The following is a 61,979-nucleotide window of genomic DNA, read 5'->3' on the forward strand; positions in this document are numbered from 1 at the left end:
TCTATTCACTAAAATGAAAGTTGACAAAGAGAATTTCTTTCAAAACACCTCAGGGGAGGAAGGTCTGAAGTTTGGCATATGTTTCTGGGGAGGGCTGGCAGGTGGTGTCACAGGTCCCTAAGGCCATCCCAGAGTGTCTCCAGGGGGTCCCATGGGGCCCAGCATAAATCAGTCTTAGGACTGTGGTCCTTACAGAGATGGGAGTGCAGGCTGGCTCTTGGAGGGAAGCAGGCAGAATCCCCGGGAGTTCTTTTTGGTAAACAACACACGACACCCCCAACTCCCACAACAGCAATTTGCAACATGTGTGCAAAATTCTTCCAACCAAACTCATTGATGACCCCTGCCCACGATACTCACTGGTGGCTGTCATAGCACCTCCTGACTTGCATATGCCTGATCCCAGACTAACAGAAGGAAAATGGTGTTCAGTATAAACTCGTACTTCACAGAGAGTGTAGCCACATGAGGTCAGGCTCACCAGTCAGCAGTGGTGCCTCTCTGGAGGAAATCTGCATCCACTAATGCCATTCTAGGACCAGCACTCAGGATAGCACCCCAGGCCTGTGGTGTACAGCTTTTTCATGCAGCCATTTGGCCTGTCACTTTGCTCTTCTCTCTGTCTTAGATTCAGGAGGATATTCTCAGCTGAATTATATTACAGGGATAAGTGAACAAAAAGAGCAGCCAGGCAAATGTGTGTGGTGTGTGTGTGTGTGTGTGTGTGTGGTGTGTAACACAATCCCAACACCAAAACTCCCACTGTACTTATTGACTAGGTCTGTGTTGTGGCTATGAGACATCGATAATGTCAAGACATTTAATTTTTTAATAACTTATTTTATGTGCATTGGTGTGTTGCTTGCATGTATGTCTGTGTGAGGGTGTCAGATCTTGGAGTTACAGACAGTTGTAAGTTGCCATGTGGGTGCCTGGAATTGAACCCTGGTCCTCTAGAAGAACAGTCAATGCTCTTAACCGCTGAGCCATCTCTCCAGCCCCAACAAGACATATAAAATATTGTTTATTTAGCTTAAAATTTCACTTTCAAAATTGTCTTCCCTCTGTGTGCGTCATCATTACAATAGGGATTAGTTACATAGGTACCAGAATACATTTTGAAACTAAATAAATAGATGTTTTAGGGATGTGTAAAGAAACACTGCACAAAGACTTCCATTCTCAAATACAGAATATATTCATTCTCAAACACCAGTATCAGCCTAATAGCAAAGTCACACAAAGGCTTGGCAAAAAAAAAAAAAAAAGACAGTGGACTGGTACCTCTCATGAACACAGAGGGGAAAGCTAACAGATCACTGGCAAGCAAAACCCAGAAATGCAGAGAAATAATTACATACTGTGTACAAGTAGGCCTTGTCGAGCAGTGTGGGATTAGCTTAGTCTATGAATTTAAGCAACATGTTATACTGTAATAATGCAATAATGGGAAAATCAAATGATGACTTCTGTAGACAACAAAACATTCTTCCACAATAAAAATATTATCGAATAACTAGGAAAAAAATGTTCTTAGGACAATAAAGGACATGTATCACAAAACCCCCATAACTAACATCATACGGGATGGTGATATGAAGTAATGCTGCCCCTTTATGCAGTACTGTGCTGGGGTGCCAGCCAGAGAAGTTAGGCATGAAAAAAGAATAAAGGTATTCAGATTAAAAGAGAAAACAGAGCTAGAGAGATGGCTCAGTGGCAAAGAGCATCTCTGCTCTTGCACAGGAAAGGGGTCAGTTCCCAGCGCTCACGTGGTGACTCACACCCGTCTAACTCCAGGTACAGGGATCTGCTTGCTGCCTCCAAGGGCTCTGGCCACACATATGGTGCACATATATACAGTGAGAAAAATACTCATATATAACATAAAACAAGTAAATCTCTCAAAGTCAAAGTAAAAAATAGGAGAAAGCAGCACATTATTTTTATGGTCTATGTGTATAGAAAATTCTAAGAAACTCATTAAAAATTATTAGGATGCACAAATGAGTTCTGTAACTTTCAAGGATATAATATCAACTTTTTGTAAAAAAAATAATATATTTTCACATACTAATAAGGAACAATTGGAAAATTAAATTTAAAAAATGAGTTGGTTCACAAATTGAATGGAAGACTAGATAGAATATTTGGAAATAAAATTAAGTAACAGTCTGACAATTGTATAATTAGTAGCAAAAACATTTTTAAAAAATTCAATGAAATGAAAATGTACTCTATGCACATAGATCAGAAGACTGAATGTTGTTAAGCTAGCATTACTTCCCAAATGACAGACAGGTCGGTTATTATACAAAATTCCAGAAAACAGAAATTGACAATTTGATTATAAAAATCACATGGCAATGCAAGGGACCGTTAATAGCTGGATACTCTTGGGTAAATAAAAACAAACAAACAAAAAACACGTTGGAGGGATCACAATAATTTGCTCAAAAATTTATTACAAAACACTGTAATATTGTTAAAATAGTAGAAATACCTAGTAATGAGATATGATTGACAGACAAGAAATAAACTGTGGTTTAGTTTACTGATTTTTGACAAGGGCACCTCGACAACACCATTGGGAGAAAACAGCCTTTTTAACAAATTGTTCTGGGTACACTGAACATATAGTACCCCAATATTAAATTTAAACTTAAGTTTAAATTCTCTTCTTACACACAGTAACTGACTTAGCCTGGGTATAGTGGTTTGTTCCTTTAATAACACCAAGGAGGCAAAGGCAGGCAGATCTCTGTGAGTTTGAGGCCAGCTTAGTCTATAAAGCGAGTGCCAGGCCAGCTCTGGCTGTACGCTGGGTGTGTGTGTGGGAGGGGCGGGTTGCAATTTGTGTGAGTTGGTTTTCTTCTGGGGATGGAACTCAGGTTTGGTGGCAAGTGCCCTCTCTCCCTGATTCATCCTGCAGGGTCCATTTTTACTTTTGTCCTTCAGTCAATCAATGCTTTAGAAATCTGGTCAAAGACCACTTTGTTTGTTTGTTTGTTTGTTTGTTTGTTTGTTTTTTAAAAGGTTCCATTAGGAGAAGGACTTCAAGCCCCAAAATGTTGGCCTGCTATCATTGACAACTGTTCTCTAAGATGGTGGAGAGGTGAAGACTGCGGAGAGATTGCTGTCTCTGCTTATATAGCTCTTTCATCGAAGAGCAGAAATGCCAAGCTGTTAGCATTACAGATGCGAAAATCACATGATCCACGGAATTTGTTCTTATTTAGATATCTGAGTTATTGAGGCCAGGCCACCACACGCTTTGTGAGGCTGCGCTCAACCGGGCTTCCTCCTGAAGCATGGGAGCCCCGGGCTTCTCAACCCTCAGGAAGTCTTGCCTTATTCGTCTACTGAACATGTGCATTTTGTTTAAAGGGTTTTAGACTAAAATATAATTACATACTTTCCTCTTTGCCACTCATCTCTTGTTGAATGCATCAGTTTTCAAAGACAACGGTTATCCTAAAACCAATCGGGAGGATTGTAGCCATGAAAGTAGTCCTAGAGTGACATCCACTGGCCACAGGACCTTAGTGACTGCGTGGCAGTGTCAGGACTCCAGTGAGCAGCATCCCAGGAATGCTTGGAAGATATGGACATGTCCATCCCAAACTGAATGATTTCCACTTTTAAAAACTTACAACTATTATTTCCTCATTAAAAACACTTTATTTTTTAATTAGATGTATATGTGTGTATGTTGGGGGGATGTTTGCACATGAGTTCAGCATCCTCACAGGCCAGAACAGGGCATCAGAGTTCCTGCAGCTGCTGTTACAAGGGGTTGTGAGCTGCCAGTGTTGGAAACTGAACTTTGGTCCACTGTGAACAGCACACACTCTTAACTTCTGAGCCTTTTCTGCAACCCGGTTGTTGTTCTCTTGATAGTAACCACACTGACTGGGATGTGATGGAGTCTTTAAATCCCCCTCCTCCAGTCTCTCTGTGTGTGTTTATTTTTTGAGTTATAAAAATATACATTCTGGATACTAATCCTGCATGAGATAAATATCTGGCAGGGATTTCCCCCATTCTTGGGCTCTGCATTATGGTGATTGCTTCACAGAAGCTGTTTTATTTCATGTGACCTCATTTGCTAACTTTTGAAATTACTTCTTGAGTGAACTGAAGTCCTATTTTTAAAGTCACTATGTCTGAAATGCTTCCCATATATTCCTCTAGTGGTCTCAAGGTTTTGGGCCTTGAGGTTTCTTATCTATTGAATGATTTCCATATAGGGAAAGAGATAGGAATCTAATTTCAATATCATGCATTTGGCTCACTCACAACTGTCTGTTAGAGGAACTTTCTTTTCTCCAACATGTTCTGGGCCTGTTTGTTTAGACTCAGGAGGTTGCAGCTAAGTGGGCTTATTTATGGGTTTTCTAGCTTATTGCTTTACCTCTCTGTTTTTGTTCCAGCATCATGCTAAAATGGTAATTTTTTTGTAACACAAAATGCTGCGATAATTCTAACTAGAAAATCTGGCAATACTTAGCAAAGTTCGTGTTTACTTTAACGCATGAATCCCTCCTTAGCCTAAAGTCACAATTCCGTCAGATAACAGCACAGTTATTGTACTCAAGATTATTGCAAAACATATTTTGTAATAACAGAATACTGGAGATGTGTGCAATGCACTGCAATTCAGGACAAATGTACTTCATGATATATGATGGGGCGGAAGAATAAGGAAGATTATATAAACCGGTAAGAGTGAGGGAAATCTATGTGAAATCTTATAGAATATTTCTCAATATAAGTTAGGTAGACAACTGATACCACTGCTTTTTGGCCAGGGCTTGGTATATTGCCCTGCCTGGCTTTAAACGGATCCTCCCTACCTGTCTCCTTTTTAAACGCCTAAAGCAGGAATCAATTTGGATGTTTAGGTTTGAAGTTTGGGAATGAGGAATGGTGGAGGCAAACTGAAGGCCTGTCAGGCCTGGTAGGTCACCAGCCTTTCTGACATGCTCACCAAATCAGGTCACTTAATGTGTGTCCATGCTGAAATACAGATCAGAGGATGATAACCATGTGTGTGAGTTTAGGAGGAGTTGAACAACATGAAACTCTGTGCTGTTGTAATTCTTGCTGAACAATTCCTGCTGGCATGGGTGGCAGCAGTGGACCAGGGGCTAGCGAGTTCTTTGTGCTCATCTGTGATGGGGGTGTGTAAAGCTGGGTGTCATTTCTGAATAGTCCCTCTCTGTTCTGACAAGCTGAGTGTTAATACCACTTGAGGGAATGTCCTAGTTTTTAAAGGACATTCTATGCTCTGTAGAGGAGTGTTTATATCTCCTCATGCTGACATTCCAGTGGCATTAAAAATAACCTTCTCATCCCCAAAGGTGTGTGTGTGTGTGTGTGTGTGTGTGTATGTATGTGTGTGTGTGTGTGTGTGTACGCACATGTGCGCATATACGGATGCTCTGTGACTGGTTCCTCTCTTTTGCTTAGAAGAGAACACAGCATGGGTTGGAAAACCTGTGTTGTGAAGCTATGCTGCAGCTTAGTAGTCTTTTGGCCAGAGAGGAAGGTGGAACCCCTCCCTCTGGATGTCTTTCCTGCGCCATCTACTGGCAGAGGTGAACATCGTACCGTTGGCAAAGGAAAACACTTCATGAAGCTTGGGAAAGGGTAATGTTGGGAGCAGACAGTAAATCTAAAACCTGCATAGAGCATGATTATAGATATTCCCCATAGCTGTTTCTGAATCAGGTTTGTCTTTCTCTTCAGTTTGTGACTCACAAATATACGAGCACCATTTTTATTGTTTGAGGTATTTCCTTTACTAAGCTAAGGCTTCTTTAAAAACTTTCCAGTTAGGGTTTGGCAAAATGGCTAAAGAGTAGAGGGACTTTGCTGTTAAGCATGACAACCTGGGTTTCATCGCCAGAACACACACTCTGGAAGAAGAGAACTGACCTCTGCAAGCTGTCACCCTACCACACACTCATTTATAAACAAATGCATAAGTGACTGTAAAACAAATTAGAACCATTCATGATTATCTGTTTTTCTGATTCTCTCAATTCTTATTGGAATCCGTATTGAGGAAATGTACAATGTTTATATTTTTGCAATTGACTTTAGTACAGAATTTCCATGCATCTGGGTAGGGAGACCAGCAGATAACCATATGGATGAATCCACAGATGGATACATGCAAAACACGAGAGAAAACAAATGCAAGTGGATAAGAAGGGGGCTGTGGACACAGAACAGTCATAAAAGACATTTTAAAAGCAAATTTATTAAAACTGAGCTCTGTAGGACACGTTTAGTCACTGATGTTAGACATTTAGGGTGCCATTTTATCCTCAGCATGGTAAGCATGGGGATGTGAAACGCCCCCGGCAGGCTCATGTGTTTAAAGACTTCATCCTCAGTTGTTGGCATTGTTTTGGTTCTGTGACATTTCATAGAATGTTTGGGGGTGTGTGGCCTAGTAGCAGATGTTAATGACTGGGGAAAACTTTGAAGGTGGTGACTATTTGGGGTTCCTTGTTCTTATCACGAGGGGCTGCCAGTGCCTGACTAACCATTGCAGACATCATGCCCTCTTTGCCATGACAGACTGTATCCCTTCAAACTATGAGCCAAAATAAATGTTTCCACCCTTAGCATGTTTTTGCCAGACAGTTGGTCATACAATAAGGAAAATAACTAACACGGTATATTTTGTTATTCCCAATGTGCCAGACTTTCTGTTCTTCAGGACAAACCAACTACATATCTTCAAGGGTAGATTAATTTTTCTCTCTTCCTCTTAAAAGCTTTTGTTTTGAAATTTTCTGTATGAGTATTTTGCCTACAGGTATGTATTGTGCCATGTTCATTCCTTGGTGCTGGTAGAGGACTGAAGAAGGCACTGAATCCCTGGCACTAGAGTTACGGATGGTTGTGAGCCATGATGTACATGCTGGGAACTGACTGTAGGACCTGTTCAAGAGTAGCAAGTGATCTTGAAAACTGGTCCACCTCCCTAGCCACCCTCCCCAGCCCAGCTTTTCAACTAGATAATAGGAACGTGCTGCCAGTCTGGAGCTCTCTGCATTATAAATATACATTCCGCCATACTTATTAATCCCATGTATGTCACACAAGTTTCTGTTGCTGTGAGTGAATCAGTCAGACAAGGGAGCAGTTGCTTTGGGACATCTTTTATGGCTGATTTGCTGTCACATTGCAGTTTGTAATGGGGCTGAAACTCCCACTGTGGTGGGAGAGTGAGGTAGAGGAGAGTGGCTCATCTTGTGGTGGTCAAGAGTCAGGGAGGAGAACAAAGGGGCTTGGGGCACGATGGATTTCACAAGGGCAGGAGCGCAGGTAGACACTCCCTTAACTGTGTCTGTGTCCCCTGCATATGTTTCCCTGCGAATGTCACAGTTCCATTTATCTTTAAGACTGAATATATTTCCATCTCATGTATGTACACTTTATTCATTCATTCACTCTGGTGACAGGTATCTAGGCCCTTTCCATGTTGCAGCTATTGTGAATAGCAACAGTAAGCACGGATGTATGAGCGTCTCCGGGGTGTGTGGAGTTAGATTCCTTTGGACACGTGTCTGAGAGTGCTAGAGTTGGACATGGGATAGTTCTAGTTCAAGTTCTATTTTTAAAATTTCCATATTGGTCTCCATAAAATCTTTCCCTATTGATACACTCCAGCAGTTCATCGATGGGGTAGATGTCAGGGTGGGCCAATTCAAAGCCCTGGATCTGGGCCTGAGAGATATCTGAGCTGGTCAGCCTGCTGGCTCTCACACTCTCCAGCCTTCAGGGTTGGCTGATGAGGAACCTCCACAGCCAGAAGCAGTTCCACCCTGCTGTCCAGGGGAGGTGAAGGACCAGCTCCCCCAAGTGCTAAAGCCAGAAAGGGACATGGCTAGATCTTCCGCTCTCACGATCCTGGGGTAGCTCTCCTGCCTACCATGAGTGGTGAGGGCAAAAGGGTGGGGAAGGGAAGCAGACAAGAGGCGGGACCAGCTCTCCCATGCTCATGCCCTTAGACCAGCCTGCCCATGCAGGATCAGTTCTATTGTGTTGTTCAGGCAAAATGCAGGGCCTGCAACTCCTGAGTGTAGCTGGTGAGGGGCGGGACCAGTTCTGCTCTCGTGACTGGCCCGCTTTCCAGTCGGGAGTCATTTTTCCTGTCAGGCAGGGTCAAAGCAGGCCAGGACCTGCTGGCAGATTTCCTGGCCTGCTGATGAATGGAATGATACACTTGAAGCTCAAGGGGAGGGGCTGAATATTCTGTTACTCTTGGAGGAAGGAACAGGGAGGCCTCTGGATGGGCACAGATAGCTAATGTACATCAATCGTTGTCTCTACTAGCTTGTGACTTTGTTTCCCACGATACTGTAAAGCATATAAAGGTATGAGAAATACATTTGGGGCTGGAGTGGTATAGACCTGCAACCCTCCTGCTTTGTAACCTTTGTCTCCTAGTCTTCCTTTCCTTTAATCACCTCACTGTTGGACTCCTCACCAGCAGGACTGGTGCACTTCCCCACCTGCCACAGGTGGTGAGGGGGGAGGGGAGGAGGGCGGCTCTTCCTTGTCCACACCACCACACAGAGAGCAGGGACAGCTCTCCCACACTCAAAACTGGGTGGGGGCAGGGGGGGCTTTCCTGAAGTTCTGCAGCTGACTAGGAGCAAGATCTGCTCTCCTGCTCGTATGCTCTCAGGGCCAGCTCTTCCACAAAGCCCAGGTGAGGGGTGGGGCCAGTTCTGTGCAGCCCTCAGACATCAACAAGTCCCCAGGTGGCACCTCAGACCAGGGACATCTCAGGCTTTTGGAGGTAACAAACCCTTGCTACTGTAGGGCCACACATGCCACCACCTGCCCCCTGTGGCAGCACAGGCCAGGACCCCATCATGGTCCCAGGTGGCATCACCAGCCACTCACATCAGGTGTTCCTCATGCCACTTGAATCTTGAGTTCTTTTTCTCTTCATTGTGCCCACATCCTTCTGTTTCTCTTTCTTCTCATTTTTCCACCACTAACTTGCAAAGTTAAGAAAGAAGTGGTTTCATAAGTGCTATCCTTTTTTTGTGCATTATGACACCTGGTAGGAGGCAATTCGGATATGGTCTGTGCTACCTTCTCACCCCCCCCCCCGGTCTGCGTGGCACCAGTCTGGTGGTCGTCTCAGGCTAGCTTCTCATCCAGGGCCAACAGTCCCAGGTCGGGTTCTTCTAGTCTCCAGCTCACTCCTCACCCTGAGAGCCCATCTGGACCTGCACAGCACCAAGGCACTGGATTGGTGTTCCTCTCAGGCTAGCTCCCTTTCCAGGTCCCCTGCTGCTGGACTGACGGTGGCCTCAGGCTTGCTTTTCCTCAGGAAATGTCAGGCTACTTATTAATCATTCAGATGTTCACACTGAGCATAGACACAGCCTCTCTTCTGCCACCTACTGGTGAACATGTGATACTGCACCCACACCTGCAATGCCTCTAGGGGAAGGGTGTTTGTGTTCTTGGTATTAATCTCTACAGCAGAGAGAGGGGGGGGGGAGGGAGGGAGGGAGGGAGGGAGGGAGGGAGGGGCGGAGGGAGGGGAGAGGGGGAGGGGGAGGGGAGGGGGAGGGGAGGGGGGAGAGAATCAAAGTAGTTTTAATTTGTCTTTTCATAATGACTAAATGGGTTGGTTTAAACCCTTTTCAAATATTTATTGGTCATTTTTGTTTCTTCTTCTGCAATCTGTTCATTCAGCAGCCCTTTTTGTAACTGGAAAGTTTACAAGGGTGTTAAATTCTTGCAGTTCTTTATATATTTCTGTCCCTCCTGATGCAGTTGACAAGACTTTTATTTTTCCTAATTTGCAGGTTGTCTCTTACTTGTGATTGCTTCCAGCACTTTTTCACTGAATGTTGTCCCACTTGTCAGGTCTTGCGGGGTGACCTCATGGACCATTGGAGCCCTTTACAGGAAGTACTTGCCTGTGTGGAGACCTTGAAATGTTCCCCAATTTCTTCAGTCATAAAGTTTCTGGTCTTATTCTTAAGAACATTAATACACTTTGAGGTTTTTGGGGGTGTGTATGTGAAAGATATAAGTCTAATTTCATTCTTCTGCATATGGATATCCACTCTTCCCAGCACCATTTGTGAAAGAGCTCCCGGTTTGCAGTGCTGGGGATTGAACCTGGGACTTTGTGTGAACTGAGAAAACACTCTACCACCAAACCAAGTCCCTAGCTCTGCAATGTGTGCTTTTGACACCTGTAGAAGAAAAGGAAGCACAAGCAGAAGAGCAGCAGCAGCAGGAGAAGGAGGAAGAGGAGGAGGAGGAGGAGAAGGAAGAGGAGGAGGAAGAAGAGGAGGAAAAGGAAGAAAACGAGGAGGAGAAGGAGGAAGAGGAGGAGAAGGAAGAGGAGGAGGAAGAAGAGGAGGAGGAAGAGGAGGAGGAAGAGGAGGAGGAGGAAGAAGAGGAGGTAGAGGAGAAGGAAGAGGGGGAGGAGGAAGAGGAGGAAAAGGAAGAAGAAGAGGAGGAGTGGAAGGAAGAGGAGGAGGAGGAAGAGGAGAAGGAAGAGGAGGAGGAGGAAGAGGAGGAGGAGGAGGAGGAAGAGGAGGAGGAGGAGGCAAAGGAGGAAAAGGAAGAGAAGGAGGAGGAGGAAAAAAGAGGAGGAGGCATGGGAGGAGGAGGCAGAGGAGGAAAAGGAAGAAGAGGAGGAGAAAGAGGAAGAGGAGGAAGAGGAGGAGGAGGAAGAAGAAGAGGAGGAGGAGGAAGAGGAAGAACAAGAGGAGGAGGAAGAGGAAGAAGAGGAGGAGGAGGAGGAGGAGGAGGAGGAGGAGGAGGAGGCACACTTTGGTGACTGCAGCTGAGTGGTTTTCTTCTTGGCTCCTCTGTTCTACTCCATGATAAGTTTGTGCTAGCACAGTGATTTTTTTATTGCTATGGCTCACAAGTCCATCGAGGCCTGGAGGTTGAGTAAGCTCCTCTGATCTACCTGTCTTCACCTCCCTAGCACAGGAACTATGGATGCAGAGCTTTATGTCGATGCCAAGAACTTAGGTCTTCATGCTTGCAAGTGCTTTGCCCACTGAGGCATCTTTCCAGCACCCTCTTGAGGGTGTCTTTACAAAACAAATGTAGAGACTTTGTTTTCTAGCCCTATATATTGGGTGTTCTAAATGCCTCTTTTATCTGGATGTCATCTCTTTCCTCAGACATGTGGACATTTCTGCTGAGTCCATGCACGGTTTTATTGCTTTACCTCTGTTCTTGACTGACTGTGTGATCTAATAGCCGTGTCTTGTCTTTCAGCCCTGATCCATTCTACAGATGAGGCTTCCCACTAAACTTTTTATTTAATTTACTGAAAACTTCATTTATAGAATTCAGATTTTTTCTTCAGTATTTCTATCTCTTAATAGAATTCCATTTTCATCTCCTATATGAAAATTCATATTCTTTATTTTCTGAATTCACTAGGAATTTGGTCCTCTGTGATTTCTTTGAACATATTTAAGATAATTATTTTGAATTCTTTGTCTTAAATTTCATCTACTGTATTCTTACTGGGAGCATTACTTTGGGATGGGGAGTTTTTGGGGGGACACACCTTATCTTGCTTTTTCAAGTCTCTTACATGTTTTTAAGGTGGGGGTGAAAGAATTTTCTAGAAGGATGGATGCTGTTTTTGTCTGCTAACTCTGTCTTGACCTGGTACTTTGAAGGGTACAACATCAGAAATGAATGTTTATTCTTTATCCTTTGTGCTGTTACCAATGTTGTTGGGTCAGATCCAGGGGCCTGACAGATTCAACAAACTAGACTCACCCACTTTCTTCAATGAGACAGTTAAAGAGACAAGGACTGGTGAAAAGCAGAGAGAGATTTATTTGGTGTGGTCACATTGAGAAGAGGAACAGAGAGGTTCACTAAACTCCTCCCTTGTCTTCCTTTAGGTTTAAATAGAAGGCTGCTGTGTATAACTAAGTGGTCCTGGTCAGGGGACTCCCACCCATCATGGACCCATCAATGTCTCTATTTTTGTCTTTTCTGCAAGGTGGTCTGAGGTGTTGAAAGAACAGCGTAAAAGTCGCTTCTGTTGCAGTAAATCTCCAACCCCAATAAGCTTGTGTAAAAGCACACAACTCAGTTATTATATTTATAAGCTGTATGCTTAGATTGAGTAGATCCACCACTACACTCATCTGTTCCCCAGATACGAGATCCATTGCTACTTGCAGCTTTTCCAGGCCACGTGGTTCTGCTCCATCTTCCTTCCACTTCTTCCTCCGACCTTCTCCTTCCCTTCCTCCACTCTCTAAGACCTCCAGTCCCACCTTTCCCTTCCACTGCCCAACCACAGGCTCTAGCCTTTACTTGACCAGTTAGAAAGGGGAGAAGGTTCACTTGAAATCACCTGATCCACTCCTGGTAGGGCAGTCCCTTTTGAGGAAGCAGAATTAACATCAGAATAAAACAGCACCAGGGCAATCCACAACACTCTTTCCAGGAGACAGCTGTCACTCTGGATACTTCCCATACTCCCCAAACCTGCTTTCCTTTTTCCAGCATGAGATTCAAGGGAAATGCCAACTCCTTGTGATACACTGTCTCAACAGTTGTATAGTCAAAGAGATGGGCACAAGTGTCTCCTTAGGATATCTTCTTCATTCCTGCCAGGACGTTACAGCGCTTTCTTCTTGGCCAGACTGTAAGAGTTCACATCTTTAGATTCAGTCAAGCAACAGCAGTAGTCAGAGTGCGCAGAGTGGCCGGTGGTCTCACGAGTGGAGAACCCTGCCCGAGGCTCAGGTTATAGGATGGTCAGTCTGGATTTGGAGTCTGACCACAGTTGCTGGTTCAGAACTCTGGCTTTATTGAGATCATGTGGGGAAAATTTAAAAAAAGGCCGCCACAGCGGCGCAAGCCCGCCGCCGTGGCGGGTCCCCACATCAGGGAAGAAGAGCTTATAGTTCCAGCGGCCTGAGGGCCTTGGCGGCGGCAGGCCCCAGTAACACGAGGAAGTCCTAGGTTCCAAAAAGGTTTATTGACATGACGGATAATAGATGGATCTAGGCGTACCCCCCAAAAACTCAGGGCCGTCCCGAGTTATATAGGGAGGGAGAAAGGGGGAGGATTAGGGGAGGATCTGGGGGAGGAATGTTTAATTTGCTCTGCCCTCTGGCCTTCATTAGTATGTAAATCTCTAGGGCCTGAGGCCTATATGTGACTCAATGGAAATGTGACTGTTTTCAGGATCCTAGATAATGGGAAGGACCGAACTCCTGCCGGTTCTCACGCAGAATTCCACGGAGAATCTCGGGGTTCTAAGTACCTGCTCAACCATGACCCAGGATACCCTTATACAGTCCCACAAGATCATACACTATTTTCCTTGCATGACATATAGGGACTTTAGACTTTAACTGGACACCACCAGCCACATTCAAAAATACACTGGCCACAAGCAGTCAGAGCAACAGATGTGCTCATGCCTGCCATTTGTAGTGGCAATGTGAGCCATCTTGCCAGAGAAGCCAGATCTGAGGAAAGCCTTCCTAGTCACTTTGCTGAATCTCTGCAAAAGATGATGCAATGTACGCCCACTTCCTCTCAGACACTGGTCTGTGCTGCAAAAATGGAAGTGCCACTCTAGTCACCAGTGGTGGTGGCAGATCTCTGTGTGAAGTTCCCAGAACATGGATGTCACCCACTCTCACGTCAATTTCTTGTACTGGATTGCTAAGGTCTTGCATTTGGTCTAGGCAGCAGGGCAGCTCACAACTGTGAGGAACAGCACAGGCCCAATATGAGGTACTGCGAAGTCTTTTAAAAGTGTAACACAAGGTAGACATCATTCTGAAACCTTCCTTGATATTCATGTTGAGTCATGTTCCCAGCATGGTTAGCTATGCAGTTACTATAAAAATTAAACAAACGAACAAAGAGAAATACACATTGACATTAATTTCCAATGAACACCCAGGAAAACACTGAAAAACAAAAACTGTGAAGAGGGACACGGATTAGTCAACGAGTCACAGCTAAAAGCTTCTAAAATAAGAACGGTAAAGAGACAGAGAGGCCGGTAGAGTTGGGGTGAAACCTTCAGAAGGGAACTGAATACACTCGGGAGTTCGCTGCAAAATAAAATGTCGTCTCCACTCACCCAGGCCAGGATGAACTTTGACTAGATGGTGTTGGGTTGACTGGTATCCAGCTGCCTCTTGTTATACAAGTGAATACATTTAGAACAGACCACCCACTGAGTTTGGATGGTAAATCACATACACTATAGAGGAGGAACAGGTGACACTATGATTTGGGTGTGGAAGATTTTCTAACTAGGTTCCACCCTCAGATTCAGTAACACTAAAGAGTCTGGTGTGGCAGTGAACACCTTCAATCCCAGTCCCTGGGAGGCTGAGGTACATGGACCTCAGTGAGTTTGAGGCCAATCTGGTCTACAGAGTTAGTTTCAGGACAGCCAGGCCTGTTACACAGAGAAACCCTGTCTTGAAAAACAACATCAAAACAAGCCAACCACAAGAGTGATAGACACGATACCACAGGATGTGCAAACCAAACCAAGCCACGATATTACCAAAAAGACAAAAGGCAACTGAGAAGCTGGAATGCTGTCTGGTTAATGTGTAAATCTGAGGAGAGACGCCTCAGGCATTTAGGATACAGGAAGTCATAATGAATGCCCTTTAGACATAATAGGAAAGTCATATACGCTACAAGATCCAACTTTGACAGAAGCCACTATGTACAGTTGTGAATACTGGGTAATTGAGTGTCTTAGGGTTTTAATGCTGTGAAGAAACACCAAGATCGAGGCAATTCTTATAAGGACAACATTTATTTGAGGCAGGCTTACAGGTTCAGAGATTCAGTCCAGTATCAACAAGGCAGGAGCATGGCAGCGCACAGGTAGGAGCATGGCAGTACACAGGCAGGAATGCTGCAGGAGCTGAGAGGTCTGCATCTTGATGTGCAGGCCTCTAAGAGGAAACTGGCTTCCAGGCTGCTAGGACTAGGGTATTAAAGACCACACTCACAGTGACACACCCACTCTAACAAACAAGGCCACACATCCTAATAGTGCCAATCCCTGGCCCAAGCATATACAAACCACCATACCAAGCTACCTGGGTGGCTGTGCAGGGCAGGCCCTTTTCTTATATATAAGATTATTTTATTGGTTATTTTATTTATTTACATTTCAAATGTTATCCCCCTTCCTGGTTTCCTTTCCACAAACCCCCTATCTCATCCCCACTACCCCCTGCTTCTATGTGGGTGCTCCCCCACTCCCCCACCCACTCCCACCTCACTGCCTTCGAATTCCCCTACACTGGGGCATTGAGGCTTCATAGTAGTAAGGGCCTCCCCTCCCATCGATGCCAGATAAGGCCATCCTCTGCTGCATATGCAGCTGGACCCATTGGACCCTCCATGTGTACTCTTTGGTTGGTGGTTTAGTCCTTGGGAACTCTGGGGGGTCTGGTTGATTGACACTGTTGTTCTTACTATGAGGGTTGCAAACCCCTTCAGCTCCTTCAGTCCTTCCCCTAACTCCTCCATTGGGGTTCCTGTGTTCAGTCCAATGGTTGGCTACGAGCATCCACCTCTGTATTTGCCAGGCTCTGGCAGAGCCTCTCAGGAGACAGCTGTATCAGGCTCCTGTCAGCAAGCACTTCTTGGCATCCACAATAGTGTCTGGATTTGGTGTCTGCATATGGGATGGATCCTCAGGTGGTGCAGTCTCTGGATGGCCTTTCCTTCAGTCTCTGCTCCACTCTTTGTCCCCAGATTTCCTTTAGACAGGAGCAATTCTGGGTTAATATTTTTGAGATGGGTGGGTGGCCCCATCCCTCAACCAGGGACCATGCCTAACCTCTGGATATGGTCTCTACAGGTTCTCTTCACCCTCTGTTGGGTATTTCAGCTAATGTCATCCCTTGGGAGTCTCTTGCTTTCCTGGCATCTGGGACTTTCTGGTGGCTACCCCAAGCTCTCCATCCCCTAATGCTTCACACCTCTATTCAATTTCCTGACCATCTGTACATCTCCTCCAACACCTGATCCTGTTCCCTTTCCTTCCTCCTCCTCTCTCCCTCCTTTTGAAGAGCTGCTCTTACCTCTGAAGCAAAGAAAGCTCCCTTGAGCCCTCTGGGCGCTCAAGCCAGCCAATTCTGAGCCTGACCTATATGGGGCAAGGCTTTGCAATTTACTATGGGGGCCGAGGCCTTGGACCTTGTCATGAATGTGCCCATGTCAACAATGCACACTTAAAGTGTCACTGAATCAGGGCTCCCTCTGCTCCACACATCTCCTGCCTAAGTCTTAATAGGCTTAAAAGCTAAATAGTTCAGATTAAAGATGCCATACTCAATTTAAGGGTGTTGAAATCTTGTTTGAGAGCAAAGACCTCACATTATGAAAAAATTGTTTTGGCATGAAAAACTATATGAAAAATAAAGCATATTTGGAGGAAATGTCAAGTCCCATACACACTGGTGATTCTACTTAAGCAATTAAGTAAAGGAACAAATCCTGGGAGCCCTTCTGAAAACACGGAGTAAAGAATTTAAAGAGAATTAGTAGAAAATTGAAACACATCCATGTGAGAAAAACACAGACAACAACACTAATGGAAGCAATTAAGATTGAGTCCTTTAATTGATGGGCTACCAAGCGTGGGTTCATGCCTCAGAGGCTCTAGGTGCCAAAGCTCAGGTGTATAGCATTTTAAAAGGCAAAACCCACAAAGATCATAACTTACATCAAAGTACGATAAGGGTCAGAATAACCTCAAAATTATTATTATTATAATTATTATCTCACATAGCATGACAATTATTTTTGACTTACATCTTCAGTTATTTTAGTTTAAATTTGTATAAACATTAACTAGTTTTGTGAGTATATCAGACCATGGTCAGAGTTGTGGAAATTTCAAATGTGTAGCCAAGATAGACATGAACTGTCTAAGCAAAACCAAAATGGGGTCAGGACAAGAGGTTACTCTGGTCATTTCATTAAAACACAAGTGACTACTTATCATTCAAAAGAAGTTCAACTTCCTTCAACACAGAATACAAACTGTCTCTACTATGATAGCTATTTTTACTTAGATTTTCAAAGACTTAAAAAAAGGTGGACTAGAGATAGTGGCAACCAGGCTCTCACTTATATTGCTGAAAGACATGTAAATGAGGATAGCTTTTAGTATGAATACTATTTTTTTTTAAAAATATATAACATTTTATAATAAAGTTGCTGTTTGACTTAGCCATTAGACTCGTCTTAGTTAGGGTTTCTATTGCTTTGATGAAACACTATGACCAAAGTAAGTTAGAGAGAAAGAGATTAATTTGGGTTACACTTCCATATCACAGTCCATCCCTGAAGGAAGTCAGGACAGGAACTCCAATAGGGCAGGAACTGGAGGCAGGAGCTGATGCAGAGGCCATAGAAGAGTGCTGCTTATTGGCTTGCTCCTCATGGCTTGTTCAGCCTGCTTTCTCACAGAACCTCAGACTACCAACCCAAGGATAGCTGGGCCCTCCCCAACAATCATTAATTAAGAAAATGTCCTACAGGTTTGCCTACAGGCCCATTCCATGGAGGCATTTTCTCAACTGAGGATTCCTCCTCTCAGATGACTTCAGCTTGTGTCAAGTCGACGTAAAACTAGCCAGTACAAGACACTCAGTAATCTATCCTTTCCGTAAAGCCAAGGAGTGTAAAATGGTGGTCTAGGCCCTTCACTGTAGCACAGCTGATGCTGAGTGAAAGAATAAGTCCAAGGTGGGGTACGACCACTGTGCTGACCAAGCACAGTATTAGTCAGGGGAATGCAAGGAAGAAAGCAGGCTATGCACAAACATTCCAAACCGTATTTCTCTGACACAGTCTCTCTGCTTCCCCATTCCCTATATTTGGATGTCTTTGGAGGGCCCAAGCTGGAAATCTAGGAGACACTCAAAAGCCCTTCTCTTCTTTCAAACCTCATGTGCTATTGTTTAAACACGTTCCCATTTTACTTTGTAAGCAGTCACTGGAAGCTCTTTGGTGCCATACCTATTGACCTGCCAAGATCAGCTTTGAGCCTCTCTCGCTTCTGCGGCATCTTTGACAGCTATTTAGCACCTAGCCTTGCTACTCAAAATTCTACTGCAAGTAGGGTAGAAGGCTGTGCTGCCAAATCAGGCTTCTCAAAATTAAACCTAGTGGTTTCGAAACTCTGCTGGACATCTTTGAATGGCTCCTCATTTAGGACGTTTCGTGTTTCTACTTTACTCGACTTCTTATTCCAAGATCAATATAAACGTGTAATTATAAACGTATAAATCCTAGAGGAATTCAATGCCCATTTCAGCCGCAGTTATATATACATCCATCCACCCACATGATTAGTTTCTGCCCATCTGAGTAAATTCTCTCACCTATATTCTGAGGTGAGAGAATTTGTCCTCTTTTCTAGCACATAAGTGCCAGGTACATCAGATGTTGTTCGTCAGGCAGGGGAGCGTGGGGAGTTGACCAAGTGACGGAGGGGAGGACTCAGCTGTGAGACGGACCCTAGGCCGCTCAGGCCAAGCCTTCCACCAGAACTTCTGCACCAGCACTTCCTACTGGTCTTAAATCAGATGCTGATGAGGACCCCATCTATCTGATATAGTCGGGTCGCCTACTCCCGTTCCCGCCCCACCTCCACCCCATCAGCGGCAAAGCAGCGCACGAGCCCAGCCACCACGTGAGCAGCCGTTCACGTGAGCACGGCGAGGAAGGACCCGGGAGAGTCACGTGAGAGAGCGCGGCCACGTGACCGCTGCCGCCCTGCCTTTGCTTCCTGCTCCACTCTAGGCTGCGAGCTGATGGAGGACGAGGATGGGGAAGAACAGGCGCTGCTCGGGGGCCGCCCCGAGGCAGACAGCGCGGTCCAGGGCGCCCCTCGTGCTCTGCCAGCGCTCTGCGACCCCAGCCACCTGGCGCACCGGCTCGTGGTGCTGTCGCTGATGTGCTTCCTGGGCTTCGGTGAGCCAGGTTGGGCTGGGGCAGATGAGAGAGGGATTCCGGAGTTCGCGTCCCGGGATCCGCGCTGCTGCCGGGACTTGGGAGCCCGCTTTTTCCAAGTGTCGGGAGGGAGGTGACGTTTGTTCCTGCCAATCCCCCGAGTGCAGCAGCTCCTCCCTGGGGACGCAAAGGAGAAGGAATCTCAGATCTTTCTCCCGGAGCGCCGTGCTGAGGAGAGTTTCTGAACATTGCTCGGCGGCAGTTTCAGAGCGTGACTAAGTCCCTCTTCCTTCCTCTCCAGGCGACCCCTCCCACCTCCAGTGCTTTCCTTTGCATTTCTTTAGAGCTCGGATCCGCTTTGGATAGTGTTCACCACTAAGTGCACCTTAGTAGGCTTCTTTTACCTTTCCTGTATGAGGCAGTCCTGCAGGACCGCACTTGTTAAATTGGTTTCACTTATGAAATCTGATTCCTCGGAAAACACTTTCATTAGATACTTTTAAAGACATCCTTCCCTCCTGTGTTTCAGTTTTTAGTTTACATTGAAACTGTTCGGATTCGTGCTTGGCCTGAAAGTGTGTTTTTAGAGGATCAGATTAGAAATACATGCTCCTGGTGTATAAAAGATACTCTGGGCTCTGGTTTCTTTATTTTTGGCAAGATGGCATCCATTTGCTTTAAAACGTGGTATTGAGCTGATAGTGGTGGTGCTGGTGCCCTTCTTTAATCTCAGTACTGGAAAACAGAGACATGTGAATCCCTGTGAGTTAGAGAGGCCAGCCAGGGCTACAAGGTGAGATCTGTTTTGTTTTGTTTTGTTTTGTTTTGTTTTCCTCCTTGGGTTTTCCCCCTTGAACTCAGAAATCCACTTGTCTCTGCCTCCCAAGTGCTGGGACTAAAGGCGTGCGCCACCACTGCCCGGATCAAAATGAGATCTTGTCTCAACCAACCAACCAACCAACCATGATACTGAATTTCTTATAAGCAGCTAAATCCTGAAGCAGAAGTTTCTAGGTTTAGAATCAATAACCAGTAAGCATAGACAAAACACTTGAAGAAATTGTCCCTACTCAAGCTGACAGTTTATTTTTGGTAGGTAGATTGGGCTGAAAGTTCAGGTTTGAGAAACCAGAGTCCTGCCTCTCTAGCCGCCTTCTCGAGACACCTTTGGACCCATAGCTTTGTTAGCTTTGTGTATTTACAGAGGCGGCAGGGAAACGGGCAGTGTTACCTTGGGGCCTCCTCAAGTCTGTCAGTTTTCTTCGCTCCCAGGAGACATTGCTGTTTTGCATTTGACCCCTTAGACTCCCGGTTGTGCTGTTCTTGTTTCTAGCGCCATATTCACTCAGTTATTTGCTCCTGGGTATTTTTTTGTTTGCTTTTGTTTGTTTGTTTGTTTGCAGGATCAGAATTTATTTCAAATACTGGTTTGGTTTGAATAGCTGAAGTTCACTTTGCTTTTGAGAAAAGTGAGGACAGCTAACATGCACCTGTAGAGGATACTTGTAGAATTTTTTTTTTTTTTTAAGTAAGGAAAATGCAACCATTTCATGAAGGTGTTAATACAGTAATAAGCATGGGAAGGATGAAAAAAAAAACCAAAAATGATTAAAACCAGTTGATGTTGACCTCTTAATCAAGTTCCTGGTGTTTGCTGTGTATGCACACCACTAAATTGTGGAAGTTCTTTCAGATGGTAGATTAGGAAGTGGTGTAAAACAAACAAGCAAAAAATCTGTTTTCATCGTGTCAGCCATAGTAAACCTTAAACACCACGGGGGAGTTACTAGTTATGAGTTATAGCTTGAAACTTTTATGTAGACATCATTCTGAATGAAATATGTGCTCTGTCTTTTCTAGGCAGCTATTTCTGCTATGACAACCCTGCGGCCCTTCAGACTCAGGTTAAACGGGTGAGTCGATTCTCTGCGTTCTTGTGCTGCTTTGCTTTGGAGTACTGACTTATAGATGCTGAGATAGAGTGAGCTCTTGGGGTGCCCCATCTGAGATGTTCACTTTCACTTTTAGTGTGTGTTATTAGACCCACAAGCTGCAGAGTCCCTGGGATCAAATTTGCTCCCCTAAGGAACACATGAATAACATATACATGACTTGAGATGGCTTTATTCTTTAGATAGACAATTATGGACTCCGCCCAGTGTATTACCAGAAGTGCTAGTGTTGGTTGGAACTGTACACTCCTCTGAACCTTGAGTGAGTGGTGGGACAGCTTTGGCCTTCTTAGATGAGCTTTGCCGTTGTTTACTTTTATAACTGTGGATACTGGTTGCTGAGGGTTGGCCCTGTCTGCATTCTTAGTCTGGTTTTGAATTGTTAAATTATATCTGTCATTTCTTGGGCATTTAGACCATCAGTATGTGCAATTTTTTTAACCATTAGGCAGAGGAAAAATGCTCAGGTTGTCCTTTGCATTCTACGAGGCGGTAAAGAGGGTATCGTCTTTAAGACTAGGCAAGGGTGATTCTTCCTGTTTGGGAGGAGTCTATAATGCAGGCAGAAATGACGAAGGAAAAAGATAGGAGGTAGAAAAGGACTGAGTTGGCCCCCATATCAGTGACAGGTCCTGGAGTCCATGAGGCTGGAGGAAGAGTATGTGGACTTAAGATGTTCCCAGGTGTGGCTGTTGTTCTAAGGGCAGGGGTTGTAGCTTTCAGAGTCTCAAGGAAGTAAATAGTTCACAAATGGTTAAGAAACATACCCTGTACAGAAACACAGTTGTCACCACATCTTGTTCTGATTTGCTTATTGCAGAGCTTGTATGGAAAAAAGTTTTCTTTTCTCCCTATCTAGGACATGCAGGTGAATACCACGAAGTTCATGCTGCTGTATGCCTGGTATTCCTGGCCCAATGTAGTTTTGTGTTTCTTGGGTGGCTTTCTGATAGACCGAGTATTTGGAATAAGGTAAGCTTGCAAAAAAAAAAAAAAAAAGTTAAATTGTGGGTAAATTTAGCCTGGTTATTAGAATGTAGGAATGGGTTGAAGTTCTTCTTCAAAGAACTGAATAGACTTGTGAATTGACATATGGTGGTCAAAATGATTTGGTTTTTGTTTTTAAAGATTGGTTTTGGCTCTAGACTTGATCCTTGCAGCCTGGTTGGTTTATTAATTAGGGTCAGATCTAGTAGATGTTGTTGATGGGGTAAGGTCATCAGTTTCCAGAGGTAAATTCTGCTCTTAAATTGGGCTAGACGAATCATGTGTGAGTCCTCTTGCTGCCACTTGGTGAAGTCCCTGTCATGCTAACACTTAGCGCTTCCTAAGCATCAGCTTCCTCCCTGCTCAGTAGGGGCAGTGATTCCTACCTGACAAGCTTCTACAGGGATTAAATGAGAGGTGGAGTTGTAAAGTCTTTGCACATAGGTGGAGATACATCCCTCAGCTCTGGTAAGATTTAAGACATCCCCTCTCCCCACCCCCTCTGTTTCTGCCCATCTTTGGCCATTGAACTTTTTGTTTTGTGGCCACGGTCATTTGATGCTGAAGAGGAATAGTGCCAAGAGCTTTGTCACTTTTCGTCTTTCTCATTGGCTGTGTTTCAAGTGAACCTCAGGGAACCTCAGCTGGGGCTTTCTTCAGAAGGCAGAAATGGAGCTGCTGAGTGGCTTTAACCCTTTCTGATGGATAAGGGTTGAGATACCCTCGTGTGCATAGATTTGGGCATTTGCTTTTAAGAATCTTAAACAGTTGATTATTACGAAAGTGTTTAGATTTTACTGGGTCTCAAGGGATAGAATTAGCTGAATTTTGAGGGACACTAATTCCACTTATATGCAGGAGGAACTCCTTTTCATAGGAGTGATAGAAATCTTCTTGGGACATTGGGTTTTCCGGTTTTAGAGAACACTCAGGCCATGAGTTTCCAAGGACTTGGAATTTTAGTTTCAGAAATGCAGTTGGCTCTGATGACTTTTGAAGAGTCTTCTAATTGTGCTGTTTTGCGGCTCTGGTGAAATATTAACAAACTGTAGTTGGGCCTGTAACTAACTCATTAACTTGGCATAGACTTGTCTTCTAAAAGTAGTTTTTAGTTACCAAGAAGAAGTACAGCCAACTTAGAATTATCTAGTAGAGTTTCCTGGAATCAATGCTAAGTTAGTAAAATAAAGATTTATTTGTGTGCACATGCACACATGTCACGTATGGAGGCGCCACAGAGGCCAGTGCAGGCGTCTGATCCCCAGGAGCCGGACTTACAGGCAGATGTGAGCTGCCTGCACCTGGGTCTTCTTCAAGAGTAGCGCGTGGTCTGAACTACTGAGCCTTCCTACTCGCCTTCAGCTCTACACTCTGAGTAGAAATTTGATAAAGAATTTCCATTCCTAAATGAGAACTTGGTGAAGATTGTTTAAGTTTTAAGAGGTGATGATCCTGTGCCATTGATGAACCTCTGGAATCCTGTCAGAACACTGGACTTCTGTATGTTAGCATTTGGCTCTGGAAGTTTGCAGATGACTGTTCACCTTCCTTGGATGCAGAATGGGAAAAGAAAACCCAAACTGGTTATTAGTATAGGATTCTGTGATTACCGGCAATAATGTGAAGAAATGACATTTTCTCTCTCACTCAGATGGGGCACAGTTATTTTTAGCTGCTTTGTTTGCATTGGACAGGTAAGAAAAGCCAAAATATTTATTCATTATTTGATAATGATGTTGCAGTCTTATTTAATTAATTCCCTTAGAAAAAATACGCTGAATGAATGGATTAATTCATTAATTAATCAGGCCCATGAATGGCCATGTGCTATAATTCATTTTACACCGTAAATTACACTATCTTGGTCACTTCCTCATTGCTGTGATTGGCAGAAGCCACTAAGGAGGGAGAAGGGTTTGTTCAGCCCTCTGCTTGAGGGGGAGGCACGATGGTGGAAGCATGAAGCAGCTGGTCACATGGTGCCTGCAGTCAGGAAAACAGGAAGTGACGGGTGCACACTCACTCTCTTCTTTATGCTGCTCAGCCCATAGAATGGTGTCACGCACATTGGGGTGGGTATTTGCATGTGGGTTAATCTTACCCAAAAGATCCCTCCCAGATACACTGGAGGCTTTCCTCCTGGTGACTAGAAGTCCTGCTAAATGCATGAACATTAGTATTTTAATTTCTCATATCTATTAGTGCAGGCTAGTGAAAGTGTTGTGGAAATGAGGATTTGTCATGTTACTTACTCCATTTGAGTATCCTGAGTTTATTTTTTATTACTATTCATATTACAGGTTATATTTGCTCTGGGTGGTATATTTAATGCTTTTTGGCTGATGGAGCTTGGAAGGTTTGTGTTTGGGTAAGTTTTAATTTCATGTTATCTTAGCATGTTTATTAAGGACCTTCAATGCTGAGATTAAAGCTATGGCCTTCCATATTCAGCCAGCTCACTCACCCACCCTTCTAGTGCTTTATTTTTATTTGTTTGTTTGTTTGTTTGTTTTTTTCGAGACAGAGTTTCTCTGTGTAGCCCTGGCTGTCCTGGAACTCACTCTGTAGACCAGGCTAGCCTCGAACTCTTGAACTCAGAAATCCGCCTGCCTCTGCCTCCCAAGTGCTGGGATTAAAGGCGTGAGCCACCACCACCCGGCCCTTCTAGTGCTTTATATTGTCTCTTGTGAGGTGTTTACTGCTCTAGATGCCATAGGACCTGGGAGAGTGAAGCCCATAAGTGAGGCAGACTAAAGCCTCGTGGAATAGCCAACTTTATTCAGAGCATCAGGAAGTTTATTCTCTGAGTCTTAAGAAGAGTCACATGAGTAAAGTAAAGTGTACAGTCACAAGGATAAGCCACATGTGGTCAAAGACATGTTTTTCTAGAGGCGAATAAACAGCAACAGCTGGCTGTAATGAAGTAAACTCACTCCTATCACACCTGGAAGGGACACAGAAACACATTCCAAGAACATGATTGTGCTTTTAAAGAAATGAAAGTCACAAGACTCTTGGCTTGTTTTCTTACAAGCTCTCAGAATTCTCACAGAACTCTACTCTTGGACCTATAGTGAGGAATTAGTTCAGATCTTTGAAATGTAGCCTATTTATGTAAGTGTGCTTCTTAGTTGATTTAACTGATACTTAATTTTTTAGTGATCCTGGTTAGCTTGTAGAGTTTGAATATTTTAAGCTTCTTCAGAAATGATGCTTCTCCTGAGCTTTTAAAGCTTGATTATATTGAAAACGTATTTAAATCCCATTCACAAAAGTATAGACCGTCAATTTCTAGATTGGTTACTCTGGGCATCTTCTTCATTACTAGACTGAGTCTTGTAATGATCTCTTCAGAAGGGAGTGCCATGTATGTCTTTCTGCTCCCTGTTGAGGTGTCTTGAATTAGCAGAGAATCTCTAGGGTGACTTCCCTATGTACATTTCAGTGTCTGTTCCAATCTTGACCATCCTACTCTGAGTGATACAGTACACAGAAAGAAGTCTTTTTTCCCAGAGGCACCAGGCAATGTAGATGGATGTAGCACCTCCCCAAAGGACACAGAGTGTATATAAGAGCACGAAAGAGGTTAAATGGCCACATGGGTGAAGTGGGGCCATGTAGAAGAAGTGTGGGGACTGACGTGTAGATGAGAGGGAAGATGCCTTTTAGGACTGAGCCGTGGCAGGGACTGAGGGATGAAATGGATCTCAAGGGGTAGTGATAAGTATGTGGAACTAAGTGAAGGAAAGTTAAAACCCAAGTAGTAGACGAATGTTGACTCTGCAGGAGCCTCTCACATTGATCTGAAAATGAGTTTCCATCTGTACAAAATGTGAATGAAGGACTCTCCTCCACGTCAGTGCTTTGCTTAGGACACATGGTGTAGCTCCTCTCATTGCCTGTTGTTACTAATTAATTCAGCATGCCAAATCACTCCAGCACATCACAATAGGAAATAGTAATCACATTTTAGAGTGTGTGGATGGGTTGTCTGTGTCCTGATTTCTGGGATCTCTGCTGCAACGATTCCTGTAAGGCCGGAGGCTGGATTCGTCTGAAAGCTTGTTCTGCATGTTAGATACTCAGGCTGGGGTCCCAGGAGAGCATGCTTAGTTTCAAACAGTGCCTCTTGTGTGGCTTGCTTCTGGTAGTGTGAGGGTGGTTATGCTTCCGCTTCCTACAAAGTAGCGTAGGACTCCAGCTGTGAGCGTTGGACTGAAATGGCAGTTGCTATCTTTGGGATGCTCATGGTCACACAGTCTTGCTTCACTGTGTCTTACTGGCTGAAGCACTTAAGCCCTCCTCCATTCAAGAGGAGATGGAAATCCTACTTCTCTCTGGGAGGAAGAAGATGGCTAACAGGGATTTCTTTCAAAGCTGTGACTTTTCTTCTCCCATATTTAGGATTGGTGGGGAGTCCTTAGCAGTTGCCCAGAATACATATGCTGTGAGTTGGTTTAAAGGGAAAGAATTAAACCTGGTGTTTGGACTTCAACTCAGCATGGCCAGAATTGTAAGTATGGTGATGGATGTGGTGGGGCCCAGTAGGAAGCAGGAGACTGAGTCTTGTCATGATCTCCTCAGTCATAGAAAGAAGTATGGAAGGGCACACTTGGATGTGAAGAAGTAGGCAGTGATGTCTATGGATCTTTTTAAAAAATACTTGCTTGTGTGTCTGTGTGGTACCTCTGCATGCGGAGGTCAGAAGAGGACATTGGGTGACCTCTTTCGTCACTCTCCACTTGTTCATTTGAAGGCAGCAGTCTCCTGTCTCCACAGATCTGAGTTATTTGGCATGCAGGGACAGTTGGCTTGCTACATGTGAGCTGTGATCTGAATTCTTATCTTCCTGATTGCACAAAGCACTCTGACCATGGAGCCACGCCTAGCCCCTGTTTGTGTATAATTCTCTAGTACTTAGACTGACATTTATTTTGTCTTAGTGAAGCACTCAATAAACAGTTCAAAGTGTCTGAATAAAGCTTGCCTAATTTCTCACCCATTTTTTGTATCTTGCTTCAAAAATCTCTCCATGCATGCATGCATGCATCCACCCATCCATCCATCCATCCATCCATCCATCCATCCATGTATGTTCTACTTGCACATTTCCATTGGTAGGAAGCTCACTCTGCAGTGGGGCAGCCCATTCTCCCTCAGTTAACTTTTTTTAAAAAAAAAAAAAACAAAAAAACCAAAAAAACCAACCAAACAAAAAAACCCAGCCTTACCATGGAGTCCTGGCTGGCCTGGAACTTGCTGTGTGGGTCAAGCTGGCCTTGAACTCACAGAAGTCTGCTACCTCTGCCTTTAGAGTGATGAGTTTAAAGGCGTGAAACACCACACACTCCTGATGCTCCACGTCACACAGATGAAGCCTTTTCTCACAAAGGGCCGTTACTGACTGTCCCCCCCAACCCCCCACCAAGTATTAATTGTTTGTGGCTGACATGCAATGGCTCTTCAGTTCCTGATCAGGCATGGTTTTTTCCATATCTAATCCATCTCCCAGGAGGTCTGGCTTCCTCACCAGGATGCTCACATCTCATTGGACTTCTCTCCGTCAGCCAGACTCCTGGTGCTTAGAATGAGACGTGATTGTGGTGTTTTATATTTTGTCTTAGAAGGGTACCCAGGAGCTCTAGTGATTTGATTAACACGTCCTGTGAGACAGGAGATCTTAAGTACCCCACCCTGCTATGGCTGGGGGCGGAGGTTGAGTATTGTTTTGATTTTCCTTCATAATTTGCTCCTTTTAAGCTCACTGTTTCAGCAAGCACTGAGCCAGGTGATAGCACTGCGGCAGCTATGCTGAGGGGTTTGCCACTGCTGGGAAGCTTGCTTGCTTTCCCAGCCGAGCAATACTTCCCTCCACCCTCCTCCTGTGAGTTCCTGAGACTCAGGCCTGGCCTCATCTCACACCTCCGTCAGATACTCCTCTCTCTCTCCAATCATGGCTGTAAACGTGACAGCTCTAGGCCGTGACTTTGGTATCTCATCTCTTTCAGTACTCAGAGCCTCCGAGATCTTACCTAGTTTTGTGAGATTGAATAGCATTGCCTTGTTTCCATGTTCGTGACACTTGTCTGGGCTTTCCCTTGAATTCCTCACGTGTACTCGGAGTTTCCCTTGGCTGTCTCTGTCCAGGCCTTTCACCTCAATTCCTGACTCACACAGGCTGTCCAGTTTCCCTGAACTGAACTTAGCTGTACCCAGTTCTTCATATTCTCCCCACCATTCTTCAGATAAGCTCTTGAGGAGTTTCTCCTCAGCAAGGGCTACTCTCTTGTACAGAACATTGGTGTCATCCTGTGCTCCACCTCCTTCCATCCTCCGACATATTGGTCCGCACATGCTATTGGATGTACCAGAATACCACATCCGTCTTCTGAGGATGTCTTACTGTACAGCCAGTAGTCCGTCTCAGACCCATCTTGTTTTGGCCTATTGCTGGAGTGTGACTGTCTGGTTTGTGGAAACTAGCCAGAGTTGCAGTTCAGGACTGCAGAGGGAGGCTTACCCAGGATCGCATGATCTCTCATCTCTAGCCTGCTCCTAATTTCTTTTCTATTGCTGTAACAACCCCATCACGACTGTGACCATGACCAAGGCAACTTATAAAAGAAAGTGTTCAATTGAGCTTTTGGTGTCAGGATTAGAGCCTCTGGTGGCAGAGCGAAGACATGGTGGCAGGAACGTTGGAGAGCTCCCATCTTCATCTGTTAGTAGGAGGCAGAGAGAGTGCACTGGGAATGGAATACGTCTTTTAAATCCTCAGAGGACATCCATATACAGAGTTCTAAAGAGTTATAGAATGAATCTGTTTATAGAAAGGGATTTAGTAGAATGACTTGCAGGCTGCAATCCAGCTAACCCAACAGTGGCTGGCTATGACAGGAAGGTCCAGGAATCCAGTAGTTGTTCAGAAAGAAGACTGGGTGTCTCAGCTGGTCTTCAGTAGATGCTGGAATCCTGAAGAAGCTGGCTCTAATGCCAGTGAAGGAATGGACTTGCTAGCAAGGTGAGGGCAAGCAGGTAAAGAGCAAGATCTTGCTTTTTTCCATGTCCTTACATGGGCTTCCAGCAGAAGGTCTCGCTTAGATTAGAGGTGGGTCTTCCACCTCAGAGATCTGGATTAGAGGTCCGTCTTCCACCCTCAGTCTAACCAAATTATCTTCTGTGTAATCTGGATTCTGGTTACACTAAGGCACTATGAGTAAACTTCCCCCAGTGTTAGTGATGGAGGAACCTGTTTGTTTTCCTTCCTCAGGGAAGCACGGTGAACATGAACCTCATGGGCTGGCTGTATGGGAAGATTGAAGCATCACTGGGCTCAGCTGGCCACATGACCCTGGGCGTGACACTTATGATTGGTGAGTGACTCCTCGTATCCCATGTCTTGTCCCTTTTGAGGGTTTGTCGTAGGAGATGTGCCAAACAGGCAAGAACTCTGGGCCCAGTGCCAGACTCCTGTCCTTGGAGGTTACAGGGTTTTCCCTCCGCAGTTCATTAGTTATTTTGACTGTTTAGAAAAAGACAGTCATATGCCTTGTTTGCATGTCTTTTGCCATTTCTGAAGGGGCATCTGATTCTCCCCTGTGTTCCTCAGTGTGGTCACTTCCATATTGTATGTTCAAGGAGATTGTGTTGTGTGAAGGCAGGTCAGCCAGGGAGTGTGCCCAGGTGACTCACAGGAGCAGGCGGCAGGGGGAAGACTGGGTCCTTCTGCTCGGACTCTGCCAGGACACTGGATCGATGTGGTGTGGGACAGTGCAAAGCCCACTGAGTTGAGAGCCAGGAACCTGGGTCCATTCCTCACTGCCCATAACTAGTTTATCTAGGACAAGACGATTTATCTCAGTGTTCTGAAAAGTTGTGAGTCTTTGCATACTGTGTGTGTCCTTGTTGTCCCTAAGTTCTCTGAGCCCATTCCGTGGTGCCAGTTGCTGAGTGGCGAGTCACCGAGTAGAAGGTGAAGCTCCATGTGTCCCTTCCAGGCTGCTCTCAGCAGAAATTCTCAGACTCTGTGGCAGTGTCCATCCCTTGTGTCAGTGGCTTCTCACAGGGCTCCACCGTGGCTCGTGGCACAGTGAGGTGAAGGCTCGAGTTGCATATCTTTTACCCCTTGTATTGGCTTGATGCACACAGCCTGGTTACAAGAGGGCATGGAGGGCCAGTGCTAACAGGAATCTCACCTCAAGGCTGTCCACCCCAGACCCTCCTTCTCAAACACTTAGTCTCACGTAAGCTTTTGTACTTGCATTCAGTTTTCTCCATGTGTGGAATTATGTAGTGTTTTGGAGGTAGAAGAGACACTTCATTGAGTGAGCACTTCTCATGTTACACACGGGAAACTGAGCCTCACAGTCCACCGTCACCTCGTCAGGGGTAGCAGTAGAATCTGTGGCTGCTGGCTCTCCTTACTTCTGTAGCATACAGGTCAGAGAACGGTTCCTCTCCTGCTGTTTCTTTCTGTGATGTATGTATGTGTCTGCATTGTTCTGTGCACATGTGTGTACAGGTGAACATGTTACATGCATGTAGAGGCCAGAGCTCAATGTTAGGTGTCTTCCATGATCATTCTCCACCTTAGTTTTGGAGATGATGTCTCTCATGGAAACTCACCAATTCAGCTAAGACTGGCTGACACTGAGCCCAAGGGTCTGTCTGTCTTCACCTTCCCATGGCTGGTCATGTACTCTCCCCAGTCTACAGGACTGGAGTGTTTGGTTCCAGTGTTTTCCTTCTAATTGCCAACCTTCTATTGAGAAACAGCTATGATGAAGTCTGCCTGCTGGGTGTCTGCCATTCTGTTCCTGTGTCTGCACTTGGCGTCGGCAGGCTTTCCTCAGCCCTGTCAGCCTTTCCTGTCAGTGGCCACACGGCTGCTCTTTATGCAGTGGGTCGCTTTCTCCAAGCCCCTGAACCTTTCTAACATTTTTTTCTTTCTTTCTCTTTTTTTTTTAGGGGGTATAACATGCATTCTTTCACTAATCTGTGCTTTGGCCCTTGCTTATTTGGATCGGAGAGCAGAGAAAATACTTCATAAAGAACAAGGAAAAACAGGTACATCATCGTGAAAGTAGAGTGGGACTTAGGGGACCTTTGAAGGTAGTCGACAGTACCGTGAATACACAGCACAGTGCCCTGATGCTGCGTCCAGATCCACTTCTGCTTGTCCCCATTTTGGTTTGTATCCCCCCTTTTAATGTTTTAGCAGAATGTACATTCTTGACTTTGTTTTGTTTATTAGTTAAATGATCCTAGTTCCTATCGTACCAAGTTCTGCTTTCTTCCTCCTAGTACTTGGTAATGTACTTCACAGATGATGTTTGTGGAATTTTCTGGAAAAGTGTTTTTGTTATTATTACATGAATAAAAATAATGACTAATGATGACTACAGGTACTTAGGTTTATGAGATAATGTGTCTTCCTTTTCTGAAGGTGAAGTCATTAAGTTGACGGATATAAAGGACTTCTCCTTACCCCTGTTGCTGGTCTTCGTCATCTGTGTCTGCTACTACGTGGCGGTATTCCCTTTCATTGGGCTGGGCAAGTGAGTGTTCCCTAGAGTTCCAGTTATAAATTGTAATGAGGGTGAATCACATCAATGAGTGGGTGTTTTTGTAGTTAATTTTCCTACTGTGGACACTGTATACTTAGATTTATTATCTTATATTCGGGGATACAGTGGGTATTTTAGGCGTTTTTAGTTTCAGATTCAACATTGTTTTACTACTTTCTTTATCCTCTTGAAGAAAGACTTTTAAAATTCTCTTTCTGTTCTTGGGTCGGTCGGGAGGCCACCTGCTGTGAGTGAGGGTGTGCGCTGTCTATCTCAGACAGTTTCTGCCAGACTCAGATTCAGGGATCAAGGCAGGTCCTGGCTTGCTGTGCCTGCATCTCTCCTCAGTCATTGGCTGCTGCAGAGAGTGCTTATGTAGGGATGTGTTTTGTGTCTTTGTAACCTTCAAGACTATACAGTCGCTTTATGGCAAGAACCCTATTCCATGGGAAAGGACCTCTGCACGCCTGCTTTTCGATTTACTGTTCTGAAAATATGTCAGCCAGTCTCGGTTCAGTCAGTAAAGTACTGAATACTTCCGCTGTAGCAGGTCACTTTAGGATGGATAGAAGATAACAGTGGAAGAAAAGCTTATTCAATGTTAAGAGTTATTGTTTAACTTTTTCTTTATTTTTTGAGAACAAAGTAGTTCTTTCTAATGTGCACACTTTTCTTTTTTAGAGTTTTCTTCATAGAGAAATTCAGATTTTCTTCCCAGTCAGCAAGTGCAATTAACAGGTATTTGGTGTAATCTGTAGGTGCTTGTTTTGATGTATGATGTATGCATAAGCAGAGGTCACATGTGAGAGGCCACAGAGATTGTGTGACCACAGCCCCCCAACCCCCCACCACATCCCTGCCACCAAAGTGCCCCCCTCCCCAGCTCCCCATACCCAATACCACAGACCCAAATCCCAGCAGTCTGGCTTTGCATAAAGAGAAAACCCAAAGAATTCTTGGAATGATTTTTATGTTTTTGTTCTCTGGCTCTCATTTTGGAAGAGTGCCAAATTAGAGGAGCCAAGGCTTTGCTTTGAGGATAGTCTTAGGGAGTGCTGAGATACTTAGTTTCTGGTAGTCTTGGGGAGTGCTTTGATACTTAGTTTCTAATGGTGTTCTATTAACATTCTTCTGCTCTCTGGGCAGTGTTGTGTATATCATATCAGCTCCCATGTCCCCAGTATTTGGACTCCTGGTGGATAAAACTGGGAAGAACATCATCTGGGTCCTGTATGCGGTAGCTGCCACCCTCGTGTCCCATATGATGCTGGCCTTCACCTTCTGGAACCCATGGATTGCTATGGTAATGTTGAGAGGGATGTTGAGGGCTTTAGAGAGAACCCCAAGTCCATGTTTGCTGCACCCACCAACCCCAGCTGGCAGCTGATGGGGACATGACCTCACTTTAATTTTGACAAAGTAAATGTTTATTTAAAAAAGAATGGTCAGTTATTAATTTATAAAGTTTGCTTGTCAGTTGGCTTATTTAATAGGGAATCTTCAATGCTGAAGCAGAATTTGAAATAAAATAGTCTCTAATCACTTCCAGTTACTTTTCTGAACTTCCCTAAAATAAATCATCCATTAAAAGTGGCCAGTCTTCCAGCCCAGTGTCTGTTCATTTGATTTTTTTTTTTTTTTTTTTTTACTTTTATCACCAAATTTATTAGTAGGAATATGTTATAACCAATTGATAATATTGACTGTTTATACTGATAAAAATGGATGGATACATTCCATACATTAAAAAATGATAATTTGTGATAGGTAAATAATAGATATAGATAGATTGCACTTAAATGACAGACCAGTTGACAGTGAATAGATAAGTGATAGATCGCTCCAATCAGGAGAAGGGAGACATGTGCATTTAGCCATTTTCTGTTAAACACACTAGTTGGCCTCTGTTGCTTGTTACTAATAAATGTTTTGCATAATTGTTCTGTTCTTTATGTTGGGAGCTAGGTGTTTTTGTACTGAAAACTTTATCTTTTTTTTTTTTTATTTAGAAAGATAATGTTTAATATTTTTCTTCTGACTTTAAGTGATTTAACATTATTAAATCTAACTCATAACTACTTTCTTTTTTTTGAGATTTTTTTTTTTTTGAACATGAAATGCTTTTTTATAGCATGTTTTACAAGGGGAGGGGGTAAGAGGGTCCAGGTGGTGGAAAAGTACAAAATCTTCTTGGCCTGTGCCTTGAAACATGTCATGGTCTATATGGTACACTATCTTGAATTATGATCTACCTGCTGTTCTTCAGAAGATATGGTACACTGCTTGAGTTATGGTCTCCCTGCTATTCTTAAGAAGACATGGTACTCTGCTTTGAGTCTATCTGCAGTTGCTAAGCAGGATCTTGCAGTTGCCAAGCTTCAGAGGACATTGTGCAGGTGGGGAAAGGTAGGGGGTGAGGGTAAGGGCGAGGGTCCTGGCTTCTGGCATCTCCCCCTTCTCTGTTTAGTTAGAGAAGGCGTCTTATGTTCAATCCCAACTATGTGAGTTTTGAATTTGGATGTCTAATTATGGGGGGTCTTAGACAAGTTTTACAACCCCAAAACACTGATGTGAGACGAGTCACATCGATGGTCGAAGGCTTTAGGCTGTCGACGATGGGCAACGTCAAGGGACTCTGATGTGGGTGAAAGGAGGGTGAGAGCCCTGTCTTAGGCCATGTAGGCTGCACCCACTCCCAGCACCATGCACTCCTTTTCGGCTGCATTGGGTGGGCCCCTGGGAAGTGGACCTACAATAATCCCGTCATTGGGCTAACTCACAGCCATCCTAGTCTCTTGTAAATGTTCAAGTTACCAACCATTTGTCAGTTTGGGGTGTAATATTGTCATAAAGGAAGGCTCCCCAATGTTAGCGGCCATATCAAGGGTGGCCTTGGTTTAGGAAAAAGCCAATTTTTGTTGTGGTGATCAAGAGGCCAAGCTCTCTAGCGAGAGAAATGAGGGCAAAGCCAGGCATACCAGGAACCCTTCTGGAGGGCGTGGAAGTCTAGGGGTCGACCGTAGGGGGAGGCAGGGGAGCTGACAGCTTTGTCAGTCTCCTGCGGATTCACTTCTGGATCCTCTGCAATTTTCAGCTGATGGTAATGAACTTCAACTGCCTTCTTGATGGCAGCATCAACCTGGTTCCGTGGACGACAGGTCACGGGCGATGATCTCTGTCTTGCTCAATCTTGATGTCGTGTGCACATCCTCTCAATGAGGGTCCGTCCGGATGGGTCCGTGCCTCGAGCCCCACGTCTGGGTGCCACTTGACCCGACCGGCGGGTCCTGGTTATTCGTGGGGGTGAGGAGGACTGCAACCTGCTATTCTTCAGAAGATATGGTACACTGCTTGAGTTATGGTCTCCCTGCTATTCTTCAGATGATATGGTACACTGCTTTGAGTCTATCTGCAGTTGCCAAGCAGGATCTTGCAGTTGCCCAGCTTCAGGGGACCTTGTGCAGGTGGGAAAAGGTAGGGGGTGAGGGTAAGGGCGAGGCTCCTGGCTTCTGGTCCATCTGGGTTAGACCTTCTAATAGCAGGCATCACGGGTGATTCAATTTTACCTGGGATGCTGCGTGAGTTCAAGCTCCTGGGAGTCCCTGTTTTTCTTGGTTTTCTGCGGTTGGGTACGGAGCTGCTGCCTGCGACCTGCTCTAGGCTCGGTCCCAAACCGGAAGTCTGTTCATTTGATTTTGACTCTTAACTCCATGGAGGTTTTGTTGTCTTCAGGAAGTGCAGGCTGAGTGCTGTGTCTCTTAATTGTTCGTAAAGGAACATCTTCAGTAGTTATGGAGCCAGTGGGCAGTTCCACGGAAGCCTGCCTATAGGGACCTGCAGGTCCTAGGAGTAGCACTGCTGCTGTAGAGGCTCGGTGCAGTGGTCATCTTGACAGATGTGACAGAAACTTACTCCTCACCTGTAACTTCGCCAGCAACACACAGATCTGCCCATTTTCCTTGCTGGTATTGGTGTCAGCATTATTTCATATTTACCAGTCTGATGGGTACATGTAATACTTAATTTAAATTCAAATCATACTTTATTTTAAAAACTTGAGACACATTCTTGCTTATATATAGCTTATATATGCTTATATATAGCTACAGTGACCTTCGTATTCTCCGTGCAGCCTTGGCTGGCCTCGGCTCAGCTCTCCTCCACCCACAGGCGTGCCAGCTCCATGCCTGGCTAGTGCCTTTTGTAGTGAGGAAAAAGCACCCTTACAGAGTCTGACAAGTGCTGGTGAGGGCGGTTCTGTTCCCGCTCTGCTGCTTAGTTTAGAACTGATCATCCAGAGGCAGCAGAACAAGTCACTCTGCTGCCGTGATTACTTCCTTTGTAATTAAGGAAAATCAGGTTGCCTGAAAACTTGGGTAAGAACTTTTTGCCAGGTAACTGTGCCTTTGACTGGACAGTGGCCCAGATAGTTTTTGTCTGTTTATGTCACAAGTGAAAATGGTTAGAACAGTGGAGGATACTGAGAGAGGCCCACGACTGAGCTTTGTATTTAAAGTGTTAGTCTAATTACAGTAACTAGGTGTGTACTCGGTTTTAGCTAGGATGTCACTTCCACTGATTGTCTTCACTGAAAATCCGCTGTCACCTGATACATACTGTACTGCTCTGTCTTCCTGTCTAGTGTCTCTTGGGGTTTTCCTACTCATTGCTGGCCTGTGCGTTGTGGCCGATGGTGGCATTCTTAGTTCCTGAACACCAGCTGGGAACTGCATATGGATTGTAAGTATTGTGTTTCAACTGCAGATCATACATATGCCTTCTGCTGTGTTATCAGTTACGGGAACATCCTGTGTGTTCTAATGTAGTCATGCCCAGAGTTCTGGGACGACCCTGAGCCTGCACATAGCTAGGAACATCAGTTAATCCACTTAAGCAGGTGTTGTGTGTGGCGTTTCTGCTCTCTTTCCCTAATTGTGATCTGAGGAAAACAACTCAATGGAGGAAGGCTCATTATAGCTCCTGGTTTTAGAGATTTTGGTCTTTGCTGTATTGATTCTGGGCCTGTGGTGAGGCAGCTCCATCATGGTAGCCAGGAAGCAGGCAGACAGATGTGCAGGCATGTGCTACTCACACATACATACGTCTGCACTGAGGCCTTTCTTCCTCTCCTCTTCTATTAGTCAGGGTTCCCCAAAGCAGCAAAATTTACAGAATGCATCTCTCTCTATATACAGAAAAAAACTTTTTAAAATGACTTACAGGCTGTGGTCCAGCTAATCCATTGCTTAGGGTTTTAGTGCTGTGAAGAGACAAATGGCAGCTCTTATAAAGGAAAACATTTAATTGAGGCTGGCTTACATTTTAGAGGTTTAGTTTATCCTTGTCATGGAGGGAAGCATGGAGGCACACAGGCAGACACGGTGCTGAGGAGCTGAGAGTTCTACATCTTGATCTTCGGGCAGCAGGAAGAGAGCTGAGATACAAACATACTTCCTCCGACAAGGCCACACCTCCTATTAATGCCACTCTCTGTGAGCCTATGGAGGCCATTTTCTTTCAAGCCACCAAGTCCAACAATGGCTGACTATGAATGGCAGTCTGTGTCCAGGAATCCAGCAGTTCATTCGATAAGGCCGGATATCTCAGTTGGTCTTCAGTAAATGCCAGAATGCCAAAGAAGTAGACTCTAATGCCAGTGAAGGAATGGACGTGCTAGCGAGGAGAGAGCAATCATCTGTGTCCTCATATAGGCTTCCAGCAGAAGGTGTGGCTCAGATTGGAGGTGTGTCTTCCCACTGCAAAGATCCTGATTAGAAGTGGATCTTCCCACTTCAAATTAATCGAATATCCCTCATGGTGTGCCCTCCATTTTGGGGTTTTAGTTAATTCCAGATGCAGTCCAGTTGACGACCAAGAACAGCCTCACGCTACCCTTCTATTCTAGCCAGGCCTCCAGCCTATGGGATGGTGAGGTCCATGTTCAAGTCTTTCCCACTTAAGTTACTCCTCTTCAGACATGACATGGCTGGAATAGTACTTTTCTGTTAGGTGCTTCTTAGTCTAGTTAACTGTAGTTACAGTTGGCCATCAAGTAGGGTAAGCCTCTAGCTAGACAGGTGGAGTAAACTATAACCCATAAGATGGTCTGGTAGCAGAAACAGTCTAGGATAAAACCCACAATCTGCTGGGTATGGTGATGCACACCTTTAATCCCAGCACTCAGAGTCAGAGTCAGGTGGATCTTGGTCAAGTGAGGCAAACTTGGTCTACAAAGTGAGCTCCAGGCCAGCCAGGGCGACAGAATCTCATCTCAGCCCAAAATCTATCCATTTGCTCCCTGATTGAAAGTCTTTCAAAGCACCAGTAGCGTGTGGTTTCGGATACTGATACTAATAGTGAAGTTAATCTGTGTATGAAGACTTCTGACAATGATGTGTTACTGTGTCTGGAAATTGTAGCATGCAGTCTATTCAGAACCTTGGGCTGGCCGTCATCTCCATCCTTGCTGGCATGATACTGGATACGCGGGGATACTTGCTTCTGGAGGTGTTCTTCATTGCCTGTGTTTCTTGTGAGTGTGTCATGTGGCAGTGTTTGGTTTCTTATAACATAGTAAAGTGTTGATGTTTTTACAGTTGAGCTTTGTCATATTGTTTAAAGTACACTAGACAGTGTTCCTCAGCAAGTAAGGGTGGAAAGCCAAGCTCTGCCTTGGTCTCTGAAGTAGCTCTGGGCTTCTAGGAAGCTAAGGGTAAAGTTCTGATTTTGTTCATTTGTAAAAGCACATGTTTTTCTCAGATAGAAATCCCTGCAGAGCTGCCAGTAGTCCTGGAGACAAGAAGAGAGGAAAGAGGGTCAGGGTGGGTGCTGCCTGGGGGTGTGTTGGCACCCTCTCCTGTAGGGCCTCAACTGTTCTCCAGCTCTGCCATTCCTGGGCTAAGCAGCAGTGGTTCCCTATGGGGAAAAGCACTGTGGCACTTCAGGGCTCTCAGAAGCAAAAATGTACAGTGTTTTTTTAAATGTCGATTAAGAGGAGCTTGGTCTGTGCTTGAGTTGGATCGCATTGGCGTCGTTTACAAGTGTGCCTTGTGTTTTTCAGTGTCACTGTTAGCTGTGGTCTGTCTGTATTTGGTGAACCGTGCCCAAGGTAAGCAGCTCTCTGGATTTCTTCTTCATCTCGGGTGGATCGTCTTGAGGGCCGGTGTTGTCTTCAGTGTGTGTTAGTGATTTCTCAGTCTCAGTGACAGGAACCTAAGTTCATAATCACACGTTTTGGACCATCACGTTAGAATTGCCGTTATGCAACTCATTTCTAGGAAAGCCAGTGTTTGATAATATAAAGTCTCAGATGAATATTAGCAAAACCCTCATATTCTCATATCTAAAAAAGAGAAAGTAAAAATTTTTACTTTTAAGTTTGAACGTGTTTGATTTAGAATTAGAGATAACAGATTTTTAAAACTAGTACATGTTAATATGCATTAGAGTATTTCTTTTTCTTAATAAGAATTTGATATTGCCTGTATTAATCTTTCTAATTGCCTATTCTTAAAGGACATGGTAGAAGGTAATGGAGTATATAACACAATGTTGCCTGTATAAATAGATTTGTTTTAATTTTTCTTAATTTTCAGTATCACTAACATCTAACACAGTGTTTTCATTAACAACACATACCTTCACACTTAAAAATACAAAGCTAAAATTAAAGCATGATGATAGGACATACTCTTTTTTTTTTATCTTGCACACACTTTATGTGTATGTATGATTGGATTTTAATTATTCATATTACTTAAAATGACTTATGTTCATTTATGTTTTAGGTGGGAATCTAAATTATTCTGCAAAACAAAGGGAACGGATGAAGCTTTCTTAGCCAGAGTGAGTACATAAGGGGGGATTGGATATTGAAACTCTTAACTAGGAGTGTTTTTTCCAGTTCAGTTTGGACTTTAAAGATATTAGTTGCTTTCTTGATTTTTAAGAGCTAATAATTAGGTCTGGAAAAAGCAGTACACAATTCTTATTTTAGGAAATCTAAGATAACCATCAAGACGTAAAATGAAAGAAAGAAAAGGAACTGAACTTGTTGCCTTCCGGGCAGTGCAGGGCTTATTCGTGGATCATGGCCCTGCCCTGTGCTGGTGTTGCCTGCGTGTGCCCTTCCTTCTCTCTGTCAGCTGGACTTTTTGACAGTGGTTAAGATAACATTTCAACTTTCCCTACTACTGCTTTCATACTGGGCTGGGTTAAAACGCTCTGACTAAGAGCAGCTTGGGGAGGAAACTGTTTATTCCAGGTTACAATTCTGTCATTGAGAGAAGTTGGCAGGAACTTGAAGCAGGAACTGTGGAGGAACGCTGCTTGCTGGCTCCCTCTCACTGGCTCGTGCTTACCTGCCTGTACAGCCCGGGACCTCCTGTGCAGGGATGATACTGCCTCTTGGTGCACGGGACTGCATCAGTTAACAATTAAGACAGTGCCCGGCAGACAAGCTCACGGGCAGTCTCATCTGTATTACATTCTGTCCCTGGTGACTCTGTGTCCAGTTCACATCTTGATATCTGTATACTGTTTGCTTTTCTCAAGATTATAGTATTATATTTAAGTTATTTTTTTGTATGTATGTGCTAAAATATGATGGTATTTCTGTTTCCTGTTATTTCTTATAATTTAAAGATTTATTTGTAAATGTACCTATCATTACCTTAATGGTTATTAAGTTCTGAGACTTGGATAGGATGAGTCTGGTAGAACAGCCCGTATTGTTTAAAGTAATACTCTTTTTTAAAATTGTTATAAAATTGGAACTGAAAGGTTAAAGAGCTGGCTCAGTGGTTAAAAGTGTATACTGCCCTTACAGAGGCTCAGAGGTCAGTTCCCAGTGCCCATGTTGGGTATCTCAGGAGTGACTGGCACAGCAGCTCCAGAGAACCCAGGGTCTCTTCCCTGGGCACCTGCACGCATGTGCTCCACTGCCCCAATAAACATGATTTGTATATTTGCAAATACATCTTGGAATCACAAGAAGCTTAATGACTTAAATGCTTAGAAATGTCAGGAAACAGAAACACCATCATGTATTTTACGATGTTACACTTTTCATTCTGAAAAACTGCATGGAGCTTCCTGTCTTTTTTTGCTGCTTTTTTGGTAATTTCCTGTGTTATGTTTTGCAGATAAAGCTCTGAAATGACTGTGCCGTGAGAAGGGATAGCAGGGATAGCATTCGTCGCTGACTGGAAACCTTCAGGAAGAGTTTCTTTTTAAAAAAGTCATTTAGAAAAATAATAGAGTGGATAATATATTTATATTTGAAATAAATATACTTAAAGTGGTTCATGTAGACTATTTAAGCCTTTTGTAACCATGTGTTATGAAAGATTTCTAGTCAACAATGAACAGTTTAGGGAATCTGGAACATTCAGGCAAAGTTCAGTAAGGACCTCTGTAAGGGTCTGCATCTTCTGCCGGGGTGGTTTTTAATAAGTGCATCCTTCAAATGTAGCCTTTCTTTTGTATTATAGCAGGAAAAAGGAAAAAAGTGCACAAAACCTGAGGAAGGGGCTGGGGTAGAAGGCTGTTACATACATAATCAAGAATGACATTTAACTATGCTCACCACATCCTAGAGAACAGTGTGTAGTTGCTCCATATTTTCCACTAGAGATTATGAATGTCATTAGTGATGGCTGCTGGGCAGCAAACCTTTGGAACTTTTTTCTTTCTTTTTCTTAAAGATAATAAAAGTGTCTTTCAGTTTATGATGGCTACCTATGTACATGAGCACATAAAACCAATGCAAAAGGTATACCTGATGTCTTCCTTATATTTCTAAATCATTGCAACAGTAATTTCAAGTTTTCTGTGGAAGATAATCTCCAGGAATCAAAGCTGCAATCAAGAAAATGTCCTAAGTAGAGTCTCATTGAATAGGTTTATAGGGGTAGGGTACACGTGGTACATAGCATTGTATGCTTAAAGCTTTGGCATCAAGGGAATGGAGACATGACTCAGTGGGTTAAGAACATTTACTGCTCTTCAAGAGGCCCCCAGTTCAGTTCTTAGCATCCACATGGGGCCACTCGTAGTCCCCTGACTCCAGCTCCAAGATCCAGCGCTGTCTGGCCTCCTCGGGCCATTGCTTTGAAAATGCATTCCTTTTCTTTTGGGTTTATAGTTATGCATTCTTCACCTGTGAGTTTCAAGGCTTTGACTACATGTGGCTCTTGTAGCACATGCTAATACGTGACGTGGCTTCTCCGCACTGGCTGGCCTTTCCATTGTGTGTCCACACAAGTGTGGGGAGCCTTGACGGGTTGTCCATCTTGATTTCCTTTTCTTAAAGTGTATTCTCTAGTGCACACCCTGGTTTCATTTGATTTTAAATAAAAACCTTAGTTTCCAGCCCAGAATCATTATAACATAGAAACTTCGCAGGACACTCAGGCCATATACAACTTCTGATACCTATGAACTTTGAAAACTCATACTGTGCCTTTTTAGCTCACTCCAGTTTGTCAGGAATTTTTGGTACCATGGGTTTGGGGTATATTTGTTCTTCCTAAGACTGTCAGCTCCACAAGAGCAGGGGCATTGTCTGGTTTATTAGTGAATGTATCCCAGTGCCTAGCATAATGTATATAAACAACTTTTCTTTCTTTTTGAATAATTTATAAAATAAAAAGTAATTGGAATAACCTGTTTGTCGGATAAATGGCAATACAAATAAAATGATCCCAAAAGGGTTGGTGGGCTGCATGCCTTCTGGCTTAGGAACCTTATATTTCATATTTACCTTAGGAAACCATTGGACAATCATATATATTCTAAGGCAGCATCTTCCTTCTGGGCTTTATAATGTACTGACGGAGTCATTCCCATCTTAGCTTGAGAGCCGTATGTAGTGTATGAGCCAGGGCAGGGCCCTGCAAGTGTTAGACACAGGCTTCTGACCAGAGGAGCGGCCCTGAGGCACAGCTTTGGGAAGTACAGTCTGTGGAAGTTAGAGTCAGCTCATGGGTAGAGTTCTTCCTGTGATAGTACTGGCAAGAGTGCAGAGTTCAAGAACTGCTTCAACTTACCTACAAGTTGATGGAGAGGGAGAGAAGGGAGGGATGCATGCTGGATTGTGTCAGCTTTAGCCTCTTAGTATTGTACCCATTTGGCAAAACAAGTGAGAGTTTTCATGAGGAGGTACAAGACACATGACTCTTCACCCTGGGAGGGGAACCCACTACAGACCAAAGTATCAATTACACTGAAGTCCAACTTGGCTAACCAATGAGTCCTCCTCCTCCTTCCCTTCTCCCTTTTCTCCTTCTGCCCCCTCTCTTCCTCCTCCTCTTCTTCCTCTTTCTCCTCTTCTTCCCCTCCCCCTTCCTCTTTCCCTTTTTCTCCTCCTTTTCCTCCTCCAGGGAGTTAGGATGAGAGTCTTAAAGCCCATACTTACATTGACACACCTACTCCAACAAGGCCACACCCACTCTAACAGGACCACACCTTTTAATAGTGCCACTCCCTGGGTGAGCTTATACAAACCCTCACAGAAGGGAACAAACTGTAGTTAGAGGGAACAAATTTGGAGGCAGGAGAATGGTTAGTAGACTGGAACAAGGATGCTGGAGAGATGATAGTACTCGAACTTCAGCGTCAGCAGGATGGAACGGAGAGACAGATTCTAGGGATGGCTGGGAGCTCCAACTCAAAGTATGACCATTTGGGGAGGTGTGGTGAGAAACAAAGGCTCAAATGAAAGTCGCCTTCCAGATTTCTGGCTTGGATGGAAGGTGCTGCTCATTGACCAATGAGAGCACAGGACAGGGCTGCAGTTTGGGAGGCAAGTGAGTTCAGTGCTGCTTTGAGGAGCTTGTAGTAAGTACCTAAGACACTTAGAGTAGTTTTTGAGTGGACATGTATGGGAAGGGTTCCTAGTGGGACAAGGTTTAGGTTTGAAGGTACCAGGAAGGCAGCAAACTAATCCAGCAAGAGGTCAAGATGCAGAGCTAATACAAGACTGTGAGTAGAGGGATGAGAAGGTCACAGTTCTAAGGGCACACCCTCTCCCTCTTGTAGGACTTTGGAAAACAGGAAGCAGAGCAATCTACAGAAGCCAAGAGCTATCTGAAGGGGGGTAGGTAGGGAGAAACAGTGTGGTAATGTCAAACATGAGCTGGTAGGGTTGGCTCTTTGTAACTGGCAGGTTGTAAGTATGTTGTTGAAGCAGTTGGGGACTGGGGTGTTGGCAGGGGTGGAGTGAGGTGGGGGTGGGGGAGAAGCAAGTCAGGGAGAATGATTTAGATTAGGAAATCAGAGTTGAATTGCAAAAGAAAGTGTAGCCTACCCTTGCAAAAAAGACCAAGATCATAAAAAGAGAGGCCATAAAGAGTCTTCAGTGCGGCTGCATGGCTTGATGGGCTAATGCTTTATAAAGGTCTCTTTCCTAATGTGTTCTCCTTGCAGAGTGGAGTATTCTCAGACTCCGCGATTCTTCAATTTTCTTGAAATGGCACATTTTGCTTTGTGTTTGTGATTTAAGCACTATAAAAATGCCCAGCTATAGCTTGCTTTGAGAACATAAGTTCTGCTTCCTCACACGGATTTCTTCATGAAGCCATTACCTTTGAAGTAGTTTGATACATTAACAACAACAAGTTCACAACAAACCCGAAACTGGGAAATTGAAATCCCTGAGAGATTTAGCTTGTTTATAGGAAAGTAAAAGATAATGAGAATACACAAGTTTATAAGCCCAGGTTATGCTTAATTGCAAGTGATTTCTTTCCCCCAAGAATTTATACTTTTTACTGTCTTTGGAAGATAGAGTACAAAGAAAAGTGAAAACACACGCAGGTAGTTTATATTCTGGATTTTGTAAAATTGAAATTGGTGAGTGTTATGGTTTGAATCTGAAATGTCTCCCACAGGCTAATGCTGCGACTGTTGGGTCTCCAGCTCTGTACTACTTTGGGAGTTCTGGAAACTTTGAGAGGTGGGATCTAGCTGGAGGAAGTAGGGCACCGGGTGGGGCAGGGGGAGGGGCATGGTTGTTGGAGGCTCTGTTATCCCTGATGACTTTTGCTTCTACTTTTGCTTCCACTCTCTGCTTCTTGTTGGGCTGTGGTGTGAACTGCTGTGCTCCAGTGTGCCCTCCCCATCACGACGAATTGAACTTTCTAGAGCTGGAGCCAAAAGAAATCCTTTACTCCTTTCAATTTCTCCAACATAATATTTTTATTGATAATTTGGGAATTTCACATCATGTGTCTCAATCTCACTCACTTCCCAGTTCTCCTGTGTTCCCCTTCCTTTTGACCTTTCCCCTCCCCCCCAAAAAAAAGAAAGAAGGAAAAAAAATAGGTGAGAACCAATAGCTGAGGTTGTCCTCTGATCTTCACATATGCACATGTGTGTCATGACACACATGTGCATAGTTGCACACACACACACACACACACGTGCACATGCACATGTGTTCTAGCACACAATTTAAGTATGGGGTGATATGGCAGTGAGATATAGCTCTGTTGGTATAATGCTTGCCTAAGAAGTACAAAGCCATGAGTTTATTCTCAGAACTGCACTGAGCACTGTGGAGCAGGTCTGTAATTCCAGCAATTGGGCCAGAGAGGGTGGGAGTTCAAAGTCACCCTCAGCTATATATTGAGTTCAAAGCCAGTCAGGAATAAATGAAATCTTACCACTAAGGAAAACACACACACACACACACACACACACACACACACACACACACACACACACGAAGAGGAGAAAGAGAAGCAGCAATAGCAGGAGGAGGAGGAGGAGAAGAGAAGGAGGAAGAGGAGGAGGAGGAGAGGAAGAAGAAGAAGAAGAAAGAAGAAGAAGAAGAAGAAGAAGAAGAAGAAGAAGAAGAAGAAGAAGAAGAAGAAGCAGCAGCAGTAGTGCTTTTCTACACCTCACCTTCCCCCACTTCCAGTCACCTCCACAAGATGCTCTACATCTGTACCCATGGTCCCCAGGCTGGCCTACCAGACAATTATGGGCCAGCCTCATATACTCTTTTGCTCTCACCTCTTCAACCACAGCACTAAAAGTAGGACTTCCACTCTCCCAATTTCCTGAGCCCAAAATCTCCCACTCTATATCCAGAGAGAACCTTCTCCTAATGTCTAAGTTTTCCGTTCCCACAGACCATGGACTCCAGTTCCTCCAGCCCCTGGGTAGCGCTCTTGACAGCTGACTCCAACCTTGGGGCTGATGCAGAATCCTTTCTTATCTTGGGTCTTTTTACTTCCCCCATGACTCTGTTTTCAATCCACAGAACACAGCAACATAGCAACATTACAACCAGAGTAGAGAGGAAGCAAGTGGAACACTGAAAACTTAGAGGAGGAACATGAAAATGTTGAGTATCAGAAGGCCATTGCAGGGATCTAAGACTCGGACAACGGGCAGAACTGAGGTGGCATTAGTAGCATCACAAAACTTTAAATACACTAGAAAGAATGAAGATAAGTGAACCAGCGGGAAGGGAAACAGCAAAATGACTCAGCTTCAAGTATCAAAGGAATGATAAACTGGGCACTGGAGAGGTGGCTTACTTGGTAGGCTATTTGCCTCGTATGCATGACAACCGCCAGCACCACACAAACAGGGTACACTGTACCCTGTAACCCTAACACTTGCACTTAGAAGGTAGAGGCAGGCAGATCAGAGGCTCAAGGTCACGCCAGCTGTGTTTTCTGCCTTATTTTTCACAGACTACTGCTGTGTGTGACAGGCTCTCTGGCCTTTGATCTCAAGGGATTCTCTGCCCACTATCTCACCATGGGTGAGCTGGGATTAGAGAGCTGTATCTAATGCTGGTACCTTTCCATAGCTTTTAGAAATCTGAATTCAGGTTGTTGCAACTTCCTGAGGCATACCTAAAGCCCCTCAAAAATACAGTTTTTTAATGCAAGTGGAGGTGCTATGTGGGGAAGGTGCTATGTATGTATGTAAGCTTTGAAGGGAAGGAAAACCAGTTTAAGAGATTCAGTAGGACTCTGTGATATTTTTATTTATTTTCTCCAATTCACTGAAGTTCTGGGGCTGCTAGGCTAATTTTCATCAGATTGCTCTGCTCAGGTGCAGTTGGCAGTTTTCCATGACATGAGAAGTGACCCTTCTGCTGGCTTTGGAAGGCTCCCATGGCTGCACTTCAGCCTGCTTTTCCAGGCAGGTCTCTAACTCCTTCCTGTTAGAAACCAACTGATGATCTCCTGTGAATTTACTCACAGTGATCCACTTTCTGTTTTCTTTGCTGCTTGGAAAAGTATTTGGATCTAGGTGGCATTGAGCTTTCAGCTATGCACAGAGCCCCTTCCGGGCTCCTCTCAGCATGAGTGCTCCCACCTGCTCCCTGGACACCTGGCAACGTGGGTCTCTATTTGATAATGAGCAGCTGACAGGGCTTCTTTGTAGCTGCTTCTATTGTTAAGTAGTGTTCTCATGTTACTTGTGTGTTTTTACATTTTATTTCTCCTATGGCCTATGACCTCCTGAAGGGCTGCGGTCTTGGTGGCCACAGTCATTTTTATGCATTATAGCTGTCATTATGGTTTTTTGATCATACTCCTTGCTGACTTTCAATTTTATTTTTTAACCTGTCCAAACAACCAGAAAGACCATGGAAGATGCTGAGGGGCCAAAGCCTGATGGATTTGTGAGTCCCAGCTTTTCCTGCAGAGGTGGCCACACTCAAAAGGGACATTAGGTCTTTTTGGTTTCTTTGTGTAAGGAGTTTTCCCTAATCCTAAAGGATGTGTAGAGTCCTCCTGTGTTATAGGATTCACAGTTCACAATGGGAACACACTGATTTAATTCTAGTATCTGGAGACATGATTCCTGGAAAACCAGGGCTGTGGAATCAACTAAGTTAGACATTTTCCACCCTAGCTTTTCACAAGTAAGATTAATACAGCTGCTTATGCTTTCCTACTAAGTAGGTAAACAAACTCAGCAGAATCAAAATCAGCTTTATGACAGTTGGAGAGACCATTGCAAACACGCGGGTTAGTGGGGCAGGGGAATCAAATGGCAGGAAAACGTTGTCTGGGAGTGTGACATGCTCTTGAGATGAAGGCATTGTGTGCTGAGGATGTTAGGGGAGGTATCTTTCCACCTTAAGGATTTAAAGAAAGGATTGCGGGCAGTGGATGGTAGGCTAGTATGACATGGGATGGCACCAAACTTCCACTGGGGACCTGGTACTCTAACTCTGCAGCGGTGTGGCCGTGTATTAAAATGTAAGTGGTGAAAATCAGAACCAGTAAGTTGGTTGAATATTCCTTGTGTGCTGTGCAAAGAAACTACTAATAAGGAGGGAGGGGGGAGAGAGAAAGAGAGAGAGAGAGAGAGCGAGAGAGAGAGAGAGAGAGAGAGAGAGAGAGAGCGAGAATACGTGCAAACGAATAAACAGTTTGAAGCCCCCTCTGCTCTTGTAGAAACACTTACATAGAAACAGCTGACCTGCTAATTAGAAAGCATCTTTGCCTGTTCATCAGACCAATTATCTCGAAGAACTCTTCTAAGCAGCACTTGGTTCTAAGCTAATTATTGCGTGGCCTTGGAAGCAATAAACTGTACTTTCAGAATGAAACTTTATAATTTAGACACACGCATGGTTTATACTGACATCTCCCGTAATTAACATGGTACAGTAGAGGGGGAGGCTTGGTTCTTATGAAAAGGATTTGTTCATCTTTTCCTGGGGAGATTATAATGAAGTACTAGATGATTGTTTAGGTCAGAAAGGTCCTTGGGGGGATCATATTGTTTAAAAGAAGAGGGCTTTCTGTGAGTGTGTGTGTGTGTGTGTGGCGTCAAGGTTATTTTTTGGAATGCTTTGACCTTTAAATAATTAAAAAACTATAGTTTATAGGAGACATTGGCAGTGAGAATAATATATTTTGTATGTGTATGAAATTATCAAAGAAGAAAATCAATGTTATATAAAATACATAAAAACTAAATATTAATTTATAGAATGGAAACTCTGTGTGTGTGTGTGGTGTTGTTGTCATCAGTGGAAACATCATGCTTACATAGAAAGAAGAGAAACGATCATTCAGGAAGATACTTGGCTCCCTGTCTCCCATTTTATCCCTGGTAGAACTTTTCCTAAGTGTGGCGCTGTTAAGACATGCAGTAAGAGAGCCCGAAGGTAGACTCTGATCTGTCAATAACAAACTGTGGAAATGAGCTAGATGACCTTCGGGGACCGGCTGTGTTGCTGAGTAATTGGGCACCCTTAGGCTTGACATGTAGGGTCACATGTTCCAAGAGCCCCTGCCTTGCTTGAAATGTCCCTTCCACCATGATGTGGGTGGGTGTTTTCCAGGTGGATGGACTTGCCAATAGCCTAATGTGCTGGGCCTGAGATTCCTTACTAAGGGCTGCAGTGAGGTGTGGGTGTATTGCTGTCACACAGTAGGGGCCTCATTCATTCCTCTCTTCACCCCTCACTCCCTCAGCCTCTATCCACTGCGCGGCACTCTGTGGAGCCCTGCTGTAGAGACCAGTGTTGGGGGGGGCAGCAGTAAGACAAGGTCCTTCTCCTGTTGGAACCTACGTACCAATGACATGAGGTATATCAGAAATAAATCTTCCACAGACAATCATCAGAGAAGAAAAAAGTGTTGCTGGGTTGGGGGGGGTGTTCTTTTTTTGGGGGGGGGGGGGGGGGGGGGGTTGCAGCAGAGCCTTCTGAGGTGCTAACTTTGACTTGAGACCAGAATGACAAGATAGCAATGTCAGCTCACTCTTGGTTTAGTGGCTCCCTCTGTAGGCTTATTTTTTAAATCTCTTGCCATTTCTATAAAATCCTTTCTATTAGCTCCCTGTAGGAAGAAGGCTCCAGCCCCTCTCCCACTAACAAGACCCTGGTCTGTGTCCACCTCTTTCTTTTGAGACTTCATCCTGGCAGTGCCTGGATCTGCCTAGCTCTAGGTGCTCCTTCCACGCCGGTGGGGTGCTCACCCACCTTGTTTTGTCTCAGCTTCTGGAGGAGTTGGGTTCTATTGTTGCCCTGTGACAAGAAGTACAGGACCGGGTTGAGGCAGCTGCTCATGCTTACCAGAGGCCTACAGATCTTGTAGGCCATGCTGGCTGCCGACAAGAGCTGGCAGTCCTGTGGCTTCAGGAAACGGATGACCAAGTAGAAGGATCGGGCGATGTGGAAGGGCACAAAACAGAGTGTGAAGAGGCCACACACCAGCAGGATGGTCCGAATAGACTTGGCACGGACTGTGCGGCCTGCCATTGGGAGATCCTCCACTGGATTTGTTAGGCTCCTGACCATCAGAGAATAGCACCCGAGAATGATCAAGGAGGGGAAGACAAACCCAGACAACGTCAGTACCATGCTGTAGGCAAAGAAATGATCAAAATCCTCTGGGCTGGCTGTGTCATAGCAGATCATCTGGCCATTTACATAGTCTGTGCGGGAGAAGACCAGAGTCGGTAACAATTGGAAGACTACCAGGGTCCAGGTGGCAGCAGCTGCTCGCCAGGCGTGCCGGTGAGTCCGGTAGGACAGTGAGCTCAGGGGGTGGCACACTCCTAGAAAGCGGTGTAGAGAGATGCAGGTGAGCAGCAGGATGCTGCTATAGAGGTTGGTGTAGAACAGGAAGCGCACCAGCCTGCACGGCATCTCCCCAAAGAGCCATGTGTCGCCCACCGCGTAGGTGATGATGAGCAAGGGCAGGCTCAGCATGTAAAGCAGGTCCGCCACCATCAGGTTCATCAGGTAGATGGTGGCACAGCTCCAGGGCTTGGTTTGGCACCAGGAGAGCCGTAAGACAGCCCCATTGAGGGGCAACCCTAGCATGAAGATGAGACTGTAGGTTAGTGATAGGTAGACTTGCTTGTAGCTCTCTGAGAAGTGGCAGGCGCCAGGATCCTTTGAGACATTCATATGTAGCTTCTCCATCTCCAAGGAGGCTTCCTCGAAGATGGCCTCTACTTCTGCTTCCTCCTGAAAGGAAATAAAACACATAGCATCAGGACCTCAGCTGGGTGTTAGCCTCTCTCGACCTGGCATTCAGCGTTCTTCCTGATCTTGAAATCCTTATTTGAGAACAAGCAGACCAAGGTGAAAAAAAAAAAAAAAAAAGACAGAGAGAGAGTTAAACCTGACCTTTAAACTCCATGCTTAGACTTACCTTGACTCGTCTGCTCTCTGCTGTTGGCAGATTTGTATCATGGTGGCTGGAAGACAGTGCTGTCATTTAAATGGGACATAGAAAACTGCCAGTTCCATAACACCCCCGCCCCGTAGAACCCTTTGCATAGACTCAGGAACTCTCTTAGGGAAGTCACTCCAGCCGAGAGGATGGTGTACTCAGAGGTGATCTGATACTGCCCACAATCCGGTGCTAGCCTCATCTACCATTGTAAGAGAAAGTGACCCATGGAATTTCAGGATTAGGGAAAACACAGGTTTTGCCTATCTGCTCTGTGGAAGGATTTTGATTTGTATCTCTTTCAGGATTTATTAACTGCTTATTTGAATACTGAGGACAATTTGCTTATTAGCCATCTCAACCTCCTGAACACTTAAGAAAACAATTTCGAGCTTTGAAGCCAGGTGCAGTTTCTTTCTTATTGTTGCCTAGGCTGACACAGCAGGTCCACAGGCAGGCTCCGGTAGCAGCAGGGACCATGTGGGGAGCCTGAAGCTTTCTGTCACTTTAGGTAAGTCAGTGAGTGTGTGGTCAGCCAATTAGCATGGTACCCAAGGGCTTGAGAGATGTATAATCCCAGGATTAACACTAGGCACTTAATATTTAGAAAGACAGTTAAAATGAGGAGTGGGGTAAAGTCAATGTGGTGGTGTACATACACTTGTGTTCGTACTACAAGGGAGGCCAAGGCAGGATTAGTTAAACCCAAGAACCCGAGACCCAACTGAGCAGTATAGCAAGACCTTGTTTCAAAACAAATTAAACCAAACAACATTGAAAAATAAAACACAGCAAGAGAGATAAGCTCAAGGTGGATAATCTGGGGCTCGATTGACTTCTGACAACTGTCTACAGAGCTTTAGTCACAGTGAAAACAACCAGTGTGCAAGTGTGGGGATCCGACTTTGAGTCCTAGATCTCACATCTAAACACAAGCCAGGCAAGGTGACACACTCATAGACCCAGTGTGGGGGAGGTGGGGATAGGAGGATCCCCGGGGCTGGCAAGCCAGTGTAGTCTACTTGGTAAGTTCTTGCCCAGTTGAAGATCTCACCTCTATAAAAATAAGGTAGAATATCACCTAAAGTATGACACACAAGTAAATGTCTGGCCTCCAAACACATGTACACTGTACATTTGCACCTGCACACACACACACACACACAACTGCACAGATACACACAGACAATGCACTCGCACACACACATGCACACATGAACATACACATACTCACATGTACCCGAACACATACTCACACACAGATACACACAATGCATGCATGCAGTCACACCCTCATGCACACAAACACACACACACACACACGTACATATGCACTCACATATACATAAACACTCACACACAGACACACATGGACCTGCACACACACACATACACACATACACACACACACACATACACACACACACACAGTTGCACACACATACACACACTTGCACAGACATATACACACACACGTACATATGCACTCACATATACATAAACACTCAGACACAGACACACATGGGCCTGCACACACACACACATACACACACATACACACACATACACACACACTTGCACACACATACATACACTTGCACACACATATACACACATATACACATACACACACAATGCATACACAGTTGCACACACATACACACACATACACACATACACACACAAACACGTGTGTGCACAGGCATGTGTTTGCTCTTCAGGATCTTGTACCTTAGTGGGGATGTTAGAAATGGGTACAGCTAGTTGTATTTTGTGAGAAATGGTCACAAAAGCTGTGGAAAATATCAGGATACAGTCACTGCAGGGACCAAGTGAAGGTTTCTTAAGATAGGCAGCAGTTGCGCTTCTAGGAGAAGAAGACACGGGCCTGCTGAGCAGAAGGTGAACTGCCTGAGGACAAGCTGAGGGACATTTGGAAGAGGTGGCAAGCGCAGAGGGTAGACACGACCGAAGCACTGTGTCTGAGAGGAAGGACATTCCTAAGCAGGGCAGTGATGGAATAAGTCAGGTGCTAGTTCATCTTGGGTGTGCATCTGACTAAGTAGAAAAACGCAGAGAGTCGATAGAACATGATTATTTTAATTTTTCCTGCGAGAGTGCTTCCAGAGGATTCTGCCATTATAATCAGTTTAAGGAAGATTGTCCCTTACCCAATATGGCACCATCCAATTGGTGAAGGGCCCGGACAGGAAGAAAAGGTCGAGGAAAGGCAAATCCACCCTTCTCACTGGAGCTGGAAGTCCCATCTGGTCTTAAACATCAGAGCTCTAGATTTTCTGGCCTTTAGACTCTAGAACATTCTTTATGGGCTCCCAGTTCTCAGATGTTTGTTCTCAGACTGAGCCCTGCTATTGGAACCCCTGCCTCCCAACTTCCAGATATTACACTGTTGGAATTTCAGACAGCATGAGTCAATTGTAATAATTCTCAGGTGATCTCTGCATTCAATTCGTCTTGACTAACAGATGAATTTGAAGAATATACTGATAATGTCATAGACCTGAACCTGGAACAGAAAGAAACCATTCAGACCAGGAGGAGCTGTTGCACGATGTAGGAGCAAGCCATCTCCATGCCAGAAAAGCCAACCAGGATGGCTATAGAGCAGGGAGCTGACAGGGGAGACTACCAAGGCAGGAGGTACTGTGGCCTTTTACGTGGGGCACAAGCCTGAGGAGGAGTTGGGGCTTTCAAGTTCTTGAGTGCTGATGTGGCCCTGGCCTTGGAGGCACAGACACTGTGGGAGGTGGAGTGTGTCTCTACCTCAGGATGCCAAGAGTTCACTCTCTGACTGGCTTCAAAATCTACTGGGCAACAAGAAGAAAGCCTTTTGGCTGGGAGAGAGAAACAAACATATTTTTCATTCATTTTGTTCCCTGTAATCTTTCATGCCAGGGTGCTGGCAAATGCTTAGTTATTTCTAGAGAAGCTGTCTTCCCAGCTCAGGGAGAAGCTCTCAGAGAGAAGGTGTGACTCAGTGCTGCCTCCCCTGGCCTTTCACTCATGTGACTAACATTGCGAATCAAGCGCTACCTCTGGTTTGCTGATGAGCCTGTTGGGTCACACTGTGGGCCTCAATCTGATGAGCAGCCATCTGCATAGATCGCTGACTTTGGCCCCACCCAAGGACTCTTAGGTGCTGTTTATAGTACTCCGAAAGCCGATCAGGGGATTGAGTTTGAGGCCAGCATAGGCTACAGACAGAACAAATAACATCCTAAACTACATGGCAAGATTTTGCTTCAGATAATTAGTAATAATGATGATAATAACAACAACAACAATAATAATAGCACTAAAGTCTCACTCACTTTTTTGTGTAAAGATACACATTTGCCTGTTAGATATGTTTTTGAGGTGATAGGGTTTGAAATCAGGACTCCACGCCTATTAATCACCACTGAGCTGCATCTAGTCCCCAGAGACCTCTCTTTCACAACGGAAGCTATCTACTGGAGAGTCATAAATATCCAAGACTGTAAGTGTTTATTTTTTACCAAATTTTGTTTTCCAAAAATCGTTAGCATATGCTTATCTGTTTATATATCAATGTACATGTGCATTTATCTGTTGACACATACACATATATTATATTAATATAATATCTATTTGCAAAAAAATCATTCCCACAACAATATTTTTATGGTTTATTTTAAATGGCAGGAATGTGGGTACAATTAATTCTACGCTAGATTAACCCAGCAAATGTTTTACCTGGAATTAATTTTGTTTCAAATGCTCTAGAAAATAATTTGATGTTATTTTGACAACTGACCACTGGATGGCAGTAAAGACCGAAGATAGTTTTCAATCCCCCCTCCTCACCCCCATGCGAATGAAAACCTGAACTGGGGTTGGGCTCTGTCCACAGCATCATGGCTGAAGAAGAGACATGATCACTGAGGCTCAGTCTGGATCTATCGTTACTGTGTTGATTTCATACAAACAAATGGAGTTACAGTTAGCTGAGAGAATCTTTATGGTGGGTGGCTATGGTACAGAATATTCTGGGAGGTAAGCGCGGAAACATTATTCTCTTCATTTTACAGCTGAGAATCTAAGGTTCAGGAGAATTGTATGTTGTGGGGTAACTCATGCAGGGCAAGCTTGGATTTATTTTTATAAAACAAGATTTCAGGCAAGTGTTCTTTTACCTCCCTAACTCCACCACAATTGGAGGTTCCCCCCAACCCAAAAAAGCAAGACTTGGCAAAAAAATACCAAGTCATTCCCCAACTCACCATCTGTACTGCCTTCATTATGTGACACAGAACACTGCCTCAAATCAGAGAAGCTACTAAACAGGACACAGTGGTTCCCCTTCATCCTGGTTCTCACTTTCTGAGATTACAGTTGTATGATGTCATCCACAGCCCAAAAGTATAAAATGGAAAATTCTAGCACTGTACAATTCTTAAGTTTTAAATTGTGTGCCAATCAGAGTGGCATGATGAATTCTCTCGCTCTACTGTTCTGTCCCACGAATCAGCTCTGTCAGGTGTATACACTCTCCATAAGCTACCTGCCTGCTGGTCACTTGGTGGTCATTTAAGTTATCAGATGAAGTACTACAGTTCTTGTGTCAAAGAAACCCTCATGTTATTCAATAATGTTCTCAAAGCACAAAGTTTTATTATATTGTTATGGCTGTTTTGTTCTGTTATTACTGACTGCTATTAGTCTCTTTGTGTGCCTCATTATACATTAAAGTTCATCCTGTATATGCGTGCGTGGGAAGAAGCATAGCAAATGCAGGGGGCAGTACTAAACAAAGAAGTGGGTTTCCACGGGATGAGTGCCTTGGGATGTACACCCCACAGGGGCAACAACTGAATGTACCATTTTAGGAAATTGTTAAGTAGATCTACATATCTGTCTATTACCCACTTTTATAGTTTACCTGGAGTCGTAGTTAAATATATATGCTAGCTTTTAACTGATTTTGTATTAGATTTTACAGTGTGGACTCATGACTGCTCTGTACCTGGGCTGTGGCTCAACATCTTAATTGCTTTGAATCTAACACAGTGACTCCTTCACTTCAACAGTGAGTTTATGTTGCAGTTTGAGGGTTTTTATTTTCTGTTGACAAGCATGTTTCAAGTCAGTGTATACATGGGATGGTGGGAAATGTTGTACTGTCACAGCAATAGTTCTGGAGATACTACTCCAGAAAAGCAGACATGATGCTGTTGTTGATCCACTGTAGAAGTGTGTGATAACTTTAAACTTAACTCTGAAGTTGGAAATTTTAGCTTCAGTGTAATAAGTAAAACAAAACAAAACAACAACAACAATACATTGCAACATTACTTTAGAGTCTATGGTTGAGGATGCTCTGTCACTGTCTCTGGACTTAGAACCCTAAGAGAGAATGTCTACGAAAAATTTCTCTTTCTTTTTGTTTAGCATCAAAGACCTTTAAATATAACATGCCTGAGCCTTGGTGTGTTGTGTTTAAAGAAACAGAGATTGGTTTGGTGTAGGTCAAGACAGTAAAGCCTGAGGTAAAGCTCAAGGCCTCAAAGAGCCAGAATCCTTCTTCCACCCAGCACTTGGGGGCAGAGAGAATCTCATGTACCTTGCACTGAGAAAGCTAACAGCATCCTACCCTGAAAGCTATCCAATGGGAAGGCTCACTCTATCAGGAAGAGGGTGGGACAGATGATGTTGTTCTAGCTTGGATCACTCAGGAAGCAGAGCCCTGGCCATATGTGTTATCATTTCTTTTTGGTGGGGGGAATAATGGAGGGACTTGAGTAACATGTCTACAGAGGGAGGCAATATGAGGACTGATGATGTGTTACTGAGGTGGTCCCCACAAAGGGCAGCAGAATGCCCAGCTCTAAGGGAGCAAACTCTCCCTCAAGAAAAGCCAGGACAGGACAGGACTAGTCAAACAGTGGTCCATGTGCTACTATCTGCTGCTGGTCAGGCCACACCTCACAGGGACATCTGTCCTGTCTTTCTCTGATTTAGAGATGCCAGTTCCTCAGATGGGTCCATAGCAGCTGATGCAGAGAGTGTCCTGAGGATGTAGAGGGCACCAGGAGAGAAGCCACAGCAGGATCAGAACTTGTGCTTTTGCCTGAGCCTGGTTTACAACCATCCTTTGAGGGCTCACTCCTTCTCACTCATTGTTTCTTGGGAAAGGAAAGGCTCCTGCGTATCCTGACCCAGATCTTTTTGTGTGAAGTGATTGTTCCAGGGTCTTCTAATTTTCCTTATTCTGGTATCTCTCTCTCTTGATTATTGTTAACCCAGACTTTTATATATTTTATGTTAAAAATCTTGCCAGCCTTTCATGTAATATTTTTTTTTCTATTTCATACTTTGTTTTCCTGACTTGGTTGTATATAAATGTTCATATTTATTTTTGGACTTTTGAGAAATAAAAGTTCTCAATTTTGTTTTGTGACAAAATTGTGTTTTATGGTCCAGGCTGACCTTTGATTGGCAGTCCTCCTGCCTATGAGTGAGGCTATAACACCATTAATTAATTTCTGTTAATTAATTAATTAATTAATTCACTTTCCATTCTAATCACAGTCTCCTTCCTCCTAGTCACTCCCCTCACAAAGCCCCTCTCCCCATCTTCCCTTCCCCGTCTCCTCTGAGAAGATGGAGGCCCCCTCCAGGGTACCAACTCACCCCGGCATATCAAGTCACTGCAGGACTAGACACATCCTCTCCCACTGAGGCCAGACAAGATAGCCCAGTTAGGTAAATGGGAACCACAGGCAGGCAACAGTTTCAGGTACGTTCCTGCTCCTGTTGTTGGGGGACCCATATGAAGACCAAGCTGCACTTTTGCTACATATATGTGGAGGGCCTAGGTCCAGCCCATGTATGCTCTTTGGTTGGTGGTTCAGTCTCTATGAGCCTCCAAGGGTACAGGTCAGTTGGCTCTGTTAGTCTTCTTATGGAATCCCTATCCCCTACAGGTCCTTCAATCCTTACCCCAACTCTTCCACAGGATTTCCCGCGATCCATCTAATGTTTGCCTGTGGGTCTTTGCATGTTTTTCAGTCAGCTGCCTCTCAGAGGTGGGGCCTCTCAGAGGACAGTTATGCTAGGCTCCTGTCTGCAAGCATAATAGAGTACCATTAATAGTGCCAGGGATTGGTGCTTGTCCGTGGAATGGGTCAGTCATTGGTTGGCCATTCCACTAGTTTCTGCTTCATCTTTGTCCTTGCATGTCTTGTAGGCAGGACAAATTTTGGGTTGAAGGTTTTGTGGGTGGGTTGGTGTGCTTATTCCCCACTAGGAGTCCTGTCTGCCTACAGGAAGTAGCCACCTCAGGCTCTATATCCCTCATTGCTAGGAGTCTCAGCTAGAGTCACCTCAATAGACTCCCTGGAGCCTCCCCAACTCCAGGTCTCTGGCATATTCTAGAGATGTCTCTCCCCCACCGCCCCTGTCACCAAGTTTTGTTTACTCTCCTGGCCCTATTTCCCTGTCTCTTCCTTCACCAGATCCACCAACCCTGTTCCCCTCCCCCTCCCCTTTCCCACCCAGTTCCCTCTCTCTATCTACCTCCAATGACTATTTTATTTCCCCCTCTGGGTGAGACTCATCCTTCCTTGGGACTGCCTTGTTATTTATCTTCTTTGAGTCTGTGGACTGTTGTGTGGGTATCCTGTGCTTTATGGCTAATATCCACTTATAAGTGCATGCCCTTTTGGGTGTGACCACTAGCCTCAATCTTACTGTGAATACAGTTTAACTTATTGTTTCTCGATGGTTTGTGATTTTTGTAGCAGCTTGAGGACCTTTGTGTACTGTAAATCATTGCTGTATTAGTGTGTACAAGTCTGTCCCCTTCAGATGGGCTGGTTTGTATCCTCCTAATATGTTTAGCTCTCTGCATGTCTGCCTGTGTGCAAGAAAAAGCACGACAGTATGGTGAGATCTGCATTTTGAAAGGTCCCCGTGCCTGTTGTTTGAAGAGCAGAGAGCTGGGTCAGTGGGGGCAGGTTAGGAGCTGCTGTGCTAGTCTAGGGAAAGGATGAGCGGTGGGTGGCAAGCGGAATGGAACAGCTGATGAGGTGAGTTTGAGATGAGGGAGGCCTACCAGGCTTCTGCCTGAACCAAGCTGTCTCAGCCTTCTCCCTTTCTCTACTTCACTACTTCTCCATTCTGTTTTTGCTTTCTCCTGCCTCCCATAATTCTCCCTGTCGCAGCAGGTATGTCCAAACCATGACCTCTGCGTTGCACACCCCAGATAGCTATGACCCAACATGAAGGTGGTTTTTCTTTGTTTTAAGGTGTTTTTTTCCAACTCTATTGAGTGTTTCCTGAGGTTTTCAGATGTGTTGCAATGTTCAAACATTGGACATTTGAAGTCTGCTAAGGACATCTTTTGGCATTTGCCTTTGTTGGATATCTCTAATCTCTGTACAGAGGCGAAGAAATGCTTCCAGGACGTGGTGATTGGTCCCCGTAGCCAGGCCACTCACACAATGTGGACTGACAGTTATGAACTAACATTCCTATTGTTTGTCTGTGAAGTTAGGAACAGACCGTACTTGCTGACTGAACGTCCAGGCCTCGACAGTCTGGGAGCACAGGTCCCTCAGAAGGGCTGTAAACTACTGGTTCATGTGTCCTGTGAGGGTAGAGAGCACGCACAAGAGAAGACACATGCGAATGAAAGAATGAATTTTCTTTTTCAACCCATTTTTTTTATTAAAAAAACATTTCTAAATTATGGGCTTGATTCCTGAAATATATGACAATAAAATAAAATGTGGATGGAAAATAATAACTGAAGTCGATCTCCAAATTCAGAGTTTCATTTATTAAAAAATATATCAGCCAGCGCTTTGCTCTGAGATATTTTGTTTAAGCATAAAGCATAAATTAGAACTGACATTGCTATTAATGATGGGAGGCAGTTATGCATGTTTGTGGTAGAAGAACAAAGTGAGAAAATCTGGAGCTGATTCTACACAAGGCTGATTAAAAGCAGTCGTCGTGGAGAATGAAAATGAGCCTTGCTTTCATGTTCAGTGACACACGTCCGAGGTGAGGTCCCTGAGAGCCCTACAGTGAAATATGAGGGAAACTGTGGAGCTGCGAGGGGTTTCATTTAAACACAAGGCTTGTGTATTAATATTTTCATTGATTTATTTTCATGCCAATATGTCTTGACATAAATATGGTGATCTATAATGTATCGACCATAAAAGTCAACATTATTTTTAAAGCTGACTCAGGGAAATAAAAGCCTCATTGTTAGGACTGATATATACGGTATGTTGGCCTCCTGAAAAGTTAACCTCTCTCCTCCTGATCCCAACTGAGCTGAATAAGAGGGATGCATTTTAATGGCTCCTAACCTTTACTGCAAGTTTTGTTTCAGGGCCAGTGATCAAGCAAGCGTCCAGGTTACAAAGAGAGAGAAAAAGAGAACGTATGCTTCAGACCTCAGAAAAGACTCTGTAAGCTGAGAACAATGGCAAAAAAAATTTTATACCTAGTACTTAAGATGCAGAGGCAGAAGGATCTCTGCGACTTTCTAGGTTAGCCTGATTTACATATTACGTTTAAGCCAGCCAGGGCTATACAGTGAGACCTTGTCTCAAAACATGAAAACAAAACAAACAAAACTACACACAGCAACAGCAGGAGCAACAACAACTTAGCTAAGACCATAGCTACTTGGGAAACAATTGGCTTCTTAGGATGAAAGGCCCGATACCTTCTAGGACAGACACCATGAGCCCATCACTCTGGTCTTGGGTTGTTAGTGTGAGTGGTGATGCACAATAGGGTGCTTCAGAACCCAGAGGACACATGGAGAAATTGTCAGCCATGGAAAATAAGAGCAGTTGCCAGAGGCCAGGCTGTGCGCCGCAGTTCTGTACAGGCTATATACGCTGTGATGTAGCCTTTGGTAAAGCGACGGTGATGATCAGCTTGGGATGAGATTGAGCCCAAAGCATATAGATTAGCAGCAAAGGGAGAATGCTAACAAAACTGGGAAGACCTGGGTGGCTGCTCTCCTTGCTCGCTTTCTGAGCAGTATACATTTGCTGGAAACAGCAAGTACTGAGATGTTTAGTGTGTGTGTGTGTTTGCGCATGTGCACACAGGCTTGTGTTCTTGTGTGTATGTTTGTGGTTTCCTGAGCTCCAGACAGGTGGAATTGGTTGAGAGATACACAAACTGTTAAACTTCAGGAAGTTAAATAGTGATATTCTCAAAGTATACAGCTAGTCAATTCTGAGCAGTGCCTGGAACAAAGACCCCTGGCTCTCTCTCCAGGGTGCTCTCCCTTTCCACACGATGGAATAGAAGCCATATCAGTAACACACAGGCATGCAGAACACTCCACACTATTGAAGAACCTTGTTTCCAAGTCACCACTGTGTTGTAGCTGATCTTGCCAAATCTCCCGATGACCTTCAGGGTGTCCAGCCTTATGTGAACTTTGCTGACTCAACTGAAACCTTTAATCACCACATACCATGAGCACTCCTTGAAACAGCTCCTTCATTTGTTTGTCCATTGATTAACGACTTCCTTGCTAGTGAGAGAAAACTCAGGTCAAAGGTGACCAAGCAAAAACTTATGGACTCCTACAATCCATATGTCCTGGTGGGGTCTGGCTTTACATAAGGCCTGCAGCAGGAGCCCACATGATACCACTTGAACTGCCCTAGCTCTGTTCATTTCTTGCTCCACTTTCTCCAAGTCCGTTCCACATTAATATACATTCTACTTCCTTCTTTTCTGTCATAGACTGAACTCTTCCATCTGCTCATTTGAAAATCCAGTGAGAAAACTTTGTCTCAACTAGGAAGTTCTGAGTCCCCAACAGTCCTATTATCCTTCCCAAGCTTTATGTCTGTCCCAGTTAAACTACTGAGAACAAGAGGATGACAAGACCCGAAGAAGAAATGATTAAACCCAAATCCTGTGGAGACTCAGGGCAGGGACCACTCATCTAGAGAGACACCACTGAGGTCCCCTGTCTTAGTTTCCTTATTGTAAGCTTACTTGAGAAAAAGAAGTCATGACTCTCGGAAAATACTTTGCAAACAGTATGCATATTCCTCACACCATCTGTGCCTTGAAAGCCCCTACTTCCTGTCAACAGCTCTCTGTTCTTTCTTTTGTACCTGGACTCTTAGAACAAACTGGCTGCTCAGAACCACCTGGACACTCCACAGACTTTGCTGCCCAGTGGTTAGACTGAGCACCCAATATCTTTTTTTTCTCTTCCAGGATATCGTGTGTGTGTGTGTGTGTGTGTGTGTGTGTGTGTGTGT

At 44.4% G+C, this 61,979-nt stretch overlaps 1 protein-coding gene and 2 pseudogenes across 1 annotated transcript; 1 reads left to right on the forward strand and 2 right to left on the reverse strand.

Moving 5' to 3' along the window:
- Nucleotides 1–9,369: 9,369 nt before the first annotated feature.
- Nucleotides 9,370–9,491, reverse strand: LOC114618046 (annotated as a pseudogene).
- Nucleotides 9,492–18,849: 9,358 nt separating this feature from the next.
- On the forward strand, nt 18,850–42,177 carry Mfsd1 (major facilitator superfamily domain containing 1). Its single transcript, XM_028763546.1, has 16 exons — nt 18,850–19,029; nt 20,869–20,921; nt 21,820–21,932; nt 23,599–23,641; nt 24,248–24,315; nt 26,352–26,460; nt 29,218–29,320; nt 30,915–31,013; nt 31,393–31,504; nt 32,195–32,251; nt 32,660–32,816; nt 36,156–36,253; nt 37,933–38,045; nt 38,574–38,621; nt 39,301–39,358; nt 40,657–42,177. The coding sequence occupies exons 1-15, from the start codon at nt 18,870–18,872 to the stop codon at nt 39,351–39,353; spliced, it is 1,386 nt and encodes a 461-aa protein (XP_028619379.1). The 5' UTR covers nt 18,850–18,869; the 3' UTR covers nt 39,354–39,358; nt 40,657–42,177.
- Nucleotides 42,178–49,412: 7,235 nt separating this feature from the next.
- On the reverse strand, nt 49,413–52,949 carry LOC114618017 (annotated as a pseudogene).
- Between the last annotated feature and the right edge of the window lie 9,030 nt (nt 52,950–61,979).

Source organism: Grammomys surdaster, unplaced genomic scaffold (assembly GCF_004785775.1).
Source record: "Grammomys surdaster isolate TR1022 unplaced genomic scaffold, NIH_TR_1.0 139, whole genome shotgun sequence".
Taxonomy (NCBI): Eukaryota; Metazoa; Chordata; class Mammalia; order Rodentia; family Muridae; genus Grammomys; species Grammomys surdaster.

What these genes read in the sequence shown, in the direction of transcription:
- Mfsd1 (XM_028763546.1), top strand. Translation starts at nt 18,870, where the DNA reads ATGGAGGACGAGGATGGGGAAGAACAGGCGCTGCTCGGGGGCCGCCCC. An exon ending in GCTTTGTTTGCATTGGACAG is followed by an intron (nt 23,642 to 24,247) that starts GTAAGAAAAGCC and finishes TTCATATTACAG; the next exon opens with GTTATATTTGCTCTGGGTGG. An exon ending in CCTTTCATTGGGCTGGGCAA is followed by an intron (nt 31,505 to 32,194) that starts GTGAGTGTTCCC and finishes TTTCTTTTTTAG; the next exon opens with AGTTTTCTTCATAGAGAAAT.